At 41.4% G+C, this 72089-nt stretch overlaps 1 protein-coding gene across 2 annotated transcripts; it reads right to left on the bottom strand.

Moving 5' to 3' along the window:
- Positions 1–21290: 21290 nt before the first annotated feature.
- LOC143921905 (uncharacterized) lies at positions 21291–24167 on the bottom strand. Of its 2 annotated transcripts, none has more exons than XM_077445223.1 (2): positions 23950–24167; positions 21291–22660 (listed from the first exon to the last, which is right to left on the bottom strand). In XM_077445223.1, the coding sequence occupies exon 2, from the start codon at positions 22577–22579 to the stop codon at positions 21371–21373; it is 1209 nt and encodes a 402-aa protein (XP_077301349.1). In that variant the 5' UTR covers positions 22580–22660; positions 23950–24167; the 3' UTR covers positions 21291–21370. The 2 variants fall into 2 exon arrangements, with proteins under 2 accessions (XP_077301349.1, XP_077301350.1); XM_077445224.1 differs by having other exon boundaries at positions 21364–22660; positions 23974–24167.
- Positions 24168–72089: the final 47922 nt, after the last annotated feature.

The raw sequence follows: 72089 nt of genomic DNA, 5'->3' as shown, positions 1-72089 counted from the left end.
GTGGTGCAAGCTGTAGTCCGGCTTCCGTCATCCAGTCGTTCACCAGGTCGAGAGTGTCGTTTGTGGCGGTCTCGAGGTCCGTTATTTTCCTAGCCACAACAATGATAGCTACGTCGTCTGCAAAACCCACCAGCTTCGCTCCTCCTGGAAGTCTTAATTTAAGAAGTGAGTCGTACATTATGTTCCATAATGTTGGTCCCATGACAGAGCCCTGTGGAACACCAGAGGAGATCTTGCGTTCTGCCAGTCTTGTGATCAGAACCCTCTCCGACAGGTAACTTCCTATTATTCTTACAAGGTAGTCTGGTATTCCACCGAGCTCCGATAGAGCCGACATTATTTTATCCCATCTGGCAGAATTGAAAGCATTTTTAACGTCCAGTGTCACCATTATGCAGTGGCTGCTCGTTTTTAATGTTCCACTATGAGCGTCTTTTATTGTCTTTATGACCTCGGCTATTGCGTCTACCGTGGACCGACCGGGTCTGAACCCGTATTGCTGCGAACATAACCCGCCTTCCGTCTCCGTCGTCTTCGCTACTCTCTGTAATATGAGGCGCTCGAGGAGTTTGCCCAATCCGTCCAACATGCACAGTGGCCGGTATGACGACGGCTCCTCCGGTGGTTTGTTGCCCTTGGGTATGAGCACGAGTTTCTGCCTTTTCCATATTTTTGGGAATTCTCCGCTCTTGAGGCAGCTGTTGAATGTCCGCAGCAATGTTTTCGGGCAGACTTTAGCCGATATGCGGAGAATTTCATTCGGTATTCCGTCAGGTCCAGGTGATTTGTCAGTGGACAGCCGTTTTGTTGCCGAGTATAGTTCACCCAGTGTAAACTCTGGGATGTCTTCGGGCTCTATGATCCACGCTTGTGGTGTCGTCTCTTTGTGTGTAGGGAAAAGGTGTGAAACTATCGTTTCCAAATTTCCATCTCTGTTTAAGAAGGGAATTTGGCGGTGGCCGGACAGCTTACCACGGACCATACGATACGCTTGGCCCCATGGGTCCAGGTCCACCGTCGCTATGAGTTGTTCCCACATCAACTTTTTACTCCTCCTGATTGCGTAGGTGACTGCTCTTCTTGCTTCTTTGTGGGCTTCGCTTGCGGTTTCGATGGCCGTTTGGTCGTCTTCGTGGCCTGATCTGTGTCTTCGTTCAGTCCGACAGTGCTCTCTTCGTTTTCTTGTGCAGGTTCTTCGCAGCTCTGCAATTTCGTCGTTCCACCAATATTGTGGTTTCCGTCCCACTCCACCCTTCTTCGGCATCGAGGCCTCGCAAGCCCGAGTGATCGCTGCCGTTGTCTCTTTGCAAAGTTCTGTTCCAGTTGTGGTATCTTGAATACGGCCACACTCGAACTTGAGCGTCTCTTCGCACGTTTTAGTGTCTAGCTTGCTGACGGCCCACCTTGTCGGCTCGGTCTTATGCGGGGTCGAATCGGTCGTTCTTGTGTCTCTTAGCTCGTATGAGATGTATTGGTGGTCGCTTAGTGTTGTGTCGCTGAGCACCTCCCAGTTGGTAATGCGGCCAATGGTGTCCTCGTCCGCGAAAGCGACGTCGACTATGGAGCCAGTGCTTCCTCTGACGAAGGTATTTGCACTTCCGGTGTTCAGGACATGCAGGTTTAGTCTGGCCATTGTGTCAGCTAGTAGGCGACCGCGCTCATCGGTGATAGGTGATTCCCACTCTGTAGACTTTGCATTGAAGTCTCCGGCAACGACCACTCGTCCTGTGCTCCTGCTGACGCTCGCCTCCAATTCGTGCAAAAACAGTACGAAGTCCGAGACCGAGGCGTTCGGCGAACAGTAACAGCTGTAGAACCGCACGCCCCGCACCCGAACCCAGACTGCACCTACCTGTGGTGTTCCTGCCTCTGTGATTATCCCGCTTCCGCGTGAGATGTAGATCGCCGAGCGCTGGGTTGTGTCGGCGAACCAATCTCCATTTAATGGGCGATGTTGTTCGCTTATTATTGTGATGTCAATTTTTTTCTCATAGATGGTCTGCAGGAGGAGGTCCTGCGCAGCCCTGCAATGGTTAAGGTTTACCTGGAGGACTCTTATTTTTCCATTTGCAGCCATTATGTTTGTGTCTTCCCCTTCCTCTGTCTCTCCAGTTCGGTTTTGTATGCAGGACACTTGGGTGTCCCTGCCATGTGCTGTGTGTCCGTGCCGCGGTCTTTGCAGACAATGCAGCACAGACTGTTCTCGCATTTGGCTGCTATGTGGCCTCCTTTACCACATCGGCGACACAGTTGGGACCTGTCACTTCCGCTGCAGGTGGCTGCCAAGTGTCCGTACTCCTGGCACTTGTAACAGCGGACCGCTTCTATGTGCTGTCGTACGCGGCAGTTTACCCATCCTACGCGAAGCTTACCTTTTTTTAGGATTGTACGTGCTTTGTCGCTTGCCATCTTTACAACTGCGACTCTTGTTCCGTTGTAAGTGTTGAATAGGCTGACCACTTCAGCCTCCTCGACTGTAAGCGTTCCCAGTACTGGTTTGAGGGCGTCCATCACATCTTGGCGCTCTTCTCCTTCATCCAGGTCCCGCACCTCTATCTTCACCATCGTCGTTAATCTCCTGACCGTTGTGTCGTCACCTAGTGCTGTTTTAATGGCGTCTGCTAGCGTTGTGGGGTTGCCGCCGTTCCTCTCCAGTTCCATTAGGATCATACCGTTCCGGGTTTTTCTGATGCGGTCCACCTGGCATCCAGTTGCAGCGATGTCTACGGTGGTTCTTATTTTTTTGAGAATATCCGCGTACGTGTTGTTATTACTTTCGCTTCGCTTCAGTGTTATCGCTTCGGTTTTTGGGCGCGGTATAGTCAGTTTGGGTTTTTTCTGCTGGACCTTGTTTTGTTGTTGTCGTTGCTGCTGCGTCTGCGGCTGTGGATACGGCTGTGGGCGCTGCTGCTGTTTTTCTTCCTGTTGCGCTTGCTCCTGTTCCTGTTGCTTCTGTAGCGGCTTCTGGGGCTTCCACTTTTGCTTCCGCTGCTGTTTCCGTTGGGTCTTCCACTCTTCGGTCTCGGTCTGAGTGTTTTTCTCTGTCGTCTCTGTCGCCGTGCTCGCGTCGGAAGCTTTAGATGCAGTTTTGTTGATTTTATTCTTTTTCTGCTCTTCCTCGGCTAGGCTTGTCACTAATCTGCGTACTAGGCTAATTTGGGTTCTAATGTTTTCCTTCGTGTTTTTGACGTTTGACACAAACTCCACGAGCATGTCCATTTCCACTTTTATTCTGTTTATTGGATCCATAATTTGTTGCTGTGGCTTTTCGTTGCTCATTGTCATTCATTTATTTATTTATTTATTTTAAACAGACCATTGTGGCTTAACAGGAATTCCTGAAGCGCTAAAGCCTAAAGTGCCACACTGGTCAAAAAAAAATATAACACAAAAAAGAAAAAAACAAAATACCAATTAAACATAAACATAAATACATTCATACATAAACATGAAGAATAGCATTTATAATGACAGATAAAGTAAATGGACATTCATATCAGCAGATAATCCACGATGTGTCGTTTGTTGTGGTCAGCTGGTCTAAGAATCAGCTGTGCATGTAATGATGTTACGTCTCTCGCGTATGGGGGCAGGTAGTCACGCGCATGTTTGTCAGCTGTTCATAGTGCGAACTATGTATGTCGGCGGTTCGTTCCCGGTGACGTTTACTTCTTACGATTTTTTGTGGTAAAGATTTTTAATTGTGACCATAGATGTCGCTAGTGAATAAATAATTTAATTTAAGGTTTTGATCTTAATTGACCATAGATGTCGCTAGTGTATAAATAATTTAATTAAGGTTTTAATCTAAATTGACCATAGGTGTCGCTAGTGAGTAAATAATTTAATTACGGTTTTAATCTAAATTGACCATAGGTGTCGCTAGTGAATAAATAATTTAATTAGAGTTTTAATCTTAATTGGTTTTGCAGATAATTATTTATATTTGTTTATTTATTTGTATGAATGCCGTGTTGTACAGTAGGTGCTTTGCAACGATCGTCTGTGGCAAGCGGCTCGCCGGCGCCCCCACGATTTGACAGCTAGTCAGCTGATCGTGTTCGTGTCGCGATCGAAACCGGCGTGGTGTAGTCAGATGGTCTAGGAATGTATTGTATTGTATTGTATTACACGTAATATTACAACAATTTGCGGATGTTTCACTGGCTTTATTCACAGTGTAGCCACCTTTGCCTGAGGCAGGCGTGAAATATAATTGGCTGTCACGCTATTTGACAGCTAGTCAGCTGATCGTATTCGTGTCACGATCGGAACCGGCGTGGTGTGGTACAGCTGTTCAAGCGATGTATTGTATTGTATTACACGTGATATAACGACGATTTGCGGGCGTTTCACTGGCTTTTTTCACAGTGTAGCCACCTTTGACAGTGACTGGCAGCTCCCCGCGCCCCCGAGAAATGTCAATGGTTGTCGCGCGATTTGACAGAAAGTCAGCTGGTCGTATTCGTATAGCGATCGGAACCGGCGTGCGTGGTCAGATGATTAGCGATGTTGTGTTACACGCGATATAACGACAATTTGCAAAGTGTCAATTATTATTATCGCAATGTGCGTGGTGTTTCGACAACTGTCGGTGTGTTATGGGTTGTGTGGTAGTTATAACAACGTGGCGGCCTGGTTTTTTTTTTTTTTACATGCAAACACACAGCCTCTCCTACCTCCTTCAGATACGTCTGATACTACTGGCACAGACGCAGTGAAGTGCCAATGGCCCCTCCTGACTCCTAGTTGCGACTCCTGGCTTCTAGTAGCGGTAGCGGTTCTGGACTGTGTAGACAGCCGGCGTCGGTGCTCAGCCGAGAGAGCGCGCACAGACACGTCCACTCGCTCCCACTGTCCGCGCGCTACTCTCCCTTACCAAACCTAACCCAACCCAACCTAACCGTCACCGAAATCAAAGAATTCGTAATTGTAAGATTTACACAAAACTCGTTAACCTCACCAAACCTGACCCAATCAAGCCTAACTATCACCGAAATCAAAGAATTCGACATTGCAAAAATATACACGATACTCGCTAACCTCACTAAACCTAACCCAACCCAACCTAACCATTATCGAAATCACCAAACCTAACCCAACCCAACCTAACCGTCACCGAAATCAAAGAATTCGAGATTTTAAGATTTACACGAAACTCGCTAACCTCACCAAACCTAACCCAACAGAACCTAACAGTCACCGAAATCAAAGAATTTGAGATTGTAAGATGTACACAAAACTCATTAACCTCCCCAAACCTAACCCAACCCAACCTAACCATTATCGAAATCACCAAACCTAACCCAACCTAACCTAACCATCACCGAAATCAAAGAATTCGAGAATTTAAGATTTACACAAAACTCGCTTCCCTCACCAAACCTAACCCAACCAAACCTAACCGTCACCGAAATCAAAGAATTCGTGATTGTAAGATTTACACAAAACTCGTTAACCTCACCAAACCTGACCCAATCAAGCCTAACTATCACCGAAATCAAAGAATTCGACATTGCAAAAATATTCACAAAACTCGCTAACCTCACCAAACCTAACCCAACCTAACCTAACCGTCACCGAAATCAAAGATTTCGTAATTGTAAGATTTACACAAAACTCGTTTACCTCACCAAATTTGACCCAATCAAGCCTAACTATCACCGAAATCAAAGAATTCGACATTGCAAAAATATACACGAAACTCGCTAACCTCACCAAACCTAACCCAACCCAACCTTACCATTATCGAAATCACCAAACCTAACCCAACCCAACCTAACCGTCACCGAAATCAAAGAATTCGAGATTTTAAGATTTACACGAAACTCGCTAACCTCACCAAACCTAACCCAACACAACCTAACAGTTTTACAAAGATTTACACAAAACTCGTTTACCTCACCAAACCTGACCCAATCAAGCCTAACTATCACCGAAATCAAAGAATTCGACATTGCAAAAATATACACGAAACTCGCTAACCTCACCAAACCTAACCCAACCCAACCTTACCATTATCGAAATCACCAAACCTAACCCAACCCAACCTAACCGTCACCGAAATCAAAGAATTCGAGATTTTAAGATTTACACGAAACTCGCTAACCTCACCAAACCTAACCCAACACAACCTAACAGTCACCGAAATCAAAGAATTTGAGATTGTAAGATGTACACAAAACTCATGAACCTCCCCAAACCTAACCCAACCTAGCCATACTATCACCGAAATCAAAGAATTCGACAATGCAAAAATATACACAAAACTCGCTTACCTCACCAAACCTAACCCAACCCAACCTAACCGTCACCGAAATCAAAGAACTCGAGATTTTAAGATTTACACGAAACTCGCTAACCTCACCAAACCTAACCCAACACAAACTAACAGCCACCGAAATCAAAGAATTTGAGATTGTAAGATGTACACAAAACTCATGAACCTCCCCAAACCTAACCCAACCTAGCCATACTATCACCGAAATCAAAGAATTCGACATTGCAAAAATATACACAAAACTCGCTAACCTCACCAAACCTAACCCAACCTAGCCTAACTATCACCGAAATCAAAGAATTCGACATTGCAAAAATATACACGAAAATCGCTAACCTCACCAAACCTAACCCAACCCAACCTAACCATTATCGAAATCAAAGTATTCGAGATTTTAAGATTTACACAAAACTCGCTTCCCTTACCAAACCTAACCCAACCCAACCTAACCGTCACCGAAATCATAGAATTCGAGATTTTAAGATTTACACAAAACTCGTTAACCTCACCAAACCTGACCCAACCCAACCTAACCGTCACCGAAATCAAAGAACTTGAGATTGTAAGATGTACACAAAACTCGTTAACCTCACCAAACCTAACCCAACCTAGCCATACTATCACCGAAATCAAAGAATTCGACAATGCAAAAATATACACAAAACTCGCTAACCTCACCAAACCTAACCCAACCTAACCTAACCATCACCGAAATCAAAAATTCGACATTGCAAAAATATACACGAAACACGCTAAACCCTCCAAACCTAACCCAACCTAACCTAACCATCACCGAAATCAAAGAATTCGAGAATTTAAGATTTACACAAAACTCGCTTCCCTCACCAAACCTAACCCAACCCAACCTAACCGTCACCGAAATCAAAGAATTCGTGATTTTAAGATTTACACAAAACTCGTTAACCTCACTAAACCTGACCCAATCAAGCCTAACTATCACCGAAATCAAAGAATTCGACATTGCAAAAATATACACAAAACTCGCTAACCTCACCAAACCTAACCCAACCTAGCCTAACTATCACCGAAATCAAAAAATTCGACATTGCAAAAATATACACGAAACTCGCTAACCTCACCAAACCTAACCCAACCCAACCTAACCGTCACCGAAATCAAAGAATTTGAGATTGTAAGATGTTCACAAAACTCGTTAACCTCACCAAACCTAACCCAACCTAGCCATACTATCACCGAAATCAAAGAGTTCGACAATGCAAAAATTTACACAAAACTCGCTTACCTCAACAAACCTAACCCAACCTTACCTAACCATCACCGAAATCAAAGAATTCGACATTGCGAAAATATACACGAAACACGCTTAACTCTCCAAACCTTACCCAACCTAACCTAACCATCATCAAAATCAAGGAATTCGAGATTTTAAGATTTACACAAAACTCGCTTCCCTCACCAAACCTAACCCAACCCAACCTAACCGTCACCGAAATCAAAGAATTCAAATTGCAAAAATATACACTTAACTCGTTAACCTCACCAAACCTAACCCAACCAAGCCTAACTATCGCCGAAATCAAAGAATTCGACAATGCAAGAATATACACAAAACTCGCTAACCTCACCAAACCTAACCCAACCTAGCCTAACTATCACCGAAATCAAAAAATTCGACATTGCAAAAATATACACGAAACTCGCTAACCTCACCAAACCTAACCCAACCCAACCTAACCGTCACCGAAATCAAAGAATTTGAGATTGTAAGATGTACACAAAACTCGTTAACCTCACTAAACCTAACCCAACCAAGCCATACTATCACCGAAATCAAAGAATTCGACAATGCAAAAATATACACGAAACACGTTAAACTCTCCAAACCTAACCCAACCTAACCTAACCATCACCGAAATCAAAGAATTCGACATTGCAAAAATATACACAAAACACGCTAAACTCTCCAAACCTAACCCAACCTAACCTAACCATCACCAAAATTAAGGATTCGAGATTTTAAGATTTACACAAAACTCGCTTCCCTCACCAAACCTAACCCAACCCAACCTAACCGTCACCGAAATCAAAGAATTCGTAATTGTAAGATTTACACAAAACTCGTTAACCTCACCAAACCTAGCCCAACCTAGCCTAACTATCACCGAAATCAAAAAATTCGACATTGCAAAAATCTACACGAAACTCGCTAACCTCACCAAACCTAACCCAACCCAACCTAACCGTCACCGAAATCAAAGAATTTGAGATTGTAAGATGTACACAAAACTCGTTAACCTCACCAAACCTTACCCAACCTAGCCATACTATCACCGAAATCAAAGAGTTCGACAATGCAAAAATATACACGAAACTCGCTCACCTCAACAAACCTAACCCAACCTTACATAACCATCACCGAAATCAAAGAATTCGACATTGCGAAAATATACACGAAACACGCTTAAATCTCCAAACCTTACCCAACCTAACCTAACCATCATCAAAATCAAGGAATTCGAGGTTTAAAGATTTACACAAAACTCGCTTCCCTCACCAAACCTAACCCAACCCAACCTAACCGTCACCGAAATCAAAGAATTCAAATTGCAAAAATATACACTTGTTAACCTCACCAAACCTAACCCATCCAAGCCTAACTATCGCCGAAATCAAAGAATTCGACAATGCAAGAATATACACAAAACTCGCTAACTTCACCAAACCTTACCCAACCTAGCCTAACTATCACCGAAATCAAAAAATTCGACATTGCAAAAATATACACGAAACTCGCTAACCTCACCAAACCTAACCCAACCCAACCTAACCGTCACCGAAATCAAAGAATTTGAGATTGTAAGATGTACACAAAACTCGTTAACCTCACAAAACCTAACCCAACCTAGCCATACTATCACCGAAATCAAAGAATTCGACAATGCAAAAATATACACGAAACACGTTAAACTCTCCAAACCTAACCCAACCTAACCTAACCATCACCGAAATCAAATAATTCGACATTGCAAAAATATACACGAAACACGCTAAACTCTCCAAACCTAACCCAACCTAACCTAACCATCACCGAAATCAAAGAATTCGAGATTTTAAGATTTACACGAAACTCGCTAACCTCACCAAACCTAACCCAACACAACCTAACAGTCACCGAAATCAAAGAATTTGAGATTGTAAGATGTACACAAAACTCGTTAACCTCACCAAACCTACCCAACCTAGCCATACTATCACCGAGATCAAAGAGTTCGACAGTGCAAAAATATACACGAAACTTGCTAACCTCACCAAACCTACCCAACCTAGCCATACTATCACCGAAATCAAAGAGTTCGACATTGCAAAAATATACAAGAAACTCGCTAACCTCACCAAACCTAACCCAACCCAACCTTACCGTCACCGAAATCAAAGAATTTGAGATTGTAAGATGTACACAAAACTCGTTAACCTCACCAAACCTAACCCAACCCAACCTAACCGTCACCGAAATCAAAGAATTCGTAATTGTAAGATTTACACAAAACTCGTTAACCTCACCAAACCTGACCCAATCAAGCCTAACTATCACCGAAATCAAAGAATTCGACATTGCAAAAATATACACGATACTCGCTAACCTCACTAAACCTAACCCAACCCAACCTTATCATTATCGAAATCACCAAACCTAACCCAACCCAACCTAACCGTCACCGAAATCAAAGAATTCGAGATTTTAAGATTTACACGAAACTCGCTAACCTCACCAAACCTAACCCAACACAACCTAACAGTCACCGAAATCAAAGAATTTGAGATTGTAAGATGTACACAAAACTCGTTAACCTCACCAAACCTAACCCAACCTAGCCATACTATCACCGAAATCAAAGAGTTCGACAATGCAAAAATATACACGAAACTCGCTAACCTCAACAAACCTAACCCAACCTTACCTAACCATCACCGAAATCAAAGAAATCGACATTGCGAAAATATACACGAAACACGCTTAACTCTCCAAACCTTACCCAACCTAACCTAACCATCATCAAAATCAAGGAATTCGAGATTTAAAGATTTACACAAAACTCGCTTCCCTCACCAAACCTAACCCAACCCAACCTAACCGTCACCGAAATCAAAGAATTCGAGATTTTAAGATTTACACGAAACTCGCTAACCTCACCAAACCTAACCCAACACAACCTAACAGTCACCGAAATCAAAGAATTTGAGATTGTAAGATGTACACAAAACTCGTTAACCTCACCAAACCTGACCCAATCAAGCCTAACCGTCACCGAAATCAAAGAACTTGAGATTGTAAGATGTACACAAAACTCGTTAACCTCACCAAACCTACCCAACCTAGCCATACTATCACCGAAATCAAAGAATTCGACATTGCAAAAATATACACATAACTCGCTAACCTCACCAAACCTAACCCAACCTAGCCTAACTATCACCGAAATCAAAGAATTCAACATTGCAAAAATATACACGAAACTCGCTAACCTCACCAAACCTAACCCAACCCAACCTAACCATTATCGAAATCAAAGTATTCGAGATTTTAAGATTTACACAAAACTCGCTTCCCTCACCAAACCTAACCCAACCCAACCTAACCGTCACCGAAATCAAATAATTCGTGATTGTAAGATTTACACAAAACTCGTTAACCTCACCAAACCTGACCCAATCAAGCCTAACTATCACCGAAATCAAAGAATTCGACATTGCAAAAATATACACGAAATACGCTAAACCCTCCAAACCTTACCCAACCTAACCTAACCATCACCGAAATCAAAGAATTCGAGAATTTAAGATTTACACAAAACTCCCTTCCCTCACCAAACCTAACCCAACCCAACCTAACAGTCAACGAAATCAAAGAATTTGTGATTGTAAGATTTACACAAAACTCGTTAACCTCACCAAACCTGACCCAATCAAGCCTAACCGTCACCGAAATCAAAGAACTTGAGATTGTAAGATGTACACAAAACTCGTTAACCTCACCAAACCTACCCAACCTAGCCATACTATCACCGAGATCAAAGAGTTCGATAGTGCAAAAATATACACGAAACTTGCTAACCTCACCAAACCTACCCAACCTAGCCATACTATCACCGAAATCAAAGAGTTCGACATTGCAAAAATATACAAGAAACTCGCTAACCTCACCAAACCTAACCCAACCCAACCTTACCGTCACCGAAATCAAAGAATTTGAGATTGTAAGATGTACACAAAACTCGTTAACCTCACCAAACCTAACCCAACCCAACCTAACCGTCACCGAAATCAAAGAATTCGTAATTGTAAGATTTACACAAAACTCGTTAACCTCACCAAACCTGACCCAATCAAGCCTAACTATCACCGAAATCAAAGAATTCGACATTGCAAAAATATACACGATACTCGCTAACCTCACTAAACCTAACCCAACCCAACCTAACCATTATCGAAATCACCAAACCTAACCCAACCCAACCTAACCGTCACCGAAATCAAAGAATTCGAGATTTTAAGATTTACACGAAACTCGCTAACCTCACCAAACCTAACCCAACACAACCTAACAGTCACCGAAATCAAAGAATTTGAGATTGTAAGATGTACACAAAACTCGTTAACCTCACCAAACCTAACCCAACCTAGCCATACTATCACCGAAATCAAAGAGTTCGACAATGCAAAAATATACACGAAACTCGCTAACCTCAACAAACCTAACCCAACCTTACCTAACCATCACCGAAATCAAAGAAATCGACATTGCGAAAATATACACGAAACACGCTTAACTCTCCAAACCTTACCCAACCTAACCTAACCATCATCAAAATCAAGGAATTCGAGATTTAAAGATTTACACAAAACTCGCTTCCCTCACCAAACCTAACCCAACCCAACCTAACCGTCACCGAAATCAAAGAATTCGAGATTTTAAGATTTACACGAAACTCGCTAACCTCACCAAACCTAACCCAACACAACCTAACAGTCACCGAAATCAAAGAATTTGAGATTGTAAGATGTACACAAAACTCGTTAACCTCACCAAACCTGACCCAATCAAGCCTAACCGTCACCGAAATCAAAGAACTTGAGATTGTAAGATGTACACAAAACTCGTTAACCTCACCAAACCTACCCAACCTAGCCATACTATCACCGAAATCAAAGAATTCGACATTGCAAAAATATACACATAACTCGCTAACCTCACCAAACCTAACCCAACCTAGCCTAACTATCACCGAAATCAAAGAATTCAACATTGCAAAAATATACACGAAACTCGCTAACCTCACCAAACCTAACCCAACCCAACCTAACCATTATCGAAATCAAAGTATTCGAGATTTTAAGATTTACACAAAACTCGCTTCCCTCACCAAACCTAACCCAACCCAACCTAACCGTCACCGAAATCAAATAATTCGTGATTGTAAGATTTACACAAAACTCGTAAACCTCACCAAACCTGACCCAATCAAGCCTAACTATCACCGAAATCAAAGAATTCGACATTGCAAAAATATACACGAAATACGCTAAACCCTCCAAACCTTACCCAACCTAACCTAACCATCACCGAAATCAAAGAATTCGAGAATTTAAGATTTACACAAAACTCCCTTCCCTCACCAAACCTAACCCAACCCAACCTAACAGTCAACGAAATCAAAGAATTTGTGATTGTAAGATTTACACAAAACTCGTTAACCTCACCAAACCTGACCCAATCAAGCCTAACCGTCACCGAAATCAAAGAACTTGAGATTGTAAGATGTACACAAAACTCGTTAACCTCACCAAACCTACCCAACCTAGCCATACTATTACCGAGATCAAAGAGTTCGACAGTGCAAAAATATACACGAAACTTGCTAACCTCACCAAACCTACCCAACCTAGCCATACTATCACCGAAATCAAAGAGTTCGACATTGCAAAAATATACAAGAAACTCGCTAACCTCACCAAACCTAACCCAACCCAACCTTACCGTCACCGAAATCAAAGAATTCGTAATTGTAAGATTTACACAAAACTCGTTAACCTCACCAAACCTGACCCAATGAAGCCTAACTATCACCGAAATCAAAGAATTCGACATTGCAAAAATATACACGATACTCGCTAACCTCACTAAACCTAACCCAACCCAACCTAACCATTATCGAAATCAGCAAACCTAACCCAACCCAACCTAACCGTCACCGAAATCAAAGAATTCGAGATTTTAAGATTTACACGAAACTCGCTAACCTCACCAAACCTAACCCAACACAACCTAACAGTCACCGAAATCAAAGAATTTGAGATTGTAAGATGTTCACAAAACTCGTTAACCTCACCAAACCTAACCCAACCTAGCCATACTATCACCGAAATCAAAGAGTTCGACAATGCAAAAATATACACGAAACTCGCTAACCTCAACAAACCTAACCCAACCTTACCTAACCATCACCGAAATCAAAGAAATCGACATTGCGAAAATATACACGAAACACGCTTAACTCTCCAAACCTTACCCAACCTAACCTAACCATCATCAAAATCAAGGAATTCGAGATTTAAAGATTTACACAAAACTCGCTTCCCTCACCAAACCTAACCCAACCCAACCTAACCGTCACCGAAATCAAAGAATTCGAGATTTTAAGATTTACACGAAACTCGCTAACCTCACCAAACCTAACCCAACACAACCTAACAGTCACCGAAATCAAAGAATTTGAGATTGTAAGATGTACACAAAACTCGTTAACCTCACCAAACCTGACCCAATCAAGCCTAACCGTCACCGAAATCAAAGAACTTGAGATTGTAAGATGTACACAAAACTCGTTAACCTCACCAAACCTACCCAACCTAGCCATACTATCACCGAGATCAAAGAGTTCGACAGTGCAAAAATATACACGAAACTTGCTAACCTCACCAAACCTACCCAACCTAGCCATACTATCACCGAAATCAAAGAGTTCGACATTGCAAAAATATACAAGAAACTCGCTAACCTCACCAAACCTAACCCAACCCAACCTTACCGTCACCGAAATCAAAGAATTTGAGATTGTAAGATGTACACAAAACTCGTTAACCTCACCAAACCTAACCCAACCCAACCTAACCGTCACCGAAATCAAAGAATTCGTAATTGTAAGATTTACACAAAACTCGTTAACCTCACCAAACCTGACCCAATCAAGCCTAACTATCACCGAAATCAAAGAATTCGACATTGCAAAAATATACACGATACTCGCTAACCTCACTAAACCTAACCCAACCCAACCTTACCATTATCGAAATCACCAAACCTAACCCAACCCAACCTAACCGTCACCGAAATCAAAGAATTCGAGATTTTAAGATTTACACGAAACTCGCTAACCTCACCAAACCTAACCCAACACAACCTAACAGTCACCGAAATCAAAGAATTTGAGATTGTAAGATGTACACAAAACTCGTTAACCTCACCAAACCTAACCCAACCTAGCCATACTATCACCGAAATCAAAGAGTTCGACAATGCAAAAATATACACGAAACTCGCTAACCTCAACAAACCTAACCCAACCTTACCTAACCATCACCGAAATCAAAGAAATCGACATTGCGAAAATATACACGAAACACGCTTAACTCTCCAAACCTTACCCAACCTAACCTAACCATCATCAAAATCAAGGAATTCGAGATTTAAAGATTTACACAAAACTCGCTTCCCTCACCAAACCTAACCCAACCCAACCTAACCGTCACCGAAATCAAAGAATTCGAGATTTTAAGATTTACACGAAACTCGCTAACCTCACCAAACCTAACCCAACACAACCTAACAGTCACCGAAATCAAAGAATTTGAGATTGTAAGATGTACACAAAACTCGTTAACCTCACCAAACCTGACCCAATCAAGCCTAACCGTCACCGAAATCAAAGAACTTGAGATTGTAAGATGTACACAAAACTCGTTAACCTCACCAAACCTTACCCAACCTAGCCATACTATCACCGAAATCAAAGAGTTCGACAATGCAAAAATATACACGAAACTCGCTAACCTCAACAAACCTAACCCAACCTTACCCTAAACCTAAACCTAACCCACCAAACCTGACCCAATCAAGCCTAACTATCACCGAAATCAAAGAATTCGACATTGCAAAAATATACACGATACTCGCTAACCTCACTAAACCTAACCCAACCCAACCTAACCATTATCGAAATCACCAAACCTAACCCAACCCAACCTAACCGTCACCGAAATCAAAGAATTCGAGATTTTAAGATTTACACGAAACTCGCTAACCTCACCAAACCTAACCCAACACAACCTAACAGTCACCGAAATCAAAGAATTTGAGATTGTAAGATGTACACAAAACTCGTTAACCTCACCAAACCTAACCCAACCTAGCCATACTATCACCGAAATCAAAGAGTTCGACAATGCAAAAATATACACGAAACTCGCTAACCTCAACAAACCTAACCCAACCTTACCTAACCATCACCGAAATCAAAGAAATCGACATTGCGAAAATATACACGAAACACGCTTAACTCTCCAAACCTTACCCAACCTAACCTAACCATCATCAAAATCAAGGAATTCGAGATTTAAAGATTTACACAAAACTCGCTTCCCTCACCAAACCTTACCCAACCCAACCTAACCGTCACCGAAATCAAAGAATTCGAGATTTTAAGATTTACACGAAACTCGCTAACCTCACCAAACCTAACCCAACACAACCTAACAGTCACCGAAATCAAAGAATTTGAGATTGTTAGATGTACACAAAGTTCGTTAACCTCACCAAACCTGACCCAATCAAGCCTAACCGTCACCGAAATCAAAGAACTTGAGATTGTAAGATGTACACAAAACTCGTTAACCTCACCAAACCTACCCAACCTAGCCATACTATCACCGAAATCAAAGAATTCGACATTGTAAAAATATACACGAAACACGCTAAACCCTAAACCCTAACCTAACCTAACCTAACCTAACCTAACCTCACCAAACCTAACCCAACCTAACCTAACCATCATCAAAATCAAGGAATTCGAGATTTAAAGATTTACACAAAACTCGCTTCCCTCACCAAACCTAACCCAACCCAACCTAACCGTCACCGAAATCAAAGAATTCGAGATTTTAAGATTTACACGAAACTCGCTAACCTCACCAAACCTAACCCAACACAACCTAACAGTCACCGAAATCAAAGAATTTGAGATTGTAAGATGTACACAAAGTTCGTTAACCTCACCAAACCTGACCCAATCAAGCCTAACCGTCACCGAAATCAAAGAACTTGAGATTGTAAGATGTACACAAAACTCGTTAACCTCACCAAACCTACCCAACCTAGCCATACTATCACCGAAATCAAAGAATTCGACATTGTAAAAATATACACGAAACACGCTAAACCCTCCAAACCTAACCCAACCTAACCTAACCATCACCGAAATCAAAGAATTCGAGAATTTAAGATTTACACAAAACTCGCTTCCCTCACCAAACCTAACCCAACCCAACCTAACCGTCACCGAAATCAAAGAATTCGTGATTGTAAGATTTACACAAAACTCGTTAACCTCACTAAACCTGACCCAATCAAGCCTAACTATCACCGAAATCAAAGAATTCGACATTGCAAAAATATACACATAACTCGCTAACCTCACCAAACCTAACCCAACCTAGCCTAACTATCACCGAAATAAAAAAATTCGACATTGCAAAAATATACACGAAACTCGCTAACCTCACCAAACCTTACCCAACCCAACCTAACCGTCACCGAAATCAAAGAATTTGAGATTGTAAGATGTACACAAAACTCGTTAACCTCACCAAACCTTACCCAACCTAGCCATACTATCACCGAAATCAAAGAGTTCGACAATGCAAAAATATACACGAAACTCGCTAACCTCAACAAACCTAACCCAACCTTACCTAACCATCACCGAAATCAAAGAATTCGACATTGCGAAAATATACACGAAACACGCTTAAATCTCCAAACCTTACCCAACCTAACCTAACCATCATCGAAATCAATGAATTCGAGGTTTAAAGATTTACACAAAACTCGCTTCCCTCACCAAACCTAACCCAACCCAACCTAACCGTCACCGAAATCAAAGAATTCAAATTGCAAAAATATACACTTGTTAACCTCACCAAACCTAACCCATCCAAGCCTAACTATCGCCGAAATCAAAGAATTCGACAATGCAAGAATATACACAAAACTCGCTGACCTCACCAAACCTTACCCAACCTAGCCTAACTATCACCGAAATCAAAAAATTCGACATTGCAAAAATATACACGAAACTCGCTAACCTCACCAAACCTAACCCAACCCAACCTAACCGTCACCGAAATCAAAGAATTTGAGATTGTAAGATGTACTTAAAACTCGTTAACCTCACCAAACCTAACCCAACCTAGCCATACTATCACCGAAATCAAAGAATTCGACAATGCAAAAATATACACGAAACACGTTAAACTCTCCAAACCTAACCCAACCTAACCTAACCATCACCGAAATCAAAGAATTCGACATTGCAAAAATATACACGAAACACGCTAAACTCTCCAAACCTAACCCAACCTAACCTAACCATCACCGAAATCAAAGAATTCGAGAATTTAAGATTTACACAAAACTCGCTTCCCTTACCAAACCTTTTTTTTTTTTTTTTTTTTTCCTATGCGTGGGAGGAGAAAATCTTCAATAAGACTCCCTCTAGTCCGCACTAGAGGGAAGTGTCAGATTTTTACTGACTAAAAAACTCCCCCGACTCACCTCACCCCTTTGGGGACCCCACTCGTTGGTGGATTGCTTCCGCAGGGGCTGATTTCGTCCTTGTTGGCTTCTCCTTTTTGTGCGGATCCCTCCTTTCCAGTTCATCTAGTTGACCCGCTTGGTTTCTGTTTCCTGAAAAACATTCATTTGCAGTATTAATCATAGGCTGGTAATAGTATATCTATATCTATGGGTTGACATCTATTCATTTCCTTCTATAAGTCTTTCCGCTTTCCTTAGCCGTTCGGCCTCCTCCTTCTGCTTCATGACGCTCCTTGCGAACTCTGCGAATGCTTCCCAAGAGGCTACGTCTTTAGTGATGTTCTGTGCTATGTCTTCAGTGTTGACCGGGGTGCTTTCTTCGAGTGTCGCTCTTTCAGATTCCCATGCAGGGCATACGAGGAGTGTATGTTCTGCGTCATCTCTGATTGATGCACAGTGGTGACATTCTGCTGTCGTTTCCTTTCCGATGCGGTTGAGGAATGCTCCGAAACACCCATGGCTGGTTAGTAGCTGGGTTGTGTGGTAGTCCGGTTTTGCGCTTTTCCTCCTTGTCCAGGCTGCGATTGATGGGATCAGTCGATGTGTCCATCTACCTTTGTCTGCGCCGTCCCAGCGGACCTGCCATTCCGTCATGAGCTCCGCCCGTGCCGTCGCTCTTACTTTTTTCGTTCCCTCCTTTCTTCCCTCGTATACCTTCTTTCTTTCATGTGCCAGTAGGTCGATGGGTGGTACTCCAGCAATAACCAGTACTGCGCACTCGGATACTGTTGTATATGCCGATACGATTCTCAGTACGCCCCTGCGTTGTACTCTTGCGAGGTATTTCCTGGTTCTCTCCACTGCCATGCTGGGCGCCCATATTGGTGCACCGTATAGGATCACCGAGTGCACTACGCTGTTGAGTAGTTTTCTTCGGCATGGTTTGGGCCCTCCGATGTTGGGCATTAGTCGTCCGATGTTGTTGACAGCTCTTGCCGCTTTCTCCGCGGCATGCTCAGCTTGTTTCTTAAAGGTTAATTTGTCATCTAGAATTATTCCAAGATAAGTCAAATACCTTTTTAGTCTCACGTCGTATCCCGAAATGGTGATTTTCGGGGGTTCGATTTTTCTTTTTCTGGTGAACAAAACCGCCTCGGTTTTTTGTGGTGCAAGCTGTAGTCCGGCTTCCGTCATCCAGTCGTTCACCAGGTCGAGAGTGTCGTTTGTGGCGGTCTCGAGGTCCGTTATTTTCCTAGCCACAACAATGATAGCTACGTCGTCTGCAAAACCCACCAGCTTCGCTCCTCCTGGAAGTCTTAATTTAAGAAGTGAGTCGTACATTATGTTCCATAATGTTGGTCCCATGACAGAGCCCTGTGGAACACCAGAGGAGATCTTGCGTTCTGCCAGTCTTGTGATCAGAACCCTCTCCGACAGGTAACTTCCTATTATTCTTACAAGGTAGTCTGGTATTCCACCGAGCTCCGATAGAGCCGACATTATTTTATCCCATCTGGCAGAATTGAAAGCATTTTTAACGTCCAGTGTCACCATTATGCAGTGACTGCTCGTTTTTAATGTTCCACTATGAGCGTCTTTTATTGTCTTTATGACCTCGGCTATTGCGTCTACCGTGGACCGACCGGGTCTGAACCCGTATTGCTGCGAACATAACCCGCCTTCCGTCTCCGTCGTCTTCGCTACTCTCTGTAATATGAGGCGCTCGAGGAGTTTGCCCAATCCGTCCAACATGCACAGTGGCCGGTATGACGACGGCTCCTCCGGTGGTTTGTTGCCCTTGGGTATGAGCACGAGTTTCTGCCTTTTCCATATTTTTGGGAATTCTCCGCTCTTGAGGCAGCTGTTGAATGTCCGCAGCAATGTTTTCGGGCAGACTTTAGCCGATATGCGGAGAATTTCATTCGGTATTCCGTCAGGTCCAGGTGATTTGTCAGTGGACAGCCGTTTTGTTGCCGAGTATAGTTCACCCAGTGTAAACTCTGGGATGTCTTCGGGCTCTATGATCCACGCTTGTGGTGTCGTCTCTTTGTGTGTAGGGAAAAGGTGTGAAACTATCGTTTCCAAATTTCCATCTCTGTTTAAGAAGGGAATTTGGCGGTGGCCGGACAGCTTACCACGGACCATACGATACGCTTGGCCCCATGGGTCCAGGTCCACCGTCGCTATGAGTTGTTCCCACATCAACTTTTTACTCCTCCTGATTGCGTAGGTGACTGCTCTTCTTGCTTCTTTGTGGGCTTCGCTTGCGGTTTCGATGGCCGTTTGGTCGTCTTCGTGGCCTGATCTGTGTCTTCGTTCAGTCCGACAGTGCTCTCTTCGTTTTCTTGTGCAGGTTCTTCGCAGCTCTGCAATTTCGTCGTTCCACCAATATTGTGGTTTCCGTCCCACTCCACCCTTCTTCGGCATCGAGGCCTCGCAAGCCCGAGTGATCGCTGCCGTTGTCTCTTTGCAAAGTTCTGTTCCAGTTGTGGTATCTTGAATACGGCCACACTCGAACTTGAGCGTCTCTTCGCACGTTTTAGTGTCTAGCTTGCCGACGGCCCACCTTGTCGGCTCGGTCTTATGCGGGGTCGAATCGGTCGTTCTTGTGTCTCTTAGCTCGTATGAGATGTATTGGTGGTCGCTTAGTGTTGTGTCGCTGAGCACCTCCCAGTTGGTAATGCGGCCAATGGTGTCCTCGTCCGCGAAAGCGACGTCGACTATGGAGCCAGTGCTTCCTCTGACGAAGGTATTTGCACTTCCGGTGTTCAGGACATGCAGGTTTAGTCTGGCCATTGTGTCAGCTAGTAGGCGACCGCGCTCATCGGTGATAGGTGATTCCCACTCTGTAGACTTTGCATTGAAGTCTCCGGCAACGACCACTCGTCCTGTGCTCCTGCTGACGCTCGCCTCCAATTCGTGAAAAAACAGTACGAAGTCCGAGACCGAGGCGTTCGGCGAACAGTAACAGCTGTAGAACCGCACGCCCCGCACCCGAACCCAGACTGCACCTACCTGTGGTGTTCCTGCCTCTGTGATTATCCCGCTTCCGCGTGAGATGTAGATCGCCGAGCGCTGGGTTGTGTCGGCGAACCAATCTCCATTTAATGGGCGATGTTGTTCGCTTATTATTGTGATGTCAATTTTTTTCTCATAGATGGTCTGCAGGAGGAGGTCCTGCGCAGCCCTGCAATGGTTAAGGTTTACCTGGAGGACTCTTATTTTTCCATTTGCAGCCATTATGTTTGTGTCTTCCCCTTCCTCTGTCTCTCCAGTTCGGTTTTGTATGCAGGACACTTGGGTGTCCCTGCCATGTGCTGTGTGTCCGTGCCGCGGTCTTTGCAGACAATGCAGCACAGACTGTTCTCGCATTTGGCTGCTATGTGGCCTCCTTTACCACATCGGCGACACAGTTGGGACCTGTCACTTCCGCTGCAGGTGGCTGCCAAGTGTCCGTACTCCTGGCACTTGTAACAGCGGACCGCTTCTATGTGCTGTCGTACGCGGCAGTTTACCCATCCTACGCGAAGCTTACCTTTTTTTAGGATTGTACGTGCTTTGTCGCTTGCCATCTTTACAACTGCGACTCTTGTTCCGTTGTAAGTGTTGAATAGGCTGACCACTTCAGCCTCCTCGACTGTAAGCGTTCCCAGTACTGGTTTGAGGGCGTCCATCACATCTTGGCGCTCTTCTCCTTCATCCAGGTCCCGCACCTCTATCTTCACCATCGTCGTTAATCTCCTGACCGTTGTGTCGTCACCTAGTGCTGTTTTAATGGCGTCTGCTAGCGTTGTGGGGTTGCCGCCGTTCCTTTCCAGTTCCATTAGGATCATACCGTTCCGGGTTTTTCTGATGCGGTCCACCTGGCATCCAGTTGCAGCGATGTCTACGGTGGTTCTTATTTTTTTGAGAATATCCGCGTACGTGTTGTTATTACTTTCGCTTCGCTTCAGTGTTATCGCTTCGGTTTTTGGGCGCGGTATAGTCAGTTTGGGTTTTTTCTGCTGGACCTTGTTTTGTTGTTGTCGTTGCTGCTGCGTCTGCGGCTGTGGATACGGCTGTGGGCGCTGCTGCTGTTTTTCTTCCTGTTGCGCTTGCTCCTGTTCCTGTTGCTTCTGTAGCGGCTTCTGGGGCTTCCACTTTTGCTTCCGCTGCTGTTTCCGTTGGGTCTTCCACTCTTCGGTCTCGGTCTGAGTGTTTTTCTCTGTCGTCTCTGTCGCCGTGCTCGCGTCGGAAGCTTTAGATGCAGTTTTGTTGATTTTATTCTTTTTCTGCTCTTCCTCGGCTAGGCTTGTCACTAATCTGCGTACTAGGCTAATTTGGGTTCTAATGTTTTCCTTCGTGTTTTTGACGTTTGACACAAACTCCACGAGCATGTCCATTTCCACTTTTATTCTGTTTATTGGATCCATAATTTGTTGCTGTGGCTTTTCGTTGCTCATTGTCATTCATTTATTTATTTATTTATTTTAAACAGACCATTGTGGCTTAACAGGAATTCCTGAAGCGCTAAAGCCTAAAGTGCCACACTGGTCAAAAAAAAATATAACACAAAAAAGAAAAAAACAAAATACCAATTAAACATAAACATAAATACATTCATACATAAACATGAAGAATAGCATTTATAATGACAGATAAAGTAAATGGACATTCATATCAGCAGATAATCCACGATGTGTCGTTTGTTGTGGTCAGCTGGTCTAAGAATCAGCTGTGCATGTAATGATGTTACGTCTCTCGCGTATGGGGGCAGGTAGTCACGCGCATGTTTGTCAGCTGTTCATAGTGCGAACTATGTATGTCGGCGGTTCGTTCCCGGTGACGTTTACTTCTTACGATTTTTTGTGGTAAAGATTTTTAATTGTGACCATAGATGTCGCTAGTGAATAAATAATTTAATTTAAGGTTTTGATCTTAATTGACCATAGATGTCGCTAGTGTATAAATAATTTAATTAAGGTTTTAATCTAAATTGACCATAGGTGTCGCTAGTGAGTAAATAATTTAATTACGGTTTTAATCTAAATTGACCATAGGTGTCGCTAGTGAATAAATAATTTAATTAGAGTTTTAATCTTAATTGGTTTTGCAGATAATTATTTATATTTGTTTATTTATTTGTATGAATGCCGTGTTGTACAGTAGGTGCTTTGCAACGATCGTCTGTGGCAAGCGGCTCGCCGGCGCCCCCACGATTTGACAGCTAGTCAGCTGATCGTGTTCGTGTCGCGATCGAAACCGGCGTGGTGTAGTCAGATGGTCTAGGAATGTATTGTATTGTATTGTATTACACGTAATATTACAACAATTTGCGGATGTTTCACTGGCTTTATTCACAGTGTAGCCACCTTTGCCTGAGGCAGGCGTGAAATATAATTGGCTGTCACGCTATTTGACAGCTAGTCAGCTGATCGTATTCGTGTCACGATCGGAACCGGCGTGGTGTGGTACAGCTGTTCAAGCGATGTATTGTATTGTATTACACGTGATATAACGACGATTTGCGGGCGTTTCACTGGCTTTTTTCACAGTGTAGCCACCTTTGACAGTGACTGGCAGCTCCCCGCGCCCCCGAGAAATGTCAATGGTTGTCGCGCGATTTGACAGAAAGTCAGCTGGTCGTATTCGTATAGCGATCGGAACCGGCGTGCGTGGTCAGATGATTAGCGATGTTGTGTTACACGCGATATAACGACAATTTGCAAAGTGTCAATTATTATTATCGCAATGTGCGTGGTGTTTCGACAACTGTCGGTGTGTTATGGGTTGTGTGGTAGTTATAACAACGTGGCGGCCTGGTTTTTTTTTTTTTTACATGCAAACACACAGCCTCTCCTACCTCCTTCAGATACGTCTGATACTACTGGCACAGACGCAGTGAAGTGCCAATGGCCCCTCCTGACTCCTAGTTGCGACTCCTGGCTTCTAGTAGCGGTAGCGGTTCTGGACTGTGTAGACAGCCGGCGTCGGTGCTCGGCCGAGAGAGCGCGCACAGACACGTCCACTCGCTCCCACTGTCCGCGCGCTACTCTCCCTTACCAAACCTAACCCAACCCAACCTAACCGTCACCGAAATCAAAGAATTCGTAATTGTAAGATTTACACAAAACTCGTTAACCTCACCAAACCTGACCCAATCAAGCCTAACTATCACCGAAATCAAAGAATTCGACATTGCAAAAATATACACGATACTCGCTAACCTCACTAAACCTAACCCAACCCAACCTAACCATTATCGAAATCACCAAACCTAACCCAACCCAACCTAACCGTCACCGAAATCAAAGAATTCGAGATTTTAAGATTTACACGAAACTCGCTAACCTCACCAAACCTAACCCAACAGAACCTAACAGTCACCGAAATCAAAGAATTTGAGATTGTAAGATGTACACAAAACTCATTAACCTCCCCAAACCTAACCCAACCCAACCTAACCATTATCGAAATCACCAAACCTAACCCAACCTAACCTAACCATCACCGAAATCAAAGAATTCGAGAATTTAAGATTTACACAAAACTCGCTTCCCTCACCAAACCTAACCCAACCAAACCTAACCGTCACCGAAATCAAAGAATTCGTGATTGTAAGATTTACACAAAACTCGTTAACCTCACCAAACCTGACCCAATCAAGCCTAACTATCACCGAAATCAAAGAATTCGACATTGCAAAAATATACACAAAACTCGCTAACCTCACCAAACCTAACCCAACCTAACCTAACCGTCACCGAAATCAAAGATTTCGTAATTGTAAGATTTACACAAAACTCGTTTACCTCACCAAATTTGACCCAATCAAGCCTAACTATCACCGAAATCAAAGAATTCGACATTGCAAAAATATACACGAAACTCGCTAACCTCACCAAACCTAACCCAACCCAACCTTACCATTATCGAAATCACCAAACCTAACCCAACCCAACCTAACCGTCACCGAAATCAAAGAATTCGAGATTTTAAGATTTACACGAAACTCGCTAACCTCACCAAACCTAACCCAACACAACCTAACAGTTTTACAAAGATTTACACAAAACTCGTTTACCTCACCAAACCTGACCCAATCAAGCCTAACTATCACCGAAATCAAAGAATTCGACATTGCAAAAATATACACGAAACTCGCTAACCTCACCAAACCTAACCCAACCCAACCTTACCATTATCGAAATCACCAAACCTAACCCAACCCAACCTAACCGTCACCGAAATCAAAGAATTCGAGATTTTAAGATTTACACGAAACTCGCTAACCTCACCAAACCTAACCCAACACAACCTAACAGTCACCGAAATCAAAGAATTTGAGATTGTAAGATGTACACAAAACTCATGAACCTCCCCAAACCTAACCCAACCTAGCCATACTATCACCGAAATCAAAGAATTCGACAATGCAAAAATATACACAAAACTCGCTTACCTCACCAAACCTAACCCAACCCAACCTAACCGTCACCGAAATCAAAGAACTCGAGATTTTAAGATTTACACGAAACTCGCTAACCTCACCAAACCTAACCCAACACAAACTAACAGCCACCGAAATCAAAGAATTTGAGATTGTAAGATGTACACAAAACTCATGAACCTCCCCAAACCTAACCCAACCTAGCCATACTATCACCGAAATCAAAGAATTCGACATTGCAAAAATATACACAAAACTCGCTAACCTCACCAAACCTAACCCAACCTAGCCTAACTATCACCGAAATCAAAGAATTCGACATTGCAAAAATATACACGAAACTCGCTAACCTCACCAAACCTAACCCAACCCAACCTAACCATTATCGAAATCAAAGTATTCGAGATTTTAAGATTTACACAAAACTCGCTTCCCTTACCAAACCTAACCCAACCCAACCTAACCGTCACCGAAATCATAGAATTCGAGATTTTAAGATTTACACAAAACTCGTTAACCTCACCAAACCTGACCCAACCCAACCTAACCGTCACCGAAATCAAAGAACTTGAGATTGTAAGATGTACACAAAACTCATGAACCTCCCCAAACCTAACCCAACCTAGCCATACTATCACCGAAATCAAAGAATTCGACAATGCAAAAATATACACAAAACTCGCTTACCTCACCAAACCTAACCCAACCCAACCTAACCGTCACCGAAATCAAAGAACTCGAGATTTTAAGATTTACACGAAACTCGCTAACCTCACCAAACCTAACCCAACACAAACTAACAGCCACCGAAATCAAAGAATTTGAGATTGTAAGATGTACACAAAACTCATGAACCTCCCCAAACCTAACCCAACCTAGCCATACTATCACCGAAATCAAAGAATTCGACAATGCAAAAATATACACAAAACTCGCTAACCTCACCAAACCTAACCCAACCTAACCTAACCATCACCGAAATCAAAAATTCGACATTGCAAAAATATACACGAAACACGCTAAACCCTCCAAACCTAACCCAACCTAACCTAACCATCACCGAAATCAAAGAATTCGAGAATTTAAGATTTACACAAAACTCGCTTCCCTCACCAAACCTAACCCAACCCAACCTAACCGTCACCGAAATCAAAGAATTCGTGATTTTAAGATTTACACAAAACTCGTTAACCTCACTAAACCTGACCCAATCAAGCCTAACTATCACCGAAATCAAAGAATTCGACATTGCAAAAATATACACAAAACTCGCTAACCTCACCAAACCTAACCCAACCTAGCCTAACTATCACCGAAATCAAAAAATTCGACATTGCAAAAATATACACGAAACTCGCTAACCTCACCAAACCTAACCCAACCCAACCTAACCGTCACCGAAATCAAAGAATTTGAGATTGTAAGATGTTCACAAAACTCGTTAACCTCACCAAACCTAACCCAACCTAGCCATACTATCACCGAAATCAAAGAGTTCGACAATGCAAAAATTTACACAAAACTCGCTTACCTCAACAAACCTAACCCAACCTTACCTAACCATCACCGAAATCAAAGAATTCGACATTGCGAAAATATACACGAAACACGCCTAACTCTCCAAACCTTACCCAACCTAACCTAACCATCATCAAAATCAAGGAATTCGAGATTTTAAGATTTACACAAAACTCGCTTCCCTCACCAAACCTAACCCAACCCAAACTAACCGTCACCGAAATCAAAGAATTCAAATTGCAAAAATATACACTTAACTCGTTAACCTCACCAAACCTAACCCAACCAAGCCTAACTATCGCCGAAATCAAAGAATTCGACAATGCAAGAATATACACAAAACTCGCTAACCTCACCAAACCTAACCCAACCTAGCCTAACTATCACCGAAATCAAAAAATTCGACATTGCAAAAATATACACGAAACTCGCTAACCTCACCAAACCTAACCCAACCCAACCTAACCGTCACCGAAATCAAAGAATTTGAGATTGTAAGATGTACACAAAACTCGTTAACCTCACTAAACCTAACCCAACCAAGCCATACTATCACCGAAATCAAAGAATTCGACAATGCAAAAATATACACGAAACACGTTAAACTCTCCAAACCTAACCCAACCTAACCTAACCATCACCGAAATCAAAGAATTCGACATTGCAAAAATATACACAAAACACGCTAAACTCTCCAAACCTAACCCAACCTAACCTAACCATCACCAAAATTAAAGAATTCGAGATTTTAAGATTTACACAAAACTCGCTTCCCTCACCAAACCTAACCCAACCCAACCTAACCGTCACCGAAATCAAAGAATTCGTAATTGTAAGATTTACACAAAACTCGTTAACCTCACCAAACCTAACCCAACCTAGCCTAACTATCACCGAAATCAAAAAATTCGACATTGCAAAAATCTACACGAAACTCGCTAACCTCACCAAACCTAACCCAACCCAACCTAACCGTCACCGAAATCAAAGAATTTGAGATTGTAAGATGTACACAAAACTCGTTAACCTCACCAAACCTTACCCAACCTAGCCATACTATCACCGAAATCAAAGAGTTCGACAATGCAAAAATATACACGAAACTCGCTAACCTCAACAAACCTAACCCAACCTTACATAACCATCACCGAAATCAAAGAATTCGACATTGCGAAAATATACACGAAACACGCTTAAATCTCCAAACCTTACCCAACCTAACCTAACCATCATCAAAATCAAGGAATTCGAGGTTTAAAGATTTACACAAAACTCGCTTCCCTCACCAAACCTAACCCAACCCAACCTAACCGTCACCGAAATCAAAGAATTCAAATTGCAAAAATATACACTTGTTAACCTCACCAAACCTAACCCATCCAAGCCTAACTATCGCCGAAATCAAAGAATTCGACAATGCAAGAATATACACAAAACTCGCTAACTTCACCAAACCTTACCCAACCTAGCCTAACTATCACCGAAATCAAAAAATTCGACATTGCAAAAATATACACGAAACTCGCTAACCTCACCAAACCTAACCCAACCCAACCTAACCGTCACCGAAATCAAAGAATTTGAGATTGTAAGATGTACACAAAACTCGTTAACCTCACCAAACCTTACCCAACCTAGCCATACTATCACCGAAATCAAAGAGTTCGACAATGCAAAAATATACACGAAACTCGCTAACCTCAACAAACCTAACCCAACCTTACCTAACCATCACCGAAATCAAAGAATTCGACATTGCGAAAATATACACGAAACACGCTTAAATCTCCAAACCTTACCCAACCTAACCTAACCATCACCGAAATCAAAGAATTCGAGATTTTAAGATTTACACAAAACTCGCTTCCCTCATCAAACCTAACCCAACCCAACCTAACCGTCACCGAAATCAAAGAATTCGTAATTGTAAGATTTACACAAAACTCGTTAACCTCACCAAACCTGACCCAATCAAGCCTAACTATCACCGAAATCAAAGAATTCGACATTGCAAAAATATACACGAAATACGCTAAACCCTCCAAACCTTACCCAACCTAACCTAACCATCACCGAAATCAAAGAATTCGAGAATTTAAGATTTACACAAAACTCCCTTCCCTCACCAAACCTAACCCAACCCAACCTTACAGTCAACGAAATCAAAGAATTTGTGATTGTAAGATTTACACAAAACTCGTTAACCTCACCAAACCTGACCCAATCAAGCCTAACCGTCACCGAAATCAAAGAACTTGAGATTGTAAGATGTACACAAAACTCGTTAACCTCACCAAACCTACCCAACCTAGCCATACTATCACCGAGATCAAAGAGTTCGACAGTGCAAAAATATACACGAAACTTGCTTACCTCACCAAACCTACCCAACCTAGCCATACTATCACCGAAATCAAAGAGTTCGACATTGCAAAAATATACAAGAAACTCGCTAACCTCACCAAACCTAACCCAACCCAACCTTACCGTCACCGAAATCAAAGAATTTGAGATTGTAAGATGTACACAAAACTCGTTAACCTCACCAAACCTAACCCAACCCAACCTAACCGTCACCGAAATCAAAGAATTCGTAATTGTAAGATTTACACAAAACTCGTTAACCTCACCAAACCTGACCCAATCAAGCCTAACTATCACCGAAATCAAAGAATTCGACATTGCAAAAATATACACGATACTCGCTAACCTCACTAAACCTAACCCAACCCAACCTAACCATTATCGAAATCACCAAACCTAACCCAACCCAACCTAACCGTCACCGAAATCAAAGAATTCGAGATTTTAAGATTTACACGAAACTCGCTAACCTCACCAAACCTAACCCAACACAACCTAACAGTCACCGAAATCAAAGAATTTGAGATTGTAAGATGTACACAAAACTCGTTAACCTCACCAAACCTAACCCAACCTAGCCATACTATCACCGAAATCAAAGAGTTCGACAATGCAAAAATATACACGAAACTCGCTAACCTCAACAAACCTAACCCAACCTTACCTAACCATCACCGAAATCAAAGAAATCGACATTGCGAAAATATACACGAAACACGCTTAACTCTCCAAACCTTACCCAACCTAACCTAACCATCATCAAAATCAAGGAATTCGAGATTTAAAGATTTACACAAAACTCGCTTCCCTCACCAAACCTAACCCAACCCAACCTAACCGTCACCGAAATCAAAGAATTCGAGATTTTAAGATTTACACGAAACTCGCTAACCTCACCAAACCTAACCCAACACAACCTAACAGTCACCGAAATCAAAGAATTTGAGATTGTAAGATGTACACAAAACTCGTTAACCTCACCAAACCTGACCCAATCAAGCCTAACCGTCACCGAAATCAAAGAACTTGAGATTTTAAGATGTACACAAAACTCGTTAACCTCACCAAACCTACCCAACCTAGCCATACTATCACCGAAATCAAAGAATTCGACATTGCAAAAATATACACATAACTCGCTAACCTCACCAAACCTAACCCAACCTAGCCTAACTATCACCGAAATCAAAAAATTCGACATTGCAAAAATATACACGAAACTCGCTAACCTCACCAAACCTAACCCAACCCAACCTAACCGTCACCGAAATCAAAGAATTTGAGATTGTAAGATGTACACAAAACTCGTTAACCTCACCAAACCTTACCCAACCTAGCCATACTATCACCGAAATCAAAGAGTTCGACAATGCAAAAATATACACGAAACTCGCTAACCACAACAAACCTAACCCAACCTTACCTAACCATCACCGAAATCAAAGAATTCGACATTGCGAAAATATACACGAAACACGCTTAAATCTCCAAACCTTACCCAACCTAACCTAACCATCATCAAAATCAAGGAATTCGAGGTTTAAAGATTTACACAAAACTCGCTTCCCTCACCAAACCTAACCCAACCCAACCTAACTGTCACCGAAATCAAAGAATTCAAATTGCAAAAATATACACTTGTTAACCTCACCAAACCTAACCCATCCAAGCCTCACTATCGCCGAAATCAAAGAATTCGACAATGCAAGAATATACACAAAACTCGCTAACCTCACCAAACCTTACCCAACCTAGCCTAACTATCACCGAAATCAAAAAATTCGACATTGCAAAAATATACACGAAACTCGCTAACCTCACCAAACCTAACCCAACCCAACCTTACCGTCACCGAAATCAAAGAATTTGAGATTGTAAGATGTACACAAAACTCGTTAGCCTCACCAAACCTAACCCAACCTAGCCATACTATCACCGAAATCAAAGAATTCGACAATGGAAAAATATACACGAAACACGTTAAACTCTCCAAACCTAACCCAACCTAACCTAACCATCACCGAAATCAAAGAATTCGACATTGCAAAAATATACACGAAACACGCTAAACTCTCCAAACCTAACCCAACCTAACCTAACCATCACCGAAATCAAAGAATTCGAGATTTTAAGATTTACACAAAACTCGCTTCCCTCATCAAACCTAACCCAACCCAACCTAACCGTCACCGAAATCAAAGAATTCGTAATCGTAAGATTTACACGAAACTCGCTAACCTCACCAAACCTAACCCAACCCAACCTAACCGTCACCGAAATCAAAGAATTTGAGATTGTAAGATGTACACAAAACTCGTTAACCTCAATAAACCTAACCCATCCTAGCCATACTATCACCGAAATCAAAGAATTCGACAATGCAAAAATATACACGAAACACGTTAAACTCTCCAAACCTAACCCAACCTAACCTAACCATCACCGAAATCAAAGAATTCGACATTGCAAAAATATACACGAAACACGCTAAACTCTCCAAACCTAACCCAACCTAACCTAACCATCATCAAAATCAAAGAATTCATGATTTTTAGATTTACACAAAACTCGCTTCCCTCACCAAACCTAACCCAACCCAACCCAACCGTCACCGAAATCAAAGAATTCGTAATTGTAAGATTTACACAAATTTCGTTAACCTCACCAAACCTGACCCAATCAAGCCTAACTATCACCGAAATCAAAGAATTCGACATTGCAAAAATATACACGAAATACGCTAAACCCTCCAAACCTAACCCAACCTAACCTAACCATCACCGAAATCAAAGAATTCGAGAATTTAAGATTTACACAAAACTCCCTTCCCTCACCAAACCTAACCCAACCCAACCTAACAGTCAACGAAATCAAAGAATTTGTGATTGTAAGATTTACACAAAACTCGTTAACCTCACCAAACCTGACCCAATCAAGCCTAACCGTCACCGAAATCAAAGAACTTGAGATTGTAAGATGTACACAAAACTCGTTAACCTCACCAAACCTACCCAACCTAGCCATACTATCACCGAGATCAAAGAGTTCGACAGTGCAAAAATATACACGAAACTTGCTAACCTCACCAAACCTACCCAACCTAGCCATACTATCACCGAAATCAAAGAATTCGACATTGCAAAAATATACACGAAACAGGCTAAACTCTCCAAACCTAACCCAACCTAACCTAACCATCACCGAAATCAAAGAATTCGAGATTTTAAGATTTATACAAAACTCGCTTCCCTCACCAAACCTAACCCAACCCAACCTAACCGTCACCGAAATCAAAGAATTCGTAATTGTCAGATTTACACAAAACTCGTTAACCTCACCAAACCTAACCCAACCCAACCTAACCGTCACCGAAATCAAAGAATTTGAGATTGTAAGATGTACACAAAACTCGTTAACCTCACCAAACCTAACCCAACCTAGCCATACTATCACCGAAATCAAAGAGTTCGACAATGCAAAAATATACACGAAACTCGCTAACCTCAACAAACCTAACCCAACCTTACCTAACCATCACCGAAATCAAAGAAATCGACATTGCGAAAATATACACGAAACACGCTTAACTCTCCAAACCTTACCCAACCTTACCTATCCATCATCAAAATCAAGGAATTCGAGATTTAAAGATTTACACAAAACTCGCTTCCCTCACCAAACCTAACCCAACCCAACCTAACCGTCACCGAAATCAAAGAATTTGAGATTGTAAGATGAACACAAAACTCGTTAAACTCACCAAACCTAACCCAACCTAGCCATACTATCACCGAAATCAAAGAATTCGACAATGCAAAAATATACACGAAACACGTTAAACTCTCCAAACCTAACCCAACCTAACCTAACCATCACCGAAATCAAAGAATTCGACATTGCAAAAATATACACGAAACACGCTAAACTCTCCAAACCTAACCCAACCTAACCTAACCATCACCGAAATCAAAGAATTCGAGATTTTAAGATTTACACAAAACTCGCTTCCCTCACCAAACCTAACCCAACCCAACCTAACCGTCACCGAAATCAAAGAATTCGTAATTGTAAGATTTACTCAAAACTCGTTAACCTCACCAAACCTGACCCAATCAAGCCTAACTATCACCGAAATCAAAGAATTCGACATTGCAAAAATATACACGATACTCGCTAACCTCACTAAACCTAACCCAACTTAACCTAACCATTATCGAAATCACCAAACCTAACCCAACCCAACCTAACCGTCACCGAAATCAAAGAATTCGAGATTTTAAGATTTACACGAAACTCGCTAACCTCACCAAACCTAACCCAACACAACCTAACAGTCACCGAAATCAAAGAATTTGAGATTGTAAGATGTACACAAAACTCATTAACCTCCCCAAACCTAACCCAACCCAACCTAACCATTATCGAAATCACCAAACCAAACCCAACCTAACCTAACCATCACCGAAATCAAAGAATTCGAGAATTTAAGATTTACACAAAACTCGCTTCCCTCACCAAACCTAACCCAACCCAACCTAACCGTCACCGAAATCAAAGAATTCGTGATTGCAAGATTTACACAAAACTCGTTAACCTCACCAAACCTGACCCAATCAAGCCTAACTATCACCGAAATCAAAGAATTCGACATTGCAAAAATATACACAAAACTCGCTAACCTCACCAAACCTAACCCAACCTAACCTAACCGTCACCGAAATCAAAGATTTCGTAATTGTAAGATTTACACAAAACTCGTTTACCTCACCAAATTTGACCCAATCAAGCCTAACTATCACCGAAATCAAAGAATTCGACATTGCAAAAATATACACGAAACTCGCTTACCTCACCAAACCTAACCCAACCCAACCTTACCATTATCGAAATCACCAAACCTAACCCAACCCAACCTAACCGTCACCGAAATCAAAGAATTCGAGATTTTAAGATTTACACGAAACTCGCTAACCTCACCAAACCTAACCCAACACAACCTAACAGTTTTACAAAGATTTACACAAAACTCGTTTACCTCACCAAACCTGACCCAATCAAGCCTAACTATCACCGAAATCAAAGAATTCGACATTGCAAAAATATACACGAAACTCGCTAACCTCACCAAACCTAACCCAACCCAACCTTACCATTATCGAAATCACCAAACCTAACCCAACCCAACCTAACCGTCACAGAAATCAAAGAATTCGAGATTTTAAGATTTACACGAAACTCGCTAACCTCACCAAACCTAACCCAACACAACCTAACAGTCACCGAAATCAAAGAATTTGAGATTGTAAGATGTACACAAAACTCATGAACCTCCCCAAACCTAACCCAACCTAGCCATACTATCACCGAAATCAAAGAATTCGACAATGCAAAAATATACACAAAACTCGCTTACCTCACCAAACCTAACCCAACCCTACCTAACCGTCACCGAAATCAAAGAATTCGAGATTTTAAGATTTACACGAAACTCGCTAACCTCACCAAACCTAACCCAACACAACCTAACAGTCACCGAAATCAAAGAATTTGAGATTGTAAGATGTACACAAAACTCATGAACCTCCCCAAACCTAACCCAACCTAGCCATACTATCACCGAAATCAAAGAATTCGACATTGCAAAAATATACACAAAACTCGCTAACCTCACCAAACCTAACCCAACCTAGCCTAACTATCACCGAAATCAAAGAATTCGACATTGCAAAAATATACACGAAACTCGCTAACCTCACCAAACCTAACCCAACCCAACCTGACCATTATCGAAATCAAAGTATTCGAGATTTTAAGATTTACACAAAACTCGCTTCCCTTACCAAACCTAACCCAACCCAACCTAACCGTCACCGAAATCATAGAATTCGAGATTTTAAGATTTACACAAAACTCGTTAACCTCACCAAACCTGACCCAACCCAACCTAACCGTCACCGAAATCAAAGAACTTGAGATTGTAAGATGTACACAAAACTCATTAATCTCACCAAACCTAACCCAACCTAGCCATACTATCACCGAAATCAAAGAATTCGACAATGCAAAAATATACACAAAACTCGCTAACCTCACCAAACCTAACCCAACCTAACCTAACCATTACCGAAATCAAAGAATTCGACATTGCAAAAATATACACGAAACACGCTAAACCCTCCAAACCTAACCCAACCTAACCTAACCATCACCGAAATCAAGGAATTCGAGAATTTAAGATTTACACAAAACTCGCTTCCCTCACCAAACCTAATCCAACCCAACCTAACCGTCACCGAAATCAAAGAATTCGTGATTTTAAGATTTACACAAAACTCGTTAACCTCACTAAACCTGACCCAAACAAGCCTAACTATCACCGAAATCAAAGAATTCGACATTGCAAAAATATACACAAAACTCGCTAACCTCACCAAACCTAACCCAACCTAGCCTAACTATCACCGAAATCAAAAAATTCGACATTGCGAAAATATACACGAAACACGCTTAACTCTCCAAACCTTACCCAACCTAACCTAACCATCATCAAAATCAAGGAATTCGAGATTTTAAGATTTACACAAAACTCGCTTCCCTCACCAAACCTAACCCAACCCAACCTAACCGTCACCGAAATCAAAGAATTTGAGATTGTAAGATGTACACAAAACTCGTTAACCTCACTAAACCTAACCCAACCAAGCCATACTATCACCGAAATCAAAGAATTCGACAATGCAAAAATATACACGAAACACGTTAAACTCTCCAAACCTAACCCAACCTAACCTAACCATTACCGAAATCAAAGAATTCGACATTGCAAAAATATACACGAAACACGCTAAACCCTCCAAACCTAACCCAACCTAACCTAACCATCACCGAAATCAAGGAATTCGAGAATTTAAGATTTACACAAAACTCGCTTCCCTCACCAAACCTAATCCAACCCAACCTAACCGTCACCGAAATCAAAGAATTCGTGATTTTAAGATTTACACAAAACTCGTTAACCTCACTAAACCTGACCCAAACAAGCCTAACTATCACCGAAATCAAAGAATTCGACATTGCAAAAATATACACAAAACTCGCTAACCTCACCAAACCTAACCCAACTCAGCCTAACTATCACCGAAATCAAAAAATTCGACATTGCGAAAATATACACGAAACACGCTTAACTCTCCAAACCTTACCCAACCTAACCTAACCATCATCAAAATCAAGGAATTCGAGATTTTAAGATTTACACAAAACTCGCTTCCCTCACCAAACCTAACCCAACCCAACCTAACCGTCACCGAAATCAAAGAATTCGTAATTGTAAGATTTACACAAAACTCGTTAACCTCACCAAACCTGACCCAATCAAGCCTAACTATCACCGAAATCAAAGAATTCGACATTTCAAAAATATACACGAAACTCGCTAACCTCAACAAACCTAACCCAACTCAACCTAACCATTATCGAAATCAAAGTATTCGAGATTTTAAGATTTACACGAAACTCGCTAACCTCACCAAACCTAACCCAACACAACCTAACAGTCACCGAAATCAAAGAATTTGAGATTGTAAGATGTACACAAAACTCATTAACCTCACCAAACCTAACCCAACCTAGCCATACTATCACCGAAATCAAAGAATTCGACATTGCAAAAATATACACAAAACTCGCTAACCTCACCAAACCTAACCCAACCTAGCCTAACTATCACCGAAATCAAAGAATTCAACATTGCAAAAATATACACGAAACTCGCTAACCTCACCAAACCTAACCCAACCCAACCTAACCATTATCGAAATCAAAGTATTCGAGATTTTAAGATTTACACAAAACTCGCTTCCCTCACCAAACCTAACCCAACCCAACCTAACCGTCACCGAAATCAAATAATTCGTGATTGTAAGATTTACACAAAACTCGTTAACCTCACCAAACCTGACCCAATCAAGCCTAACTATCACCGAAATCAAAGAATTCGACATTGCAAAAATATACACAAAACTCGCCAACCTCACCAAACCTAACCCAACCTAACCTAACCATCACCGAAATCAAAGAATTCGACATTGCAAAAATATACACGAAACACGCTAAACCCTCCAAACCTAACCCAACCTAACCTTACCATTGCAATATTATACACGAAACTCGCTAACCTCACCAAACCTAACCCAACCCAACCTAACCATTATCGAAATCACCAAACCTAACCCAAACCAACCTAACCGTCACCGAAATCAAAGAATTCGTGATTGTAAGATTTACACAAAACTCGTTAACCTCACCAAACCTGACCCAATCAAGCCTAACTATCACCGAAATCAAAGAATTCGACATTGCAAAAATATACACAAAACTCGCTTACTTCACCAAACCTAACCCAACCTAGCCTTACTATCACCGAAATCAAAAAATTCGACATTGCAAAAATATACACGAAACTCACTAACCTCACCAAACCTTTTTTTTTTTTTTTTTTTTTTTTTTTTTCCTATGCGTGGGAGGAGAAAATCTTCAATAAGACTCCCTCTAGTCCGCACTAGAGGGAAGTGTCAGATTTTTACTGACTAAAAAACTCCCCCGACTCACCTCACCCCTTTGGGGACCCCACTCGTTGGTGGATTGCTTCCGCAGGGGCTGATTTCGTCCTTGTTGGCTTCTCCTTTTTGTGCGGATCCCTCCTTTCCAGTTCATCTAGTTGACCCGCTTGGTTTCTGTTTCCTGAAAAACATTCATTTGCAGTATTAATCATAGGCTGGTAATAGTATATCTATATCTATGGGTTGACATCTATTCATTTCCTTCTATAAGTCTTTCCGCTTTCCTTAGCCGTTCGGCCTCCTCCTTCTGCTTCATGACGCTCCTTGCGAACTCTGCGAATGCTTCCCAAGAGGCTACGTCTTTAGTGATGTTCTGTGCTATGTCTTCAGTGTTGACCGGGGTGCTTTCTTCGAGTGTCGCTCTTTCAGATTCCCATGCAGGGCATACGAGGAGTGTATGTTCTGCGTCATCTCTGATTGATGCACAGTGGTGACATTCTGCTGTCGTTTCCTTTCCGATGCGGTTGAGGAATGCTCCGAAACACCCATGGCTGGTTAGTAGCTGGGTTGTGTGGTAGTCCGGTTTTGCGCTTTTCCTCCTTGTCCAGGCTGCGATTGATGGGATCAGTCGATGTGTCCATCTACCTTTGTCTGCGCCGTCCCAGCGGACCTGCCATTCCGTCATGAGCTCCGCCCGTGCCGTCGCTCTTACTTTTTTCGTTCCCTCCTTTCTTCCCTCGTATACCTTCTTTCTTTCATGTGCCAGTAGGTCGATGGGTGGTACTCCAGCAATAACCAGTACTGCGCACTCGGATACTGTTGTATATGCCGATACGATTCTCAGTACGCCCCTGCGTTGTACTCTTGCGAGGTATTTCCTGGTTCTCTCCACTGCCATGCTGGGCGCCCATATTGGTGCACCGTATAGGATCACCGAGTGCACTACGCTGTTGAGTAGTTTTCTTCGGCATGGTTTGGGCCCTCCGATGTTGGGCATTAGTCGTCCGATGTTGTTGACAGCTCTTGCCGCTTTCTCCGCGGCATGCTCAGCTTGTTTCTTAAAGGTTAATTTGTCATCTAGAATTATTCCAAGATAAGTCAAATACCTTTTTAGTCTCACGTCGTATCCCGAAATGGTGATTTTCGGGGGTTCGATTTTTCTTTTTCTGGTGAACAAAACCGCCTCGGTTTTTTGTGGTGCAAGCTGTAGTCCGGCTTCCGTCATCCAGTCGTTCACCAGGTCGAGAGTGTCGTTTGTGGCGGTCTCGAGGTCCGTTATTTTCCTAGCCACAACAATGATAGCTACGTCGTCTGCAAAACCCACCAGCTTCGCTCCTCCTGGAAGTCTTAATTTAAGAAGTGAGTCGTACATTATGTTCCATAATGTTGGTCCCATGACAGAGCCCTGTGGAACACCAGAGGAGATCTTGCGTTCTGCCAGTCTTGTGATCAGAACCCTCTCCGACAGGTAACTTCCTATTATTCTTACAAGGTAGTCTGGTATTCCACCGAGCTCCGATAGAGCCGACATTATTTTATCCCATCTGGCAGAATTGAAAGCATTTTTAACGTCCAGTGTCACCATTATGCAGTGGCTGCTCGTTTTTAATGTTCCACTATGAGCGTCTTTTATTGTCTTTATGACCTCGGCTATTGCGTCTACCGTGGACCGACCGGGTCTGAACCCGTATTGCTGCGAACATAACCCGCCTTCCGTCTCCGTCGTCTTCGCTACTCTCTGTAATATGAGGCGCTCGAGGAGTTTGCCCAATCCGTCCAACATGCACAGTGGCCGGTATGACGACGGCTCCTCCGGTGGTTTGTTGCCCTTGGGTATGAGCACGAGTTTCTGCCTTTTCCATATTTTTGGGAATTCTCCGCTCTTGAGGCAGCTGTTGAATGTCCGCAGCAATGTTTTCGGGCAGACTTTAGCCGATATGCGGAGAATTTCATTCGGTATTCCGTCAGGTCCAGGTGATTTGTCAGTGGACAGCCGTTTTGTTGCCGAGTATAGTTCACCCAGTGTAAACTCTGGGATGTCTTCGGGCTCTATGATCCACGCTTGTGGTGTCGTCTCTTTGTGTGTAGGGAAAAGGTGTGAAACTATCGTTTCCAAATTTCCATCTCTGTTTAAGAAGGGAATTTGGCGGTGGCCGGACAGCTTACCACGGACCATACGATACGCTTGGCCCCATGGGTCCAGGTCCACCGTCGCTATGAGTTGTTCCCACATCAACTTTTTACTCCTCCTGATTGCGTAGGTGACTGCTCTTCTTGCTTCTTTGTGGGCTTCGCTTGCGGTTTCGATGGCCGTTTGGTCGTCTTCGTGGCCTGATCTGTGTCTTCGTTCAGTCCGACAGTGCTCTCTTCGTTTTCTTGTGCAGGTTCTTCGCAGCTCTGCAATTTCGTCGTTCCACCAATATTGTGGTTTCCGTCCCACTCCACCCTTCTTCGGCATCGAGGCCTCGCAAGCCCGAGTGATCGCTGCCGTTGTCTCTTTGCAAAGTTCTGTTCCAGTTGTGGTATCTTGAATACGGCCACACTCGAACTTGAGCGTCTCTTCGCACGTTTTAGTGTCTAGCTTGCTGACGGCCCACCTTGTCGGCTCGGTCTTATGCGGGGTCGAATCGGTCGTTCTTGTGTCTCTTAGCTCGTATGAGATGTATTGGTGGTCGCTTAGTGTTGTGTCGCTGAGCACCTCCCAGTTGGTAATGCGGCCAATGGTGTCCTCGTCCGCGAAAGCGACGTCGACTATGGAGCCAGTGCTTCCTCTGACGAAGGTATTTGCACTTCCGGTGTTCAGGACATGCAGGTTTAGTCTGGCCATTGTGTCAGCTAGTAGGCGACCGCGCTCATCGGTGATAGGTGATTCCCACTCTGTAGACTTTGCATTGAAGTCTCCGGCAACGACCACTCGTCCTGTGCTCCTGCTGACGCTCGCCTCCAATTCGTGCAAAAACAGTACGAAGTCCGAGACCGAGGCGTTCGGCGAACAGTAACAGCTGTAGAACCGCACGCCCCGCACCCGAACCCAGACTGCACCTACCTGTGGTGTTCCTGCCTCTGTGATTATCCCGCTTCCGCGTGAGATGTAGATCGCCGAGCGCTGGGTTGTGTCGGCGAACCAATCTCCATTTAATGGGCGATGTTGTTCGCTTATTATTGTGATGTCAATTTTTTTCTCATAGATGGTCTGCAGGAGGAGGTCCTGCGCAGCCCTGCAATGGTTAAGGTTTACCTGGAGGACTCTTATTTTTCCATTTGCAGCCATTATGTTTGTGTCTTCCCCTTCCTCTGTCTCTCCAGTTCGGTTTTGTATGCAGGACACTTGGGTGTCCCTGCCATGTGCTGTGTGTCCGTGCCGCGGTCTTTGCAGACAATGCAGCACAGACTGTTCTCGCATTTGGCTGCTATGTGGCCTCCTTTACCACATCGGCGACACAGTTGGGACCTGTCACTTCCGCTGCAGGTGGCTGCCAAGTGTCCGTACTCCTGGCACTTGTAACAGCGGACCGCTTCTATGTGCTGTCGTACGCGGCAGTTTACCCATCCTACGCGAAGCTTACCTTTTTTTAGGATTGTACGTGCTTTGTCGCTTGCCATCTTTACAACTGCGACTCTTGTTCCGTTGTAAGTGTTGAATAGGCTGACCACTTCAGCCTCCTCGACTGTAAGCGTTCCCAGTACTGGTTTGAGGGCGTCCATCACATCTTGGCGCTCTTCTCCTTCATCCAGGTCCCGCACCTCTATCTTCACCATCGTCGTTAATCTCCTGACCGTTGTGTCGTCACCTAGTGCTGTTTTAATGGCGTCTGCTAGCGTTGTGGGGTTGCCGCCGTTCCTCTCCAGTTCCATTAGGATCATACCGTTCCGGGTTTTTCTGATGCGGTCCACCTGGCATCCAGTTGCAGCGATGTCTACGGTGGTTCTTATTTTTTTGAGAATATCCGCGTACGTGTTGTTATTACTTTCGCTTCGCTTCAGTGTTATCGCTTCGGTTTTTGGGCGCGGTATAGTCAGTTTGGGTTTTTTCTGCTGGACCTTGTTTTGTTGTTGTCGTTGCTGCTGCGTCTGCGGCTGTGGATACGGCTGTGGGCGCTGCTGCTGTTTTTCTTCCTGTTGCGCTTGCTCCTGTTCCTGTTGCTTCTGTAGCGGCTTCTGGGGCTTCCACTTTTGCTTCCGCTGCTGTTTCCGTTGGGTCCTCCACTCTTCGGTCTCGGTCTGAGTGTTTTTCTCTGTCGTCTCTGTCGCCGTGCTCGCGTCGGAAGCTTTAGATGCAGTTTTGTTGATTTTATTCTTTTTCTGCTCTTCCTCGGCTAGGCTTGTCACTAATCTGCGTACTAGGCTAATTTGGGTTTTAATGTTTTCCTTCGTGTTTTTGACGTTTGACACAAACTCCACGAGCATGTCCATTTCCACTTTTATTCTGTTTATTGGATCCATAATTTGTTGCTGTGGCTTTTCGTTGCTCATTGTCATTCATTTATTTATTTATTTATTTTAAACAGACCATTGTGGCTTAACAGGAATTCCTGAAGCGCTAAAGCCTAAAGTGCCACACTGGTCAAAAAAAAATATAACACAAAAAAGAAAAAACAAAATACCAATTAAACATAAACATAAATACATTCATACATAAACATGAAGAATAGCATTTATAATGACAGATAAAGTAACCTCACCAAACCTAACCCAACCCAACCTAACCGTCACCGAAATCAAAGAATTTGAGATTGTAAGATGTACACAAAACTCGTTAACCTCACCAAACCTAACCCAACCTAGCCATACTATCACCGAAATCAAAGAGTTCGACAATGCAAAAATATACACGAAACTCGCTAACCTCACCAAACCTAACCCAACCTTACCTAACCATCACCGAAATCAAAGAATTCGACATTGCGAAAATATACACAAAATTCGCTTACCTCACCAAACCTAACCCAACCCAACCTAACCGTCACCGAAATCAAAGAATTCGTAATTGTAAGATTTACACAAAACTCGTTTACCTCACCAAACCTGACCCAATCAAGCCTAACTATCACCGAAATCAAAGAATTCGACATTGCAAAAATATACACGAAACTCGCTAACCTCACCAAACCTAACCCAACCTTACCTAACCATCACCGAAATCAAAGAATTCGACATTGCGAAAATATACACAAAATTCGTTTACCTCACCAAACCTAACCCAACCCAACCTAACCGTCACCGAAATCAAAGAATTCGTAATTGTAAGATTTACACAAAACTCGTTTACCTCACCAAACCTGACCCAATCAAGCCTAACTATCACCGAAATCAAAGAATTCGACATTGCAAAAATATACACGAAACTCGCTAACCTCACCAAACCTAACCCAACCTTACCTAACCATCACCGAAATCAAAGAATTCGACATTGCGAAAATATACACAAAATTCGCTTACCTCACCAAACCTAACCCAACCTAACCTAAACATCACCGAAATCAAAGAATTCGAGATTTTAAGATTGACACAAAACTCGCTTCCCTCACCAAACCTAACCCAACCCAACCTAACCGTCACCGAAATCAAAGAATTCAAATTGCAAAAATATACACTTGTTTACCTCACCAAACCTAACCCAACCAAGCCTAACTATCGCCGAAATCAAAGAATTCGACAATGCAAGAATATACACAAAACTCGCTAACCTCACCAAACCTAACCCAACCTAGCCTAACTATCACCGAAATCAAAAAATTTGACATTGCAAAAATATACACAAAACTCGCTAACCTCACCAAACCTAACCCAACCCAACCTAACCGTCACCGAAATCAAAGAATTTGAGATTGTAAGATGTACACAAAACTCGTTAACCTCACCAAACCTAACCCAACCTAGCCATAATATCACCGAAATCAAAGAATTCGACAATGCAAAAATATACACGAAACACGCTAAACCCTCCAAACCTAACCCAACCTAACCTAACCATTGCAATATTATACACGAAACTCGCTAACCTCACCAAACCTAAACCAACCCAACCTAACCATTATCGAAATCACCAAACCTAACCCAACCCAACCTAACCGTCACCGAAATCAAAGAATTCGTGATTGTAAGATTTACACAAAACTCGTTAACCTCACCAAACCTGACCCAATCAAGCCTAACTATCACCGAAATCAAAGAATTCAAATTGCAAAAATATACACTTGCTAACCTCACCAAACCTAACCCAACCTAGCCTAACTACCACCGAAATCAAAAAATTCGACATTGCAAAAATATACACAAAACTCGCTAACCACACCAAACCTAACCCAACCCAACCTAACCGTCACCGAAATCAAAGAATTTGAGATTGTAAGATGTACACAAAACTCGTTAACCTCACCAAACCTAACCCAACCTAGCCATACTATCACCGAAATCAAAGAATTCGACAATGCAAAAATATACACGAAACACGTTAAACTCTCCAAACCTAACCCAACCTAACCTAACCATCACCGAAATCAAAGAATTCGACATTGCAAAAATATACACGAAACACGCTAAACTCTCCAAACCTAACCCAACCTAACCTAACCATCACCAAAATCAAAGAATTCGAGATTTTAAGATTTACACAAAACTCGCTTCCCTCACCAAACCTAACCCAACCCAACCTAACCGTCACCGAAATCAAAGAATTCAAATTGCAAAAATATACACTTGTTAACCTCACCAAACCTAACCCAACCAAGCCTAACTATCGCCGAAATCAAAGAATTCGACAATGCAAGAATATACACAAAACTCGCTAACCTCACCAAACCTAACCCAACCTAGCCTAACTATCACCGAAATCAAAAAATTCGACATTGCAAAAATATACACAAAACTCGCTAACCTCACCAAACCTAACCCAACCCAACCTAACCGTCACCGAAATCAAAGAATTTAAGATTGTAAGATGTACACAAAACTCGTTAACCTCACCAAACCTAACCCAACCTAGCCATACTATCACCGAAATCAAAGAATTCGACAATGCAAAAATATACACGAAACACGTTAAACGCTCCAAACCTAACCCAACCTAACCTAACCATCACCAAAATCAAAGAATTCGACATTGCAAAAATATATACGAAACACGCTAAACTCTCCAAACCTAACCCAACCTAACCTAACCATCACCGAAATCAAAGAATTCGAGATTTTAAGATTTACACAAAACTCGCTTCCCTCACCAAACCTAACCCAACCAAGCCTAACTTTGCCGAAATCAAAGAATTCGACAATGCAAGAATATACACAAAACTCGCTAACCTCACCAAACCTAACCCAACCTAGCCTAACTATCACCGAAATCAAAGAATTCGACATTGCAAAAATATACACGAAACTCGCTAACCTCACCAAACCTAACCCAACCTTACCTAACCATCACCGAAATCAAAGAATTCGACATTGCGAAAATATACACAAAATTCGCTTACCTCACCAAACCTAACCCAACCTAACCTAAACATCACCGAAATCAAAGATTTCGAGATTTTAAGATTTACACAAAACTCGCTTCCCTCACCAAACCTTACCCAACCCAACCTAACCGTCACCGAAATCAAAGAATTCAAATTGCAAAAATATACACTTGTTAACCTCACCAAACCTAACCCAACCAAGCCTAACTATCGCCGAAATCAAAGAATTCGACAATGCAAGAATATACACAAAACTCGCTAACCTCACCAAACCTAACCCAACCTAGCCTAACTATCACCGAAATCAAAAAATTCGACATTGCAAAAATATACACAAAACTCGCTAACCTCACCAAACCTAACCCAACCCAACCTAACCGTCACCGAAATCAAAGAATTTGAGATTGTAAGATGTACACAAAACTCGTTAACCTCACCAAACCTAACCCAACCTAGCCATACTATCACCGAAATCAAAGAATTCGACAATGCAAAAATATACACGAAACACGTTAAACTCTCCAAACCTAACCCAACCTAACCTAACCATCACCGAAATCAAAGAATTCGACATTGCAAAAATATACACGAAACACGCTAAACCCTCCAAACCTAACCCAACCTAACCTAACCATCACCGAAATCAAAGAATTCGAGAATTTAAGATTTACACAAAACTCGCTTCCCTCACCAAACCTAACCCAACCCAACCTAACCGTCACCGAAATCAAAGAATTCAAATTGCAAAAATATACACTTGTTAACCTCACCAAACCTAACCCAACCAAGCCTAACTATCGCCGAAATCAAAGAATTCGACAATGCAAGAATATACACAAAACTCGCTCACCTCACCAAACCTAACCCAACCTAGCCTAACTATCACCGAAATCAAAAAATTCGACATTGCAAAAATATACACAAAACTCGCTAACCTCACCAAACCTAACCCAACCCAACCTAACCGTCACCGAAATCAAAGAATTTAAGATTGTAAGATGTACACAAAACTCGTTAACCTCACCAAACCTAACCCAACCTAGCCATACTATCACCGAAATCAAAGAATTCGACAATGCAAAAATATACACGAAACACGTTAAACTCTCCAAACCTTACCCAACCTAACCTAACCATCACCGAAATCAAAGAATTCGACATTGCAAAAATATACACGAAACACGCTAAACTCTCCAAACCTAACCCAACCTAACCTAACCATCACCAAAATCAAAGAATTCGAGATTTTAAGATTTACACAAAACTCGCTTCCCTCACCATACCTAACCCAACCAAGCCTAACTATCGCCGAAATAAAAGAATTCGACAATGCAAGAATATACACAAAACTCGCTTACCTCACCAAACCTAACCCAACCCAACCTAACCCAACCCAACCTAACCGTCACCGAAATCAAAGAATTTAAGATTGTAAGATGTACACAAAACTCGTTAACCTCACCAAACCTAACCCAACCTAGCCATACTATCACCGAAATCAAAGAATTCGACAATGCAAAAATATACACGAAACACGTTAAACTCTCCAAACCTAACCCAACCTAACCTAACCATCACCGAAATCAAAGAATTCAACATTGCAAAAATATACACGAAACACGCTAAACTCTCCAAACCTAACCCAACCTAACCTAACCATCACCGAAATCAAAGAATTCGAGATTTTAAGATTTACACAAAACTCGCTTCCCTCACCAAACCTAACCCAACCCAACCTAACCGTCACCGAAATCAAAGAATTCGTAATTGTAAGATTTACACAAAACTCGTTTACCTCACCAAACCTGACCCAATCAAGCCTAACTATCACCGAAATCAAAGAATTCGACATTGCAAAAATATACACGAAACTCGCTAACCTCACCAAACCTAACCCAACCCAACCTTACCATTATCGAAATCACCAAACCTAACCCAACCCAACCTTACCGTCACCGAAATCAAAGAATTCGAGATTTTAAGATTTACACGAAACTCGCTAACCTCACCAAACCTAACCCAACACAACCTAACAGTCACCGAAATCAAAGAATTTGAGATTGTAAGATGTACACAAAACTCATGAACCTCCCCAAACCTAACCCAACCTAGCCATACTATCACCGAAATCAAAGAATTCGACAATGCAAAAATATACACAAAACTCGCTTACCTCACCAAACCTAACCCAACCTAACCTAACCATCACCGAAATCAAAGAATTCGACATTGCAAAAATATACACGAAACACGCTAAACTCTCCAAACCTAACCCAACCCAACCTAACCGTCACCGAAATCAAAGAATTCGAGATTTTAAGATTTACACGAAACTCGCTTCCCTCACCAAACCTAACCCAACCCAACCTAACCGTCACCGAAATCAAAGAATTCGTAATTGTAAGATTTACACAAAACTCGTTTACCTCACCAAACCTGACCCAATCAAGCCTAACTATCACCGAAATCAAAGAATTCGACATTGCAAAAATATACACGAAACTCGCTAACCTCACCAAACCTAACCCAACCCAACCTTACCATTATCGAAATCACCAAACCTAACCCAACCCAACCTTACCGTCACCGAAATCAAAGAATTCGAGATTTTAAGATTTACACGAAACTCGCTAACCTCACCAAACCTAACCCAACACAACCTAACAGTCACCGAAATCAAAGAATTTGAGATTGTAAGATGTACACAAAACTCATGAACCTCCCCAAACCTAACCCAACCTAGCCATACTATCACCGAAATCAAAGAATTCGACAATGCAAAAATATACACAAAACTCGCTTACCTCACCAAACCTAACCCAACCTAACCTAACCATCACCGAAATCAAAGAATTCGACATTGCAAAAATATACACGAAACACGCTAAACTCTCCAAACCTAACCCAACCCAACCTAACCGTCACCGAAATCAAAGAATTCGAGATTTTAAGATTTACACGAAACTCGCTAACCTCACCAAACCTAACCCAACCCAACCTAACCGTCACCGAAATCAAAGAATTCGTGATTGTAAGATTTACACAAAACTCGTTAACCTCACCAAACCTGACCCAATCAAGCCTAACTTTCACCGAAATCAAAGAATTCGACATTGCAAAAATATACACAAAACTCGCTAACCTCACCAAACCTAACCCAACCTAGCCTAACTATCACCGAAATCAAAGAATTCGACATTGCAAAAATATACACGAAACTCGCTAACCTCACCAAACCTAACCCAACCCAACCTAACCATTATCGAAATCAAAGTATTCGAGATTTTAAGATTTACACAAAACTCGCTTCCCTTACCAAACCTAACCCAACCCAACCTAACCGTCACCGAAATCAAAGAATTCGAGATTTTAAGATTTACACAAAACTCGTTAACCTCACCAAACCTGACCCAACCCAACCTAACCGTCACCGAAATCAAAGAACTCTAGATTGTTAGATGTACACAAAACTCGTTAACCTCACCAAACCTAACCCAACCTAGCCATACTATCACCGAAATCAAAGAATTCGACAATGCAAAAATATACACAAAACTCGCTAACCTCACCAAACCTAACCCAACCTAACCTAACCATCACCGAAATCAAAGAATTCGACATTGCAAAAATATACACGAAACACGCTAAACCCTCCAAACCTAACCCAACCTAACCTAACCATCACCGAAATCAAAGAATTCGAGAATTTAAGATTTACACAAAACTCGCTTTCCTCACCAAACCTAACCCAACCCAACCTAACCGTCACCGAAATCAAAGAATTTGAGATTGTAAGATGTACACAAAACTCGTTAACCTCACCAAACCTAACCCAACCTAGCCTAACTACCACCGAAATCAAAAAATTCGACATTGCAAAAATATACACAAAACTCGCTAACCACACCAAACCTAACCCAACCCAACCTAACCGTCACCGAAATCAAAGAATTTGAGATTGTAAGATGTACACAAAACTCGTTAACCTCACCAAACCTAACCCAACCTAGCCATACTATCACCGAAATCAAAGAATTCGACAATGCAAAAATATACACGAAACACGTTAAACTCTCCAAACCTAACCCAACCTAACCTAACCATCACCGAAATCAAAGAATTCGACATTGCAAAAATATACACGAAACACGCTAAACTCTCCAAACCTAACCCAACCTAACCTAACCATCACCAAAATCAAAGAATTCGAGATTTTAAGATTTACACAAAACTCGCTTCCCTCACCAAACCTAACCCAACCCAACCTAACCGTCACCGAAATCAAAGAATTCAAATTGCAAAAATATACACTTGTTAACCTCACCAAACCTAACCCAACCAAGCCTAACTATCGCCGAAATCAAAGAATTCGACAATGCAAGAATATACACAAAACTCGCTAACCTCACCAAACCTAACCCAACCTAGCCTAACTATCACCGAAATCAAAAAATTCGACATTGCAAAAATATACACAAAACTCGCTAACCTCACCAAACCTAACCCAACCCAACCTAACCGTCACCGAAATCAAAGAATTTAAGATTGTAAGATGTACACAAAACTCGTTAACCTCACCAAACCTAACCCAACCTAGCCATACTATCACCGAAATCAAAGAATTCGACAATGCAAAAATATACACGAAACACGTTAAACGCTCCAAACCTAACCCAACCTAACCTAACCATCACCAAAATCAAAGAATTCGACATTGCAAAAATATATACGAAACACGCTAAACTCTCCAAACCTAACCCAACCTAACCTAACCATCACCGAAATCAAAGAATTCGAGATTTTAAGATTTACACAAAACTCGCTTCCCTCACCAAACCTAACCCAACCAAGCCTAACTTTGCCGAAATCAAAGAATTCGACAATGCAAGAATATACACAAAACTCGCTAACCTCACCAAACCTAACCCAACCTAGCCTAACTATCACCGAAATCAAAGAATTCGACATTGCAAAAATATACACGAAACTCGCTAACCTCACCAAACCTAACCCAACCTTACCTAACCATCACCGAAATCAAAGAATTCGACATTGCGAAAATATACACAAAATTCGCTTACCTCACCAAACCTAACCCAACCTAACCTAAACATCACCGAAATCAAAGATTTCGAGATTTTAAGATTTACACAAAACTCGCTTCCCTCACCAAACCTTACCCAACCCAACCTAACCGTCACCGAAATCAAAGAATTCAAATTGCAAAAATATACACTTGTTAACCTCACCAAACCTAACCCAACCAAGCCTAACTATCGCCGAAATCAAAGAATTCGACAATGCAAGAATATACACAAAACTCGCTAACCTCACCAAACCTAACCCAACCTAGCCTAACTATCACCGAAATCAAAAAATTCGACATTGCAAAAATATACACAAAACTCGCTAACCTCACCAAACCTAACCCAACCCAACCTAACCGTCACCGAAATCAAAGAATTTGAGATTGTAAGATGTACACAAAACTCGTTAACCTCACCAAACCTAACCCAACCTAGCCATACTATCACCGAAATCAAAGAATTCGACAATGCAAAAATATACACGAAACACGTTAAACTCTCCAAACCTAACCCAACCTAACCTAACCATCACCGAAATCAAAGAATTCGACATTGCAAAAATATACACGAAACACGCTAAACCCTCCAAACCTAACCCAACCTAACCTAACCATCACCGAAATCAAAGAATTCGAGAATTTAAGATTTACACAAAACTCGCTTCCCTCACCAAACCTAACCCAACCCAACCTAACCGTCACCGAAATCAAAGAATTCAAATTGCAAAAATATACACTTGTTAACCTCACCAAACCTAACCCAACCAAGCCTAACTATCGCCGAAATCAAAGAATTCGACAATGCAAGAATATACACAAAACTCGCTCACCTCACCAAACCTAACCCAACCTAGCCTAACTATCACCGAAATCAAAAAATTCGACATTGCAAAAATATACACAAAACTCGCTAACCTCACCAAACCTAACCCAACCCAACCTAACCGTCACCGAAATCAAAGAATTTAAGATTGTAAGATGTACACAAAACTCGTTAACCTCACCAAACCTAACCCAACCTAGCCATACTATCACCGAAATCAAAGAATTCGACAATGCAAAAATATACACGAAACACGTTAAACTCTCCAAACCTTACCCAACCTAACCTAACCATCACCGAAATCAAAGAATTCGACATTGCAAAAATATACACGAAACACGCTAAACTCTCCAAACCTAACCCAACCTAACCTAACCATCACCAAAATCAAAGAATTCGAGATTTTAAGATTTACACAAAACTCGCTTCCCTCACCATACCTAACCCAACCAAGCCTAACTATCGCCGAAATAAAAGAATTCGACAATGCAAGAATATACACAAAACTCGCTTACCTCACCAAACCTAACCCAACCCAACCTAACCCAACCCAACCTAACCGTCACCGAAATCAAAGAATTTAAGATTGTAAGATGTACACAAAACTCGTTAACCTCACCAAACCTAACCCAACCTAGCCATACTATCACCGAAATCAAAGAATTCGACAATGCAAAAATATACACGAAACACGTTAAACTCTCCAAACCTAACCCAACCTAACCTAACCATCACCGAAATCAAAGAATTCAACATTGCAAAAATATACACGAAACACGCTAAACTCTCCAAACCTAACCCAACCTAACCTAACCATCACCGAAATCAAAGAATTCGAGATTTTAAGATTTACACAAAACTCGCTTCCCTCACCAAACCTAACCCAACCCAACCTAACCGTCACCGAAATCAAAGAATTCGTAATTGTAAGATTTACACAAAACTCGTTTACCTCACCAAACCTGACCCAATCAAGCCTAACTATCACCGAAATCAAAGAATTCGACATTGCAAAAATATACACGAAACTCGCTAACCTCACCAAACCTAACCCAACCCAACCTTACCATTATCGAAATCACCAAACCTAACCCAACCCAACCTTACCGTCACCGAAATCAAAGAATTCGAGATTTTAAGATTTACACGAAACTCGCTAACCTCACCAAACCTAACCCAACACAACCTAACAGTCACCGAAATCAAAGAATTTGAGATTGTAAGATGTACACAAAACTCATGAACCTCCCCAAACCTAACCCAACCTAGCCATACTATCACCGAAATCAAAGAATTCGACAATGCAAAAATATACACAAAACTCGCTTACCTCACCAAACCTAACCCAACCTAACCTAACCATCACCGAAATCAAAGAATTCGACATTGCAAAAATATACACGAAACACGCTAAACTCTCCAAACCTAACCCAACCCAACCTAACCGTCACCGAAATCAAAGAATTCGAGATTTTAAGATTTACACGAAACTCGCTAACCTCACCAAACCTAACCCAACCCAACCTAACCGTCACCGAAATCAAAGAATTCGTGATTGTAAGATTTACACAAAACTCGTTAACCTCACCAAACCTGACCCAATCAAGCCTAACTTTCACCGAAATCAAAGAATTCGACATTGCAAAAATATACACAAAACTCGCTAACCTCACCAAACCTAACCCAACCTAGCCTAACTATCACCGAAATCAAAGAATTCGACATTGCAAAAATATACACGAAACTCGCTAACCTCACCAAACCTAACCCAACCCAACCTAACCATTATCGAAATCAAAGTATTCGAGATTTTAAGATTTACACAAAACTCGCTTCCCTTACCAAACCTAACCCAACCCAACCTAACCGTCACCGAAATCAAAGAATTCGAGATTTTAAGATTTACACAAAACTCGTTAACCTCACCAAACCTGACCCAACCCAACCTAACCGTCACCGAAATCAAAGAACTCTAGATTGTTAGATGTACACAAAACTCGTTAACCTCACCAAACCTAACCCAACCTAGCCATACTATCACCGAAATCAAAGAATTCGACAATGCAAAAATATACACAAAACTCGCTAACCTCACCAAACCTAACCCAACCTAACCTAACCATCACCGAAATCAAAGAATTCGACATTGCAAAAATATACACGAAACACGCTTAACCCTCCAAACCTAACCCAACCTAACCTAACCATCACCGAAATCAAAGAATTCGAGAATTTAAGATTTACACAAAACTCGCTTTCCTCACCAAACCTAACCCAACCCAACCTAACCGTCACCGAAATCAAAGAATTCTAATTGCAAAAATATACACTTGTTAACCTCACCAAACCTAACCCAACCAAGCCTAACTATCGCCGAAATCAAAGAATTCGACAATGCAAGAATATACACAAAACTCGCTAACCTCACCAAACCTAACCCAACCTAGCCTAACTATCACCGAAATCAAAAAATTCGACATTGCAAAAATATACACAAAACTCGCTTACCTCACCAAACCTTACCCAACCCAACCTAACCCAACCCAACCTAACCGTCACCGAAATCAAAGAATTTATGATTGTAAGATGTACACAAAACTCGTTAACCTCACCAAACCTAACCCAACCTAGCCATACTATCACCGAAATCAAAGAATTCGACAATGCAAAAATATACACGAAACACGTTAAACTCTCCAAACCTAACCCAACCTAACCTAACCATCACCGAAATCAAAGAATTCGACATTGCAAAAATATACACGAAACACGCTAAACTCTCCAAACCTAACCCAACCTAACCTAACCATCACCGAAATCAAAGAATTCGAGATTTTAAGATTTACACAAAACTCGCTAACCTCACCAAACCTAATCCAACACAACCTAACAGTCACCGAAATCAAAGAATTTGAGATTGTAAGATGTACACAAAACTCATGAACCTCCCCAAACCTAACCCAACCTAGCCATACTATCACCGAAATCAAAGAATTCGACAATGCAAAAATATACACGAAACACGTTAAACTCTCCAAACCTAACCCAACCTAACCTAACCATCACCGAAATCAAAGAATTCGACAATGCAAAAATATACACGAAACACGTTAAACTCTCCAAACCTAACCCAACCTAACCTAACCATCACCGAAATCAAAGAATTCGACATTGCAAAAATATACACGAAACACGCTAAACTCTCCAAACCTAACCCAACCTAACCTAACCATCACCGAAATCAAAGAATTCGAGATTTTAAGATTTACACAAAACTCGCTTCCCTCACCAAACCTAACCCAACCCAACCTAACCGTCACCGAAATCAAAGAATTCGTAATTGTAAGATTTACACAAAACTCGTTTACCTCACCAAACCTGACACAATCAAGCCTAACTATCACCGAAATCAAAGAATTCGACATTGCAAAAATATACACGAAACTCGCTAACCTCACCAAACCTAACCCAACCCAACCTTACCATTATCGAAATCACCAAACCTAACCCAACCCAACCTAACCGTCACCGAAATCAAAGAATTCGAGATTTTAAGATTTACACGAAACTCGCTAACCTCACCAAACCTAACCCAACACAACCTAACAGTCACCGAAATCAAAGAATTTGAGATTGTAAGATGTACACAAAACTCATGAACCTCCCCAAACCTAACCCAACCTAGCCATACTATCACCGAAATCAAAGAATTCGACAATGCAAAAATATACACAAAACTCGCTTACCTCACCAAACCTAACCCAACCTAACCTAACCATCACCGAAATCAAAGAATTCGACATTGCAAAAATATACACGAAACACGCTAAACTCTCCAAACCTAACCCAACCCAACCTAACCGTCACCGAAATCAAAGAATTCGAGATTTTAAGATTTACACGAAACTCGCTAACCTCACCAAACCTAACCCAACCCAACCTAACCGTCACCGAAATCAAAGAATTCGTGATTGTAAGATTTACACAAAACTCGTTAACCTCACCAAACCTGACCCAATCAAGCCTAACTATCACCGAAATCAAAGAATTCGACATTGCAAAAATATACACAAAACTCGCTAACCTCACCAAACCTAACCCAACCTAGCCTAACTATCACCGAAATCAAAGAATTCGACATTGCAAAAATATACACGAAACTCGCTAACCTCACCAAACCTAACCCAACCCAACCTAATCATTATCGAAATCAAAGTATTCGAGATTTTAAGATTTACACAAAACTCGCTTCCCTTACCAAACCTAACCCAACCCAACCTAACCGTCACCGAAATCAAAGAATTCGAGATTTTAAGATTTACACAAAACTCGTTAACCTCACCAAACCTGACCCAACCCAACCTAACCGTCACCGAAATCAAAGAACGTGAGATTGTAAGATGTACACAAAACTCGTTAACCTCACCAAACCTAACCCAACCTAGCCATACTATCACCGAAATCAAAGAATTCGACAATGCAAAAATATACACAAAACTCGCTAACCTCACCAAACCTAACCCAACCTAACCTAACCATCACCGAAATCAAAGAATTCGACATTGCAAAAATATACACGAAACACGCTTAACCCTCCAAACCTTACCCAACCTAACCTAACCATCACCGAAATCAAAGAATTCGAGAATTTAAGATTTACACAAAACTCGCTTCCCTCACCAAACCTAACCCAACCCAACCTAACCGTCACCGAAATCAAAGAATTCAAATTGCAAAAATATACACTTGTTAACCTCACCAAACCTAACCCAACCAAGCCTAACTATCGCCGAAATCAAAGAATTCGACAATGCAAGAATATACACAAAACTCGCTAACCTCACCAAACCTAACCCAACCTAGCCTAACTACCACCGAAATCAAAAAATTCGACATTGCAAAAATATACACAAAACTCGCTAACCTCACCAAACCTAACCCAACCCAACCTAACCGTCACCGAAATCAAAGAATTTGAGATTGTAAGATGTACACAAAACTCGTTAACCTCACCAAACCTAACCCAACCTAGCCATACTATCACCGAAATCAAAGAATTCGACAATGCAAAAATATACACGAAACACGTTAAACTCTCCAAACCTAACCCAACCTAACCTAACCATCACCGAAATCAAAGAATTCGACATTGCAAAAATATACACGAAACACGCTAAACTCTCCAAACCTAACCCAACCTAACCTAACCATCACCGAAATCAAAGAATTCGAGATTTTAAGATTTACACAAAACTCGCTTCCCTCACCAAACCTAACCCAACCCAACCTAACCGTCACCGAAATCAAAGAATTCAAATTGCAAAAATATACACTTGTTAACCTCACCAAACCTAACCCAACCAAGCCTAACTATCGCCGAAATCAAAGAATTCGACAATGCAAGAATATACACAAAACTCGCTAACCTCACCAAACCTAACCCAACCTAGCCTAACTATCACCGAAATCAAAAAATTCGACATTGCAAAAATATACACAAAACTCGATAACCTCACCAAACCTAACCCAACCCAACCTAACCGTCACCGAAATCAAAGAATTTAAGATTGTAAGATGTACACAAAACTCGTTAACCTTACCAAACCTAACCCAACCTAGCCATACTATCACCGAAATAAAAGAATTCGACAATGCAAAAATATACACGAAACACGTTTAACTCTCCAAACCTAACCCAACCTAACCTAACCATCACCGAAATCAAAGAATTCGACATTGCAAAAATATACACGAAACACGCTAAACTCTCCAAACCTAAACCAACCTAACCTAACCATCACCAAAATCAAAGAATTCGAGATTTTAAGATTTACACAAAACTCGCTTCCCTCACCAAACCTAACCCAACCAAGCCTAACTTTCGCCGAAATCAAAGAATTCGACAATGCAAGAATATACACAAAACTCGCTAACCTCACCAAACCTAACCCAACCTAGCCTAACTATCACCGAAATCAAAAAATTCGACATTGCAAAAATATACACAAAACTCGCTAACCTCACCAAACCTAACCCAACCCAACCTAACCGTCACCGAAATCAAAGAATTTAAGATTGTAAGATGTACACAAAACTCGTTAACCTCACCAAACCTAACCCAACCTAGCCATACTATCACCGAAATCAAAGAATTCGACAATGCAAAAATATACACGAAACACGTTAAACTCTCCAAACCTAACCCAACCTAACCTAACCATCACCGAAATCAAAGAATTCGACATTGCAAAAATATACACGAAACACGCTAAACTCTCCAAACCTAACCCAACCTAACCTAATCATCACCGAAATCAAAGAATTCGAGATTTTAAGATTTACACAAAACTCGCTTCCCTCACCAAACCTAACCCAACCCAACCTAACCGTCACCGAAATCAAAGAATTCGTAATTGTAAGATTTACACAAAACTCGTTTACCTCACCAAACCTGACCCAATCAAGCCTAACTATCACCGAAATCAAAGAATTCGACATTGCAAAAATATACACGAAACTCGCTAACCTCACCAAACCTAACCCAACCTTACCTAACCATCACCGAAATCAAAGAATTCGACATTGCGAAAATATACACAAAATTCGCTTACCTCACCAAACCTAACCCAACCTAACCTTAACATCACCGAAATCAAAGAATTCGAGATTTTAAGATTTACACAAAACTCGCTTCCCTCACCAAACCTTTTTTTTTTTTTTTTTTTTTTTTTTCCTATGCGTGGGAGGAGAAAATCTTCAATAAGACTCCCTCTAGTCCGCACTAGAGGGAAGTTTCAGATTTTTACTGACTAAAAAACTCCCCCGACTCACCTCACCCCTTTGGGGACCCCACTCGTTGGTGGATTGCTTCCGCAGGGGCTGATTTCGTCCTTGTTGGCTTCTCCTTTTTGTGCGGATCCCTCCTTTCCAGTTCATCTAGTTGACCCGCTTGGTTTCTGTTTCCTGAAAAACATTCATTTGCAGTATTAATCATAGGCTGGTAATAGTATATCTATATCTAAGGGTTGACATCTATTCATTTCCTTCTATAAGTCTTTCCGCTTTCCTTAGCCGTTCGGCCTCCTCCTTCTGCTTCATAACGCTCCTTGCGAACTCTGCGAATGCTTCCCAAGAGGCTACGTCTTAAGTGATGTTCTGTGCTATGTCTTCCCTCACCAAACCTAACCCAACCCAACCTAACCGTCACCGAAATCAAAGAATTCAAATTGCAAAAATATACACTTGTTAACCTCACCAAACCTAACCCAACCAAGCCTTACTATCGCCGAAATCAAAGAATTCGACAATGCAAGAATATACACAAAACTCGCTAACCTCACCAAACCTAACCCAACCTAGCCTAACTACCACCGAAATCAAAAAATTCGACATTGCAAAAATATACACAAAACTCGCTAACCTCACCAAACCTAACCCAACCCAACCTAACCGTCACCGAAATCAAAGAATTTGAGATTGTAAGATGTACACAAAACTCGTTAACCTCACCAAACCTAACCCAACCTAGCCATACTATCACCGAAATCAAAGAATTCGACAATGCAAAAATATACACGAAACACGTTAAACTCTCCAAACCTAACCCAACCTAACCTAACCATCACCGAAATCAAAGAATTCGACATTGCAAAAATATACACGAAACACGCTAAACTCTCCAAACCTAACCCAACCTAACCTAACCATCACCGAAATCAAAGAATTCGACATTGCAAAAATATACACAAAACTCGCTAACCTCACCAAACCTAACCCAACCTAGCCTAACTATCACCGAAATCAAAGAATTCGACATTGCAAAAATATACACGAAACTCGCTAACCTCACCAAACCTAACCCAACCCAACCTAACCATCACCGAAATCAAAGAATTCGACATTGCAAAAATATACACGAAACACGCTAAACCCTCCAAACCTAACCCAACCTAACCTAACCATCACCGAAATCAAAGAATTCGACATTGCGAAAATATACACAAAATTCGCTTACCTCACCAAACCTAACCCAACCTAACCTAAACATCACCGAAATCAAAGAATTCGAGATTTTAAGATTTACACAAAACTCGCTTCCCTCACCAAACCTAACCCAACCCAACCTAACCGTCACCGAAATCAAAGAATTCAATTTGCAAAAATATACACTTGGTAACCTCACCAAACCTAACCCAACCAAGCCTTACTATCGCCGAAATCAAAGAATTCGACAATGCAAGAATATACACAAAACTCGCTAACCTCACCAAACCTAACCCAACATAGCCTAACTATCACCGAAATCAAAAAATTCGACATTGCAAAAATATACACAAAACTCGCTAACCTCACCAAACCTAACCCAACCCAACCTAACCGTCACCGAAATCAAAGAATTTGAGATTGTAAGATGTACAAAAAACTCGTTAACCTCACCAAACCTAACCCAACCTAGCCATACTATCACCGAAATCAAAGAATTCGACAATGCAAAAATATACACGAAACACGTTAAACTCTCCAAACCTAACCCAACCTAACCTAACCATCACCGAAATCAAAGAATTCGACATTGCAAAAATATACACGAAACACGCTAAACTCTCCAAACCTAACCCAACCTTACCTAACCATCACCGAAATCAAAGAATTCGAGATTTTAAGATTTACACAAAACTCGCTTCCCTCACCAAACCTAACCCAACCCAACCTAACCGTCACCGAAATCAAAGAATTTGTAATTGTAAGATTTACACAAAACTCGTTTACCTCACCAAACCTGACCCAATCAAGCCTAACTATCACCGAAATCAAAGAATTCGACATTGCAAAAATATACACGAAACTCGCTAACCTCACCAAACCTAACCCAACCCAACCTTACCATTATCGAAATCACCAAACCTAACCCAACCCAACCTAACCGTCACCGAAATCAAAGAATTCGAGATTTTAAGATTTAGACGAAACTCGCTAACCTCACCAAACCTAACCCAACCCAACCTAACCGTCACCGAAATCAAAGAATTCAAATTGCAAAAATATACACTTGTTAACCTCACCAAACCTAACCCAACCAAGCCTAACTATCGCCGAAATCAAAGAATTCGACAATGCAAGAATATACACAAAACTCGCTAACCTCACCAAACCTAACCCAACCTAGCCTTACTATCACCGAAATCAAAAAATTCGACATTGCAAAAATATACACAAAACTCGCTAACCTCACCAAACCTAACCCAACCCAACCTAACCCAACCCAACCTAACCGTCACCGAAATCAAAGAATTTAAGATTGTAAGATGTACACAAAACTCGTTAACCTCACCAAACCTAACCCAACCTAGCCATACTATCACCGAAATCAAAGAATTCGACAATGCAAAAATATACACGAAACACGTTAAACTCTCCAAACCTAACCCAACCTAACCTAACCATCACCGAAATCAAAGAATTCGACATTGCAAAAATATACACAAAACTCGCTAACCTCACCAAACCTAACCCAACCTAGCCTAACTATCACCGAAATCAAAGCTAGGTTGGGTTAGGTTTGGTAAGGTTAACGAGTTTTGTGTACATCTTACAATCTTAAATTCTTTGATTTCGGTGACGGTTAGGTTGGGTTGGGTTAGGTTTGGTGAGGTTATCGAGTTTTGTGTATATTTTTGCAATGTCGAATTTTTTGATTTCGGTGATAGTTAGGCTAGGTTGGGTTAGGTTTGGTGAGGTTAGCGAGTTTTGTGTATATTCTTGCATTGTCGAATTCTTTGATTTCGGCGATAGTTAGGCTTGGTTGGGTTAGGTTTGGTGAGGTTAACAAGTGTATATTTTTGCAATTTGAATTCTTTGATTTCGGTGACGGTTAGGTTGGGTTGGGTTAGGTTTGGTGAGGTTAGCGAGTTTCGTCTAAATCTTAAAATCTCGAATTCTTTGATTTCGGTGACGGTTAGGTTGGGTTGGGTTAGGTTTGGTGATTTCGATAATGGTAAGGTTGGGTTGGGTTAGGTTTGGTGAGGTTAGCGAGTTTCGTGTATATTTTTGCAATGTCGAATTCTTTGATTTCGGTGATAGTTAGGCTTGATTGGGTCAGGTTTGGTGAGGTAAACGAGTTTTGTGTAAATCTTACAATTACAAATTCTTTGATTTCGGTGACGGTTAGGTTGGGTTGGGTTAGGTTTGGTGAGGGAAGCGAGTTTTGTGAAAATCTTAAAATCTCGAATTCTTTGATTTCGGTGATGGTTAGGTAAGGTTGGGTTAGGTTTGGAGAGTTTAGCGTGTTTCGTGTATATTTTTGCAATGTCGAATTCTTTGATTTCGGTGATGGTTAGGTTAGGTTGGGTTAGGTTTGGAGAGTTTAACGTGTTTCGTGTATATTTTTGCATTGTCGAATTCTTTGATTTCGGTGATAGTATGGCTAGGTTGGGTTAGGTTTGGTGAGGTTAACGAGTTTTTTGTACATCTTACAATCTCAAATTCTTTGATTTCGGTGACGGTTAGGTTGGGTTGGGTTAGGTTTGGTGAGGTTAGCGAGTTTTGTGTATATTTTTGCAATGTCGAATTTTTTGATTTCGGTGATAGTTAGGCTATGTTGGGTTAGGTTTGGTGAGGTTAGCGAGTTTTGTGTATATTCTTGCATTGTCGAATTCTTTGATTTCGGCGATAGTAAGGCTTGGTTGGGTTAGGTTTGGTGAGGTTAACAAGTGTATATTTTTGCGATTTGAATTCTTTGATTTCGGTGACGGTTAGGTTGGGTTGGGTTAGGTTTGGTGAGGGAAGCGAGTTTTGTGTAAATCTTAAAATCTCGAATTCTTTGATTTCGGTGATGTTTAGGTTAGGTTGGGTTAGGTTTGGTGAGGTAAGCGAATTTTGTGTATATTTTCGCAATGTCGAATTCTTTGATTTCGGTGATGGTTAGGTAAGGTTGGGTTAGGTTTGGTGAGGTTAGCGAGTTTCGTGTATATTTTTGCAATGTCGAATTCTTTGATTTCGGTGATAGTTAGGCTTGATTGGGTCAGGTTTGGTGAGGTAAACGAGTTTTGTGTAAATCTTACAATTACGAATTCTTTGATTTCGGTGACGGTTAGGTTGGGTTGGGTTAGGTTTGGTGAGGGAAGCGAGTTTTGTGTAAATCTTAAAATCTCGAATTCTTTGATTTCGGTGATGGTTAGGTTAGGTTGGGTTAGGTTTGGAGAGTTTAGCGTGTTTCGTGTATATTTTTGCAATGTCGAATTCTTTGATTTCGGTGATGGTTAGGTTAGGTTGGGTTAGGTTTGGAGAGTTTAACGTGTTTCGTGTATATTTTTGCATTGTCGAATTCTTTGATTTCGGTGATAGTATGGCTAGGTTGGGTTAGGTTTGGTGAGGTTAACGAGTTTTGTGTACATCTTACAATCTTAAATTCTTTGATTTCGGTGACGGTTAGGTTGGGTTGGGTTAGGTTTGGTGAGGTGAGCGAGTTTTGTGTATATTTTTGCAATGTCGAATTTTTTGATTTCGGTGATAGTTAGGCTAGGTTGGGTTAGGTTTGGTGAGGTTAGCGAGTTTTGTGTATATTCTTGCATTGTCGAATTCTTTGATTTCGACGAAAGTTAGGCTTGGTTGGGTTAGGTTTGGTGAGGGAAGCGAGTTTTGTGTAAATCTTAAAATCTCGAATTCTTTGATTTTGGTGATGGTTAGGTTAGGTTGGTTTAGGTTTGGAGAGTTTAGCGTGTTTCGTGTATATTTTTGCAATGTCGAATTCTTTGATTTCGGTGATGGTTAGGTTAGGTTGGGTTAGGTTTGGAGAGTTTAACGTGTTTCGTGTATATTTTTGCATTGTCGAATTCTTTTATTTCGGTGATAGTATGGCTAGGTTGGGTTAGGTTTGGTAAGGTTAACGAGTTTTGTGTACATCTTACAATCTTAAATTCTTTGATTTCGGTGACGGTTAGGTTGGGTTGGGTTAGGTTTGGTGAGGTTATCGAGTTTTGTGTATATTTTTGCAATGTCGAATTTTTTGATTTCGGTGATAGTTAGGCTAGGTTGGGTTAGGTTTGGTGAGGTTAGCGAGTTTTGTGTATATTCTTGCATTGTCGAATTCTTTGATTTCGGCGATAGTTAGGCTTGGTTGGGTTAAGTTTGGTGAGGTTAACAAGTGTATATTTTTGCAATTTGAATTCTTTGATTTCGGTGACGGTTAGGTTGGGTTGGGTTAGGTTTGGTGAGGGAAGCGAGTTTTGTGTAAATCTTAAAATCTCGAATTCTTTGATTTCGGTGATGGTTAGGTTAGGTTGGGTTAGGTTTGGAGAGTTTAGCGTGTTTCGTGTATATTTTTGCAATGTCGAATTCTTTGATTTCGGTGATGGTTAGGTTAGGTTGGGTTAGGTTTGGAGAGTTTAACGTGTTTCGTGTATATTTTTGCATTGTCGAATTCTTTGATTTCGGTGATAGTATGGCTAGGTTGGGTTAGGTTTGGTGAGGTTAACGAGTTTTGTGTACATCTTACAATCTCAAATTCTTTGATTTCGGTGACGGTTAGGTTGGGTTGGGTTAGGTTTGGTGAGGTTAGCGAGTTTTGTGTATATTTTTGCATTGTCGAATTCTTTGATTTCGGTGATAGTATGGCTAGGTTGGGTTAGGTTTGGTGAGGTTAACGAGTTTTGTGTACATCTTACAATCTCACGTTCTTTGATTTCGGTGACGGTTAGGTTGGGTTGGGTCAGGTTTGGTGAGGTTAACGAGTTTTGTGTAAATCTTAAAATCTCGAATTCTTTGATTTCGGTGACGGTTAGGTTGGGTTGGGTTAGGTTTGGTAAGGGAAGCGAGTTTTGTGTAAATCTTAAAATCTCGAATACTTTGATTTCGATAATGGTTAGGTTGGGTTGGGTTAGGTTTGGTGAGGTTAGCGAGTTTCGTGTATATTTTTGCAATGTCGAATTCTTTGATTTCGGTGATAGTTAGGCTAGGTTGGGTTAGGTTTGGTGAGGTTAGCGAGTTTTGTGTATATTTTTGCAATGTCGAATTCTTTGATTTCGGTGATAGTTAGGCTTGATTGGGTCAGGTTTGGTGAGGTTAACGAGTTTTGTGTAAATCTTACAATCACGAATTCTTTGATTTCGGTGACGGTTAGGTTGGGTTGGGTTAGGTTTGGTGAGGTTAGCGAGTTTCGTGTAAATCTTAAAATCTCGAATTCTTTGATTTCAGTGACGGTTAGGTTGGGTTGGGTTAGGTTTGGAGAGTTTAGCGTGTTTCGTGTATATTTTTGCAATGTCGAATTCTTTGATTTCGGTGATGGTTAGGTTAGGTTGGGTTAGGTTTGGTGAGGTAAGCGAGTTTTGTGTATATTTTTGCATTGTCGAATTCTTTGATTTCGGTGATAGTATGGCTAGGTTGGGTTAGGTTTGGGGAGGTTCATGAGTTTTGTGTACATCTTACAATCTCAAATTCTTTGATTTCGGTGACTGTTAGGTTGTGTTGGGTTAGGTTTGGTGAGGTTAGCGAGTTTCGTGTAAATCTTAAAATCTCGAATTCTTTGATTTCGGTGACGGTTAGGTTGGGTTGGGTTAGGTTTGGTGATTTCGATAATGGTAAGGTTGGGTTGGGTTAGGTTTGGTGAGGTTAGCGAGTTTCGTGTATATTTTTGCAATGTCGAATTCTTTGATTTCGGTGATAGTTAGGCTTGATTGTGTCAGGTTTGGTGAGGTAAACGAGTTTTGTGTAAATCTTACAATTACGAATTCTTTGATTTCGGTGACGGTTAGGTTGGGTTGGGTTAGGTTTGGTGAGGGAAGCGAGTTTTGTGTAAATCTTAAAATCTCGAATTCTTTGATTTCGGTGATGGTTAGGTTAGGTTGGGTTAGGTTTGGAGAGTTTAGCGTGTTTCGTGTATATTTTTGCAATGTCGAATTCTTTGATTTCGGTGATGGTTAGGTTAGGTTGGGTTAGGTTCGGAGAGTTTAACGTGTTTCGTGTATATTTTTGCATTGTCGAATTCTTTGGTTTCGGTGATGGTTAGGTTAGGTTGGGTTAGGTTTGGAGAGTTTAACGTGTTTCGTGTATATTTTTGCATTGTCGAATTCTTTGATTTCGGTGATAGTATGGCTAGGTTGGGTTAGGTTTGGGGAGGTTCATGAGTTTTGTGTACATCTTACAATCTCAAATTCTTTGATTTCGGTGACTGTTAGGTTGTGTTGGATTAGGTTTGGTGAGGTTAGCGAGTTTTGTGTAAATCTTAAAATCTCGAATTCTTTGATTTCGGTGATGGTTAGGTTAGGTTGGGTTAGGTTTGGAGAGTTTAGCGTGTTTCGTGTATATTTTTGCAATGTCGAATTCTTTGATTTCGGTGATGGTTAGGTTAGGTTGGGTTAGGTTTGGAGAGTTTAACGTGTTTCGTGTATATTTTTGCATTGTCGAATTCTTTGATTTCGGTGATAGTATGGCTAGGTTGGGTTAGGTTTGGTGAGGTTAACGAGTTTTGTGTACATCTTACAATCATAAATTCTTTGATTTCGGTGACGGTTAGGTTGGGTTGGGTTAGGTTGGGTTGGGTAAGGTTTGGTGAGGTAAGCGAGTTTTGTGTATATTTTTGCAATGTCGAATTTTTTGATTTCGGTGATAGTTAGGCTAGGTTGGGTTAGGTTTGGTGAGGTTAGCGAGTTTTGTGTATATTCTTGCATTGTCGAATTCTTTGATTTCGGCGATAGTTAGGCTTGGTTGGGTTAGGTTTGGTGAGGTTAACAAGTGTATATTTTTGCAATTTGAATTCTTTGATTTCGGTGACGGTTAGGTTGGGTTGGGTTAGGTTTGGTGAGGAAAGCGAGTTTTGTGTAAATCTTAAATTCTCGAATTCTTTGATTTCGGTGATGGTTAGGTTAGGTTGGGTTAGGTTTGGAGGGTTTAGCGTGTTTCGTGTATATTTTTGCAATGTCGAATTCTTTGATTTCGGTGATGGTTAGGTTAGGTTGGGTTAGGTTTGGTGAGGTTAGCGAGTTTTGTGTATATTTTTGCATTGTCGAATTCTTTGATTTCGGTGATAGTATGGCTAGGTTGGGTTAGGTTTGGTGAGGTTAACGAGTTTTGTGTACATCTAACAATCTAGAGTTCTTTGATTTCGGTGACGGTTAGGTTGGGTTGGGTCAGGTTTGGTGAGGTTAACGAGTTTTGTGTAAATCTTAAAATCTCGAATTCTTTGATTTCGGTGACGGTTAGGTTGGGTTGGGTTAGGTTTGGTAAGGGAAGCGAGTTTTGTGTAAATCTTAAAATCTCGAATACTTTGATTTCGATAATGGTTAGGTTGGGTTGGGTTAGGTTTGGTGAGGTTAGCGAGTTTCGTGTATATTTTTGCAATGTCGAATTCTTTGATTTCGGTGATAGTTAGGCTAGGTTGGGTTAGGTTTGGTGAGGTTAGCGAGTTTTGTGTATATTTTTGCAATGTCGAATTCTTTGATTTCGGTGAAAGTTAGGCTTGATTGGGTCAGGTTTGGTGAGGTTAACGAGTTTTGTGTAAATCTTACAATCACGAATTCTTTGATTTCGGTGACGGTTAGGTTGGGTTGGGTTAGGTTTGGTGAGGTTAGCGAGTTTCGTGTAAATCTTAAAATCTCGAATTCTTTGATTTCGGTGACGGTTAGGTTGGGTTGAGTTAGGTTTGGAGAGTTTAGCGTGTTTCGTGTATATTTTTGCAATGTCGAATTCTTTGATTTCGGTGATGGTTAGGTTAGGTTGGGTTAGGTTTGGTGAGGTAAGCGAGTTTTGTGTATATTTTTGCATTGTCGAATTCTTTGATTTCGGTGATAGTATGGCTAGGTTGGGTTAGGTTTGGGGAGGTTCATGAGTTTTGTGTACATCTTACAATCTCAAATTCTTTGATTTCGGTGACTGTTAGGTTGTGTTGGGTTAGGTTTGGTGAGGTTAGCGAGTTTCGTGTAAATCTTAAAATCTCGAATTCTTTGATTTCGGTGACGGTAAGGTTGGGTTGGGTTAGGTTTGGTGATTTCGATAATGGTAAGGTTGGGTTGGGTTAGGTTTGGTGAGGTTAGCGAGTTTCGTGTATATTTTTGCAATGTCGAATTCTTTGATTTCGGTGATAGTTAGGCTTGATTGGGTCAGGTTTGGTGAGGTAAACGAGTTTTGTGTAAATCTTACAATTACGAATTCTTTGATTTCGGTGACGGTTAGGTTGGGTTGGGTTAGGTTTGGTGAGGGAAGCGAGTTTTGTGTAAATCTTAAAATCTCGAATTCTTTGATTTCGGTGATGGTTAGGTTAGGTTGGGTTAGGTTTGGAGAGTTTAGCGTGTTTCGTGTATATTTTTGCAATGTTGAATTCTTTGATTTCGGTGATGGTTAGGTTAGGTTGGGTTAGGTTTGGAGAGTTTAACGTGTTTCGTGTATATTTTTGCATTGTCGAATTCTTTTATTTCGGTGATAGTATGGCTAGGTTGGGTTAGGTTTGGGGAGGTTCATGAGTTTTGTGTACATCTTACAATCTCAAATTCTTTGATTTCGGTGACTGTTAGGTTGTGTTGGATTAGGTTTGGTGAGGTTAGCGAGTTTTGTGTAAATCTTAAAATCTCGAATTCTTTGATTTCGGTGATGGTTAGGTTAGGTTGGGTTAGGTTTGGAGAGTTTAGCGTGTTTCGTGTATATTTTTGCAATGTCGAATTCTTTGATTTCGGTGATGGTTAGGTTAGGTTGGGTTAGGTTTGGAGAGTTTAACGTGTTTCGTGTATATTTTTGCATTGTCGAATTCTTTGATTTCGGTGATAGTATGGCTAGGTTGGGTTAGGTTTGGTGAGGTTAACGAGTTTTGTGTACATCTTACAATCATAAATTCTTTGATTTCGGTGACGGTTAGGTTGGGTTGGGTTAGGTTGGGTTGGGTAAGGTTTGGTGAGGTAAGCGAGTTTTGTGTATATTTTTGCAATGTCGAATTTTTTGATTTCGGTGATAGTTAGGCTAGGTTGGGTTAGGTTTGGTGAGGTTAGCGAGTTTTGTGTATATTCTTGCATTGTCGAATTCTTTGATTTCGGCGATAGTTAGGCTTGGTTGGGTTAGGTTTGGTGAGGTTAACAAGTGTATATTTTTGCAATTTGAATTCTTTGATTTCGGTGACGGTTAGGTTGGGTTGGGTTAGGTTTGGTGAGGAAAGCGAGTTTTGTGTAAATCTTAAATTCTCGAATTCTTTGATTTCGGTGATGGTTAGGTTAGGTTGGGTTAGGTTTGGAGGGTTTAGCGTGTTTCGTGTATATTTTTGCAATGTCGAATTCTTTGATTTCGGTGATGGTTAGGTTAGGTTGGGTTAGGTTTGGTGAGGTTAGCGAGTTTTGTGTATATTTTTGCATTGTCGAATTCTTTGATTTCGGTGATAGTATGGCTAGGTTGGGTTAGGTTTGGTGAGGTTAACGAGTTTTGTGTACATCTAACAATCTAGAGTTCTTTGATTTCGGTGACGGTTAGGTTGGGTTGGGTCAGGTTTGGTGAGGTTAACGAGTTTTGTGTAAATCTTAAAATCTCGAATTCTTTGATTTCGGTGACGGTTAGGTTGGGTAGGGTTAGGTTTGGTAAGGGAAGCGAGTTTTGTGTAAATCTTAAAATCTCGAATACTTTGATTTCGATAATGGTTAGGTTGGGTTGGGTTAGGTTTGGTGAGGTTAGCGAGTTTCGTGTATATTTTTGCAATGTCGAATTCTTTGATTTCGGTGATAGTTAGGCTAGGTTGGGTTAGGTTTGGTGAGGTTAGCGAGTTTTGTGTATATTTTTGCAATGTCGAATTCTTTGATTTCGGTGAAAGTTAGGCTTGATTGGGTCAGGTTTGGTGAGGTTAACGAGTTTTGTGTAAATCTTACAATCACGAATTCTTTGATTTCGGTGACGGTTAGGTTGGGTTGGGTTAGGTTTGGTGAGGTTAGCGAGTTTCGTGTAAATCTTAAAATCTCGAATTCTTTGATTTCGGTGACGGTTAGGTTGGGTTGAGTTAGGTTTGGAGAGTTTAGCGTGTTTCGTGTATATTTTTGCAATGTCGAATTCTTTGATTTCGGTGATGGTTAGGTTAGGTTGGGTTAGGTTTGGTGAGGTAAGCGAGTTTTGTGTATATTTTTGCATTGTCGAATTCTTTGATTTCGGTGATAGTATGGCTAGGTTGGGTTAGGTTTGGGGAGGTTCATGAGTTTTGTGTACATCTTACAATCTCAAATTCTTTGATTTCGGTGACTGTTAGGTTGTGTTGGGTTAGGTTTGGTGAGGTTAGCGAGTTTCGTGTAAATCTTAAAATCTCGAATTCTTTGATTTCGGTGACGGTAAGGTTGGGTTGGGTTAGGTTTGGTGATTTCGATAATGGTAAGGTTGGGTTGGGTTAGGTTTGGTGAGGTTAGCGAGTTTCGTGTATATTTTTGCAATGTCGAATTCTTTGATTTCGGTGATAGTTAGGCTTGATTGGGTCAGGTTTGGTGAGGTAAACGAGTTTTGTGTAAATCTTACAATTACGAATTCTTTGATTTCGGTGACGGTTAGGTTGGGTTGGGTTAGGTTTGGTGAGGGAAGCGAGTTTTGTGTAAATCTTAAAATCTCGAATTCTTTGATTTCGGTGATGGTTAGGTTAGGTTGGGTTAGGTTTGGAGAGTTTAGCGTGTTTCGTGTATATTTTTGCAATGTTGAATTCTTTGATTTCGGTGATGGTTAGGTTAGGTTGGGTTAGGTTTGGAGAGTTTAACGTGTTTCGTGTATATTTTTGCATTGTCGAATTCTTTGATTTCGGTGATAGTATGGCTAGGTTGGGTTAGGTTTGGTGAGGTTAACGAGTTTTGTGTACATCTTACAATCTTAAATTCTTTGATTTCGGTGACGGTTAGGTTGGGTTGGGTTAGGTTGGGTTGGGTTAGGTTTGGTGAGGTAAGCGAGTTTTGTGTATATTCTTGCATTGTCGAATTCTTTGATTTCGGCGATAGTTAGGCTTGGTTGGGTTAGGTATGGTGAGGGAAGCGAGTTTTGTGTAAATCTTAAAATCTCGAATTCTTTGATTTTGGTGATGGTTAGGTTAGGTTGGGTTAGGTTTGGAGAGTTTAGCGTGTTTCGTGTATATTTTTGCAATGTCGAATTCTTTGATTTCGGTGATGGTAAGGTTAGGTTGGGTAAGGTTTGGAGAGTTTAACGTGTTTCGTGTATATTTTTGCATTGTCGAATTCTTTGATTTCGGTGATAGTATGGCTAGGTTGGGTTAGGTTTGGTGAGGTTAACGAGTTTTGTGTACATCTTACAATCTTAAATTCTTTGATTTCGGTGACGGTTAGGTTGGGTTGGGTTAGGTTTGGTGAGGGAAGCGAGTTTTGTGTAAATCTTAAATTCTCGAATTCTTTGATTTCGGTGATGGTTAGGTTAGGTTGGGTTAGGTTTGGAGGGTTTAGCGTGTTTCGTGTATATTTTTGCAATGTCGAATTCTTTGATTTCGGTGATGGTTAGGTTAGGTTGGGTTAGGTTTGGAGAGTTTAACGTGTTTCGTGTATATTTTTGCATTGTCGAATTCTTTGATTTCGGTGATAGTATGGCTAGGTTGGGTTAGGTTTGGTGAGGTTAACGAGTTTTGTGTACATCTTACAATCTCAAATTCTTTGATTTCGGTGACGGTTAGGTTGGGTTGGGTTAGGTTTGGTGAGGTTAGCGAGTTTTGTGTATATTTTTGCAATGTCGAATTTTTTGATTTCGGTGATAGTTAGGCTAGGTTGGGTTAGGTTTGGTGAGGTTAGCGAGTTTTGTGTATATTCTTGCATTGTCGAATTCTTTGATTTCGGCGATAGTTAGGCTTGGTTGGGTTAGGTTTGGTGAGGTTAACAAGTGTATATTTTTGCAATTTGAATTCTTTGATTTCGGTGACGGTTAGGTTGGGTTGGGTAAGGTTTGGTGAGGGAAGCGAGTTTTGTGTAAATCTTAAAATCTCGAAATCTTTGATTTCGGTGATGTTTAGGTTAGGTTGGGTTAGGTTTGGTGAGGTAAGCGAATTTTGTGTATATTTTCGCAATGTCGAATTCTTTGATTTCGGTGATGGTTAGGTAAGGTTGGGTTAGGTTTGGTGAGGTTAGCGAGTTTCGTGTATATTTTTGCAATGTCGAATTCTTTGATTTCGGTGATAGTTAGGCTAGGTTGGGTTAGGTTTGGTGAGGTTAGCGAGTTTTGTGTATATTCTTGCATTGTCGAATTCTTTGATTTCGGCAAAGTTAGGCTTGGTTGGGTTAGGTTTGGTGAGGGAAGCGAGTTTTGTGTAAATCTTAAAATCTCGAATTCTTTGATTTCGGTGATGGTTAGGTTAGGTTGGGTTAGGTTTGGAGAGTTTAGCGTGTTTCGTATATATTTTTGCAATGTCGAATTCTTTGATTTTGGTGATGGTTAGGTTAGGTTGGGTTAGGTTTGGAGCGTTTAACGTGTTTCGTGTATATTTTTGCATTGTCGAATTCTTTGATTTCGGTGATAGTATGGCTAGGTTGGGTTAGGTTTGGTGAGGTTAACGAGTTTTGTGTACATCTTACAATCTTAAATTCTTTGATTTCGGTGACGGTTAGGTTGGGTTGGGTTAGGTTTGGTGAGGTTAGCGAGTTTTGTGTATATTTTTGCAATGTCGAATTTTTTGATTTCGGTGATAGTTAGGCTAGGTTGGGTTAGGTTTGGTGAGGTTAGCGAGTTTTGTGTATATTCTTGCATTGTCGAATTCTTTGATTTCGGCGATAGTTAGGCTTGGTTGGGTTAGGTTT

Source organism: Arctopsyche grandis, unplaced genomic scaffold (assembly GCF_051622035.1).
Source record: "Arctopsyche grandis isolate Sample6627 unplaced genomic scaffold, ASM5162203v2 HiC_scaffold_36, whole genome shotgun sequence".
Lineage (NCBI taxonomy): Eukaryota > Metazoa > Arthropoda > Insecta > Trichoptera > Hydropsychidae > Arctopsyche > Arctopsyche grandis.
Note: the sequence above shows the minus strand (reverse complement) of the source record. Positions and strands in the feature narration are given on the sequence as shown.

Coding starts and splice junctions, on each gene's coding strand:
- LOC143921905 (XM_077445223.1), bottom strand. CDS start 22,579: ATGACAATGAGCAACGAAAAGCCACAGCAACAAATTATGGATCCAATA.